A 72,089-nucleotide genomic window follows, 5' to 3' on the forward strand; every position below is an offset into this window, starting at 1 on the left:
AGAGGAACATGGAGCAATAACAATGATCTTACTGAGGCCAATTCTCTAGTAGGCTCCAGGCAGCCAAAGTGACAAAGGATGTGTATCCTCGTCCTTCACAAGGTAATAGCTGAGAGGAGCGTGGGAGAAAATCACAAGCCCCCCAAGGTTAGGGTCACATCTATTCATCTGTATTTTAGTGATTAGTAGAGCCCCTGACAAAAAGTAGACTCTTCAGATAGTTTTGAGAGGCCTGGGAAATACAAGAACTACGTTACCCTTCTCTGGTTACTCTTCTGTCCTGTTGTCAAACTTGGACTCACCAATGAAAATGCGCCTCACCTTGGTGGCAACTCCAGTTAAGCTCCTGCTTCCTACCTTCGCAGCTGGCTTACAGCATCAAGCCCCATGGGGATGAATGCTCCATCCTGACTGCCATGTCTCCACTGCATCTGCACAGTGTCTGTGAGGCTCCATCCACCATGACCCAATGCTGGCCATTCTGGCCTGGGCAGAGCTCCGAGGAGTGTGTGAGTGCTTGAATACGTGTACAGTGCAACCCCCACCACAGAGTCTGTGCTTCTTGGATGCTCACTCAATGAGGTGAAAGGCACGGGGAAGTGGTTACTGCTCTGTGTGAACTCAGTCTGGCCTGGCAGATAACAAAGACATGCAAGGAACTGCAAGGCAACTGTGGTAAGTGACATAGAAGCTGTCAGTTGGCCCTGGAGTTGAGGGGGAGAGTGATGTGCAGTGTCAGCGTGCTGTCCAAGGAGTTCTTGGCATGGCTTGAGGCACTTCACACCTGGTCAGACCACTGGAACATTCCTCGTTAGGCACCGTGTGTCAGAAGCCTTGTTAGTGTATCAAGGAATGCTCCGGTTTCCTGGAAGATTCATCCATTCACAGCTGCTGACAGGAAGCCGACCATGTGCTAGGTGGGGCTGCCGCAGTGCCCTGGGCAATCCAGGTCCCTGATGTCTAATTGGGTGGGATGAAATATATAAATATAAAATAAATGAACATATAGGGTGTGCAAGACGGGGCAGGCAGGGAAGAGCTCATGTAGCAGGGACGTCCGAGCGAGACTGGCCGGCGGCAAAGGGATGGCCACAGTCTTAGGTCAGGTGAGCAGGAGTGATGAGCGGACTCCATGTGGGATGCCAGCCAGGGAAGGGGCACTAGGAGAAGTCGGGGAGCAGCAGGGACCAGGCCCTCCACCTGTGTGACCTTGTCCTGCTATTTAAGGAGTCCAGTGCATTCTGCATTGGCAGTCACCTAGTTAGGGCGACCAGAGCGAGCAAATAAAACACAAGATGCCCAGATAAATTTGAATTTTAGATAAACAGTAAATTTTTCAGTTGTGCTACACAAAGGAAAATATTAAAATTCTCTGCTGTGGAAGCAAATATAAAACTAGCTAGAAGAGGGAAAGTGTGGTGACTCATGCTTGTAATCCCAACATTTGGGAGATTGAGGTGGGAGGATTGTTTGAGTCCAGGAGTTTGAGAGCAGCCTGGGCAACATAGTGAGACCCCATATCTAAAAAAAAAAAATTAGCTGGTGTGGTGGCATGTCCCTGTAGTCCCAGCTACTCAGGAGGCTAAGCCAGGAGGATTGTTTGAGCCCAGGAGGTAGAGGCTGCAGTGAGCTGTGATCATGCCACTGCACTCTAGCTTATGTGGCAAAGTGAGACCCTGTCTCAAAACAAACAAACAAAACAAAACAAAACAAAAATACAAAAAACAAGAGAAAGAAAAAGAAAACAGAATGTAAGAAAGAAGAGAGAGAGAAGTCACAGTTACCATTGTTAGTGGGAGCTGACTAGGTAGAAAACTCCAGGTTGGCTAACCTCCCCTCAGCTTTGCCAAGAGACCAGTCTATGCCATGGCCAGCGATGTATCCAGCCCCAAGGTGCAGACAGGTGATTGGGCTGGGGAGAGTGTGGATGACCAAGTCTGATTCTTCCTCCCTTCAGGACCCACTACAGAAATGAACAGTGGGGGACTCCAGTCCTCACCCTGGAGCCAAGATGGCAAGGTGACAGCATGTCATAACAGCTGTTCAGAGCTGGGACCCAGGGATCAAGTTGAGCTGCACACCAACTGGGGTGCTGTGGGCAAGCAATCCCTTAGTATACCTAAGGCAGATAAGAGAAGGAGTTAACCACTAAAGATGTTGTAAGGATTAAATTAGTTAATGTAGGGAAAGGTATTAGTTAAATTCCTGGCCCACAGTATCTATTTTATTTGAATTCCTAAGAAAATATAGTATCTGTGTGTCTACTTCGTCGACCAGACTGTATTGCAGATGGCTTAAGACCAGGCAGCAAATTTGAGGTGGAGCCATGGTTATCAGAATGGCTGCCCAGACCACAAAGCTGATTTATCTCAATCATAACAGCAGCAGATTCCTGTTATTGTAATGAATCACAGCATGTATGCACACAGATGCAGGCACCGGGGTTCAGAGGGCCGGGTTGTATGGGGAGGGTAACGAAAAACAGACGCTTGCAGGGCCCTAACAATGTGTGTAGCAACTAAACCTGCAGCCTACTTACACAAAACAGGCCATAATAAAATCCAGTTTCAAAATGGAATATTTTTCCTAAATGATAAGGTATTGCATATGGTTCTTTTCCCATTGTGTAGTAATTCCTTCTAAAGTAAACGTTTTAAAGATTTTAACTGAGGTTGGAAAACTAAAACTTGCCTCAGTATAAAAATGTCGAAGCCATCTGCTAGAAAATCACAGCTCTGCGATATAAAACACCCAGAACTGTGTTGCTCAAACTAATTTAATCACAAAATACCATTTCCTTGATCCGAAGGGAAACATTTCTACTTGGCCACTAGAGCTTTCTGGAGAAAGACACTTATATTTGCAGTATGGTATATTAGTAATTTTGAATTTCAAAGAGAAAACAGAGCAGGGATTTTGGCAAACAAATGTTGAAAGAGTAACTTCAATTCTTTGCAGATGATTTTGATAGAAAAGTTTTTGTTAAAACAACTGACAGACACTGAGAAACATGCCATCAGTTTGAAGGAAAGTAATTGAGTTGTGCTGTTTGCATTTTATTTTGCACACATTTAACAATTGAAAGTTTTTCTGTACTATGAGACCAAAACCCCCCAAACACCAATGCAATGGCAGAAAGCTGAGAGTCAAATCAGGCAGCACACATATGAACACTGCGTTCACATGATGAGGACCACATTTCTGAGACGTTTTCTGAAAAGAACCTGTATATGTGTGTGCGTGTGTATATATTCTTCTTTTTTCCTGCCAGAATTTTTTGTTGAATGTTCAAGTTAGTTCTGGAAAATAGGTTCCAATATTGCTCCATTCATTGGCATAGGTTGACTTTATTAATTGGCAGCTGTTTTCTCAGACAGTTTTGCATAAAATGGTGCTCAGCGAACAAGTAGGGTTTTAAACATGACACAGTCCTGTATTTGAGAATGTTTATGTTATATATGTGCCTATTAATTTAGTAGTTATGAGTTTAATAATAACTTTGAGTTCTTTAGACATGGATCCTCATATATATTAATAAAATCAGCTGTGTGCCTTAACCAACAGTCAGCATATTTTTAAAAATGGGCCTCTGAATTGAAAATTTAAAAAAAACCCTTCAGCATCCTATTAGGATTGATTAGCCCACAGGAGGGTAATCCTGGTAAGCAAATGTAACCAAGATTCTCCTTCCCCAGTGATTCCAAGTGCAGCCGGGCTCTCCTGGTCAGGTGCTTCCTTTACTCAAATTTCCCCGATCTGTTCTAGATCCTAATACCACCCTCTGTGTCAAACTGTGAATGCATCTTCAGTATCAGGGCTCAGGACTTGGAGCTGGGATTTTGCTGACATGGTCTTTTCTCTGGTTGTCACCTTCCATTTCTTTTTTGGTTTGCCTTTCATTTTAATGCCAGATTTTCTAAGTGTAAGAAAGGAGGGTGGAGAGTGGGCAGAAGTCATTGTTTCCATCATGAAAGTCAACATCAGTATTTCCTGTCCTGGGGACAAACCAGTGCCTCATGTTTCTGGAAACGCTGCAGCATTTGACTTCAATTTTAACCTGGATAACGCCAAAGCTTTTCCTCAAATTCGCCACAGGAGTAAGCTCACAGATGCTCTGATTTTGTTTATCGTTGCTCTTCCTTAATATCTCTCGCACAGGTGCCGTTGACCTTTAGATGGGCTGTACAGTGTGGGGTTTGGTGCCATGGATCTGCTTCTCCAGGGACCAGGATCTTGAGATCTTCAGGCTGGGTTTCCATGGAGGCATGGAGCTGCTTTTCCTCCTTCATAACTGCACTCAAAACAGCCCTGTTGCTCTACAATGGAGACTTGGGCAACTCCTACTGGCACAGATTTGTTCACCTCAGGGGAAATTCAGATAGAAGCAAGCTGCAGGCAGTTTCACCTCTAACTCCATGGGTTCTCAACTGGTAATGTCCTCTTATGGATGTTAGGCCACGAGGTCAATCCTGTAGCAATCTAAGGCTGAGAAGAATTAATCTTCTGGAAAATTCCAAGAATACATCTTAGGGAAACTGGCTCTACCTTTATGACTTGGATAACACAAAGATACGCTTTTCATGTTGGACTAGAACTCAGAGTATTGGCCAATGGATGTGTTTTCTTAAACTATCCCAGTGGGTTCACCATACAGATGAAGATTCTGAGATTCAAGACGCAAGACTGAAAAAGATCATTATTTTTATTATTTTAGTCTGATGCACAAAATGGTATCTACTGAATAGGCAGTAGGTAGATTAAAAATCTACCTATTTTTAATAGGTAGCTTATATATATTAGCAAAAGTGAACACTTTGTCTTTTAGATCTATTCCAGTTTTTCAGTAGCTGTAGACTTAAGTGCTAACTTTTAGCCCATAGGATAAGAAGAAACCAAGCCTAAAAGTAGGCCAGCACCAGGATTCAGGCCTCAGACTTCAAGCCAAGGGTTCATCATCTTCAATCATGCACGAATTTTTGCATAGCGCCAGAGGAAACTGCCTGTACTTACTGTTGTAGGTAAGACAAACCTTTGCTTATTTTTACTTCTCATGAATAAATAGTTGTAAGAAGAACTGCTGAAACAAAGGGCATTAATGAGCTTTTGCTACATATAAATAGCGAGTGTGAACCAGCAGTGTGGCGGAAGAACAGTTTCCCCTCAGCCACAGCAGGACTATGAGATGTTCTCCAATGAGCTCATCTTGTCAATAATGTGTAGACCTTGATGTTCTTTTTAAATATGTGCTGATTTTATTACAAGTGAACCTGTGCTTGTTTTTTCCTTTATGCATATTCACTGTCTTTATACCTTTCCTTTCCCCCCACGAACTTTCTGCTCATATCTTTGCCCGTTTGGAGGGAATAGTCTATTTTTCTTATAGGATTATGAAATTTTTAATGTAATGATAATGCTAAGATTTTTTGACATGTACTTTATATTTTCCCAGTTCATTATGCATATTTAAATGTTTCACTAATATTTAAAAACATACATCTTTTCTTAAATTTTCCATAGTTTTATCTCTTAGCCATTATGCTTTTGCTTTCTGTGGTATATTCCTTGGGAGTCTCTCACTGAGACCCTTCTCTTTCTCTAAGTTGGTAACTTTATCTCCCGTGATGAGAAAGCTTTTCAAAGGGAGAGCGTGACCATTTCCATATAAAGTACGATGTTGCTTTGGTGTTTAAGATTCTATTCCTGGGTGTCATTACTTCTTTTTAAATTTAACTTTGTTATGGAAAATATTAAGCATATGTAGAAGTAGAACAAATAATCTAATGAAACCTCACTTGTTCATATCCTAGCTTCAATAATGATCAGCACTTAGCTATTCTTACTTCATCTACCCCTTTACTCTGTGTTTTATTTTTCCTGGAGTATTTTGAAGCAAGTTCTAGAAGTATACACACACATACACACACACACACACATACACACCATATTGGTATTGGTGTATATATATAATATGTATGTTTTATATATATAATGTGTATAATACACACACACACACACACACACACACACCCTGGAATACTACTCAGCCATAAAAAAGAATGAAATCATGTCTTTTGCAGTAACATGTACAGAACTGGAGGCCATTATCTCAAGTGAAACAACCCAGAAGCAGAAAGTCAAATACTGTGTGTTCTCATTTATAAGTGGGAGCTAAATAATGTGTTCACATGGACATAGAGTGTGGAATAACAGACATTGGAGACTCAGAAAGGGGAGAGGTTGGGAGGGCAAGGGGGGGTGAGAAATTACTTAACAGGTACAATGTATACTAATCAAGTGATGATTACACCAAAAGCCCAGGCCTCACGACTATGAAATCTATCCACATAACAAAACTGTACTTGTACCCCCCAAATCTACAAAACTAAAAAAAGAAAAAAGGTGTAGAATGGAATAGTATACTACAGTCATCATAAATGAAATTCAGCTAAATATAAAAATCATTGTCCTTTTGCAGGTGCTTTGCTGGATTCAGGATGCAGACAAGGTCCACGCACTGTGGTTGGGTGATGTGTCTCTTAGGTCTCTTTTAATCTGTAATACATCTCCCTGTTTTTTAAAAATGCATTTATTTGTTGAAAAAACTTAGTCATGGGTCATTTTTCTGTAGAGTGGATTATGTTCTGGGTTTAGCTAAATGCCCTCTTCTTGAAGATTTATCTTCCATGCCTCTTGCAGGTGGTTAATATCCAATGCTTGATTAAACTCACATTTTTTTATTTTTTATTTTTTTGTAGAGCCACTTTGTATGAATGCTATTCACTTCCTGTTGTACCTTCATCACATCAGGAAGCAACAATGTCTCGCTTTTAATGTTGTTAAGATTGGTGAGTTTGGGTGTCAAGGACCCAGGAGTCACCAATACTCTACATCTCCATTGACAATTTTCTCCAGAATTCAGAGTCGGTGGTGAGCATAATGGTTGGGAGTGCTGGGTTGGAGTCACTCTTCAGTTTGAGTAACAGTTCTGAAAGTCACTTGTCATGCCTGAGCTAGGTTGCTCAAGCCCTCAGACCTTTCAGGGCTGACTCAGCTTTAGGAGTGGACACTCCATTTTGTGTGTGGGACTGTTGCTTGAGTGGGATGAGTTGTGTGAGCTGGGCTTTGGCCCAGTCTTGGAAGAGTGGTAGCTGTGATTTAGTGGCATTTGTTTCAAGCAGATGGAATTTGTTTAGATGACCCTAAAGGTCTTTCCAAATCTGATGTACTAGGATGAATTATCAGACAGCTCCTATAGCTGGGTTACCACATATTACGGGTAAATCTGGGGGTAGAAGAGCTCATCATTCAGTTGTAATAGTTCAATAGAGATGACAGTTCTGCCAGATTTGGGTCCTGTGGGCAGAGCTGAGAGGTCTGTAAATTCACATTCACTCTTCAAGCCCTGGTTTATAGCAGCCAGCCAAGTGTGTCACTAAGATGAAGATAGATTATAATGACTACATTTTGGTAATTCATTTACTTTACTGAAATCAGTGCTCAGTCATGTTACAGGCGAGACTCCATCTGGTTCCCATCAATGACAGAGGGAGCACCATGTTTGGACAGAGGGGCTGCATCTATGTTGATGCAGGAAAAGCTGCGTGGCTTATCCAGCAAATCATGGTGTAGACCACCAGCTGGGCCAGTCCGGGTCCAAGTCAGCTGGGTGACTCTATCCTACCGTTCATTCACTTCTGCATTCGACAAGTACTGTGGACACCTGCTGTGTGCCAGGCACTGCTTGAGGTGCTAGGGGGAGATCAGGGAGCAACAAAAAATTCCCTGCCCTCCTGCAGCTGATGCATATTCCAACTGAGGGGTGGGAGTGTAGCCAACAAACAATGGACATAATCCCCAAATCATAGAGCAAGACATAGGTGATGCAAATCATGGCAAAGAAAGCATTGTGCAGACTGAGGGGTTTCTTGTTTCCTGAGAAGGATGTGGATTGCAATTTAAGGTGGAATGGGGGTTGGTCTGAGAAGTGAGCCTGGCTGACAAGATCAGGCAGGAAATGTCTCCTTCATACCCCGCCTGCCCAGTAGACCACCTGCTTGGCACTGATCTGGGCCTTCGTGCAACCACCGAGCACAGGAGGGCCATTGCTGCTTGGCATTGCCACCATGGATGCCTGGATCACGGTGCTGCCGGTCCCTCTGCTGCCTCCTCTCTGTGTCCCCTCATTGGTCCTGAGCTCCATTCCTTCCTGGGTCGTCTTCAGGCCATGATTTGCATGTTGGCTCTCTTTGGGGCCCATGGTGCTTCATTTATTCCCAAAGGTACCTTCTCCTTCCTATTCTGATTGAGACTAAAAGACCTCCTGATACCATTGCTTTGCCAGGACAATATTACTTCCCAGGGAAGACTCTACTGGCACATTTTAGGCTTTTCTGGAAGAACACCATATCATCATCATCACCATCATCATCAGATCTTCCCCAAGCCCCATCTGGGGGGTCTCATGGGAGCCACATATGAACTTGGTTAGGGACCTCTCCTGAGCCTGGACTGATGGCTGGCCCAGCCCAGGCTTTTGTTTGCCACAGGAAGAGAGCTTTGTGCAAACCCTTGTTTAACCTGGCCTTCTCTCTTTAGAAAGAGAATGTTCACCAGATGAATCATGCCTAACGTGCTCGCTGGAGCCAGAGGACTTTGGCTCCCAGGCTGTTTACTGCAGCTCAGACTTTGTCCCGTAAGCGTTCTTAGGAAATGACAATGGACAGAAAATTGTCATTGTTTTTGCTGGAAAGAAAAAAAAAGGTTGAATAGTTTCCCTGGCTCAGGCTAGCTGGTGGCAACCCTGGCCCCAGCATGCTCCTCAGTTGCCCACTCTCCCCAGCAGGGCCAGTGTGCCCTCGCCTGTCCACACTGCTCTGCGACCAGGTGCTCTGCTGTGCCCTTGCTCGGGGGCTGACTGTGCACAAGGTGACGCGTGGTATGTGTCGATGTCCGACAGGCTCACATGGGCAGGGCTGTGCTGTGGCTGTGCTGGGAGCCCTCACCTGGTCTCTCTGCTGACTTCTTCCCCCCCTGCCTGCCTTGGGTGGGAGGACACCTGGCCTTCCTAGTCCTAGGCAGGGTGGACTTAGAGAGGCAGAGCGTGCTGCAGGCAGGGTCTGTGTTTGGGTTTTGGCAGCCTGGATGAAATACCAGCTCTGACACCTCTCAGCTATATGTCAGTGGCCCAGTCCCTTGACCCATCTTGAGTTACAGTACCCACTTTGCTCTGTTTCTGGACCTCAGATATGGCACTTTTAGTCTCTCTCCCCTTTGTGACATTAGAGGAAATCTCTAAGACATCATGGAGTTGCCATTGAGCTTGCCTTCCCGCCTGCACAAGCAGGTCCTGAGGCAGCTTCCTGCAGCCCCGCAGATCCTGCAGCATCTTCAGGGCTCAGAAGCCTCTGTGTCTGACTCTGGCTCAAATGTAATTGCAGCTCTAGAGGAAGCGACCCACACCACAGGGAAGCGAGGAGGCTGGGGGTCGTGTCCAGGCATGCCCACAGCAGAGACTGGGAGAGCCACCATGGCAGCAGCGACAGAGCCAGGGAAAAATGCCATCCTATGATACGCAGTCCTGTCTTTAACCCAAATGATGTGTCTGCAGAAACTGGTTGCATTTGCTACTTTGACAGATGGACAATGTTTCAGTGTCTTAATTAGCATGTCGGGTAATCACTGCCATTAATCTTGTTCTTTTTTTCACATTCATTGGCCATTTTGACTTCTCCATACCCATCTTTCTTATTGAAAAACATGATAGGAAACTTTTACTTATTAGATAAATTATGAAGACCTAATGCATGGCATGGTGACTATAGTTAATAATGCTGCACTATATCCTTGAAATTTGCTAATAGAGTAGATTTCAAGTATTCTTACAAAAAATGTGGTGATGGATATGGTGATTAGCTTGTTCTTGGTAATCTCACAATGCATGTTTATATCAAAATAAGACCTTGTACACCTTAAATACTCAATTTTTATTTTTTAGTTATACTTCAATAAAGCTCAGAAAACACACACACACACACATATTCACACACACAAATAGTAGTGGCCAAAGCAGACAACTGAAGAATTCCCTTGGCAGCCTGCGCTGAGCCCTAGGGTTGTTCGTGTTCCCAGCCCTCTCTCCATCCTCAGATGGTGTGGTCCTGAGCTGCTGCCCCTCTGCCCTCCTCCTCTGTCTCCATCCCTTTCCATTTGGCTCCTACTCCTACATACGAGTGGAAACTGTGCCCTCCAAACCCAGGGGACTGCAGAAGCCTTGCTCTGCATCTGCCCGCAAACCCATGGTGTAAGCAGTCTCTTTGCCCTTCTCTACAGGGGCTCCATTCCTCATCCATCCTTTTCTCCGTGTCTCCTGGTCACTCCTGCTGTCCACTATCCTTTCCTCTTGGGCTCTGTGTTCCCACAGCCCCTCTGTGCATTCCACACGTGTCCCCTGAGTGAACTTTGCAGTCCCTGCCGGCCCCACACCCACTTGCCCTGTGTCTTGAGCACAGGTCTTCAGGTAACAGTGACTGGTGGGTGTCTCCACATTGTGACATTCTATTGGAACCTGAAACAGCTGCCCCTGACAACGGCTCAGCAGAGAATCCCTGGCCATCCAGCTCTGACAGGGGCATGGATTCTGCTTCTCCTTCCTGCCAGTCTCCTAGTCTCCTAGTTGTCTGTGCCTTCACCCCGTAGTGGCCCATTCAACCACTAAGTCCAGCTGCTCTCCTTTCCTGTGGAGTCACCCCCTAATTCAGTTCCCGCGAGCTTAGTGGCTGTGATTTGATCATTCCCATCCATTCTTGGACTGCTCCAACCGTTGTCCTACACTGCCTTATTTCTTACAAGATGGTAGTATTAACGCAGAGAATGAAATTCCTAGCTTTTTCTCCTTTCAAGCCACCATGATCTTCCCAAGCACAGCTCCAATCCTACTTCTCACATATTCAAAAGCGTTAACATTTCCTCACTCACCCCAATTGTTTTCACATGCAACCCAGTGTCCCTACAGTCTGTCGCCTACTGACTTTTCAGCATTTTCGGGATGATCTCTCCTTAAAACCATTGGAGTTCTCTTGTTGTCTCTCTTTTCCAGGGTCTCAGCAACTTTTGTCATTGCTAAAGATTCCCTCCTTCTGACACACCATCTTGGCCTACAGGCCCCATTCTCTCCTGGTTCTGTGCACTGCACACGGCTATTGCCCATGGGGTGCAACTGTGACTCAGTTCTGGCTGTCACTCTTTCTCACGCGGAGCTCTCCTCTGGCCGCCTCATTCAGGAGCTTGGCTTCGTGAACTCCCGTGTACAGCTGACATAGACACTGAAATCTCCTTCTAGAGCTTTCTCCTCAGCTCCAGAAACACACAGCCAGCTGCCTTCCTGAAGCTCCCATGTAGATGGCACCGGGATCTTGACATAATAAAAACAGAACCTGAATCTGGAGCTCCAAGTCACACCTTGTTCCTGTGGTCCTCCTGTTAGGATATTGCCGTGGAGACAGCAAACCCTCATCTACCCCAAATGCAGTCTGTCCCTGCTGATTCTGTCTGTCAGGTGGTCTCAGATACATCCGCCTTTATCCACAGCCAGCATCTCATTTGGAGCTGCAGCAGCCCTCTCGAGACTGCCTGGTGGAAATGGCCAGGATGCCTCTCTGTGCTGGTCCTGCAACTTGCAGGCCTCTCCCTGCACTGCTTCTGGCCAGTGTGACCTTTTTCAAAGCTTCACTGTGCCGCTGTCCTGCCTAAAATCCTTCAATGGCTCTACATGCTTCACGTGCCTTTTTTTTTTTTTTTTCCAGATCAATGACTAGATCTTTACCTGGTCCACAGTCCTCCCCATTCTGGCTGCAACCTCTCATGAGGCTGAGCTCACCATGAACCCCTGCTCTAGGCATCTGCATGGTGCTCTGTTTGCCCCTATGACTGTCTGCCCCCTCTTTGACCTGTTGGCATGTGCTTATCCTCCAGACCTCAGTCCAAAGGTGAGCTCCTCACAGAATCTTTGGCAGTGTCCCCAGGGCCAGGGGCAGGGGGCAGGGGCAGGTGCATGTTCTCTCCTTTGAGGCACCTCCCACAGTGTTCATTTGCATGACTTGTGTGATTATTTGGTGGACGAAAGTTTTCCCAGTGCTTGTGGGAGTCATGCCTCTTTCTCCTGAACCACTAGTTGGGAGAATACACTTCCCTTCTTCCAGCACAGCTTTGACATCACATAGGTACCATTTGGTGGTCTTCACAAGTCACTGGGTTTTGATAAACACCCTTCACCATGAGGAAAATGAGAGTTGGATGACTTAAGAATCACCCCAAATCAGGCGGAAAAACTGGATGCTTCTGGTCACAGGCCAGCAGGTCTTGGTGCCTTCAGATCCTTAGAGTGTCCTAATTTGGCTACAGTTTTCTGTCTGCAGAAAGGCCCCAAAGGGATGATGCCAGGCTGGGCCCTCATCCCGGGCCCTCATTGTGCCTGATTCACCCAGAGGAAGCCTTGTGTGGACACGGCTACCCTCTGGAGAGATTTCAGGCCTTTGGGAACAGAGTAGGGTTCCTGCCTTTGTAACGAGCAAGTTCTCGGCTCCCTTCTGCCCTGTTTACCACCTTCCCTCTGTTTCTGTGGCTTCCTTATTTGCTAGTTCCTGGGCCTGGTGGACCCTATCATGACCTATTTTTCTCAGTGCATTCTGTCCTGCATCCTTACCACAGCTGTACCTGGCCCCAGACCCCCTCCTCCTAGCTGGTGGGCGGCTGGGTAGGTTTCCTCTCCTAACCCATCAGGGCCTCACCTCTGGAGGCAATTACTGCCTGGCCCGTGAAAATATACAAGGAGACTTGAAGAGGTGTCGTGTTACAACCTTCATATTTTGCCAGCAATAAATCCAGCTCTTTCCTCTTGGGTGGACTCTCAACTCTATAAATTAAGAGTCTATTTTTAAGGAGGAAGATTTCATAGGCCCCGAGGTTCTGTATGACCTGCTCACATTTCAAGGGTTGACCTGAAAGCTGGAGGCTTTCAGAATCACAGGAAGTCATGCCCAGAGATCTGTGACTTTAGGATCCATGTTCCACTCACAGCCCTCCTACCTCTCGTGTACTTTACATCAGCTGGGACCTCAGGACCTCTCTGGTTTCCACCCTGTGCTCTGGCCTTGGCTGTCCGACCTCACCCATCCCTGGATTCTGCTTTTCTCTTCATCGAGTCTCCCATAATCTTTCCTGGAAACACACCACAGGCCTAGCAGGGCTTGCTGTGGGAGCAGCTTCCTTGGCTGCCTTGAAATCTGCATTTTTATCTCTTTCTGGTGAGTCTTATGTCCAGTAAGATTCAAAAACGTTCTATATGCTAGGTTTTGGGGATCTGAGCTCCATTTCCCAAAGTCCTGGCTTTAGCTTGCTTTTTATTTCAAACTCTATCCTTGTGGGTGCTTCCCCATCACCTATCTGCAAAATAGTCCTAAATGCATCCAGGGAGTGGCCCACCCCTGCCCCTCTGCCATAAGCCCCCTCCCAGGCACCCCTGCTGGCCTGACCCAGAGTGTGCTGTCCTGCTGGCTACCCCTTGGTGGTTTGGTGTTGCTGGAGAGGAATTTTTTAGGTAGTTCATAAAAAGAGATGTTGTCTGGAGTGTGCCTAAAGTCCTAATGAGAAGACAGAGACAGCATATAGTTGACATGGAGTTGTGGGGGAGGCGTCAGAGGTGGGCGTCCGGCAGAGGGAAGAGGCAGTGGGTTGAGGAGGTGGCTCAGAGCAGACAGGGCAGGCTGGCAAGTGTGCTTGGTGTGGAGCATGGTCCTTGTCCCAGAATCAGGGCTAGGCACCTAGGCAAGGTGGCACCTTAGGGCCCTGTCTGGCCAGAGTCCACCTATCCACATCTGCCCCCGCCCAGCCTCCTCCATGGCCTCAGGCTTTCTAGAAGGAAGCAGAGTTAACATTTCAGGTGCTGGAGGGGCTGTGGCCAGACTGAGACAGATAGGTTTCGGGGGTGGATGCTCAGAGGCATCCCCTCCCTGTTCTGTTCATTGAGTAAGGGGACCTGCAGCTGAGGATACCCTTAGGTAGGCCAGGCAGAGACTCCAGTCCCTGACCAGTCATTCTTGTGCCTCTCCTTGGACATTACCCAGCTCAGAGCCCTGGGTCTGAGGGGAAGTTTCCTGGGAGCTTGGTCTCCTGGGAGAAGGCCCCATCATGAGCCTGTCTCCTCATGGACCACAGAGCCTGGGTGGTGGCCCTGGTGGGGAGCACCAATTCAAGGGGCCAGGAGGCAGCGTGTGTTGCGGCCTTCCCATTTGAGAACACAGACTCACACTATTTTGTTTGTTTCATGGATAGAGTGTCTGGAGACCCAGCATTTCAGAGCACAGGAAACAGACCTTTCCCTGAGTCAGGTGGAGCCCGGGACAGCGCTCCTGGGATGACAGGTGGAGAGCACAGAACCCCACACCAGCCCGCAGTGGCTGAGGAGACTGGGTTTTGCACAGGCACAGCTCCAGAATGGATCTCTGGTGTGTGTGGGAGGAGGAGGTGAAGGAGTGGGGGGCTCACTTTGGCTCACCTCTGCAGGAGGCTCAGCTGGATCCTGGCTGGTATTACTGTGAAACAGGCAAGGAACACTGCCATCAATTGCTGTGCTTGCTCAACCACCTTCTACTCTCTGTAAGGACAAGGCCCTTGGTGATCACACTTGGATGGGCATCAGACTCACATGGGAGCTCTGAGAAATCCCCAGGCCCGAGTCCCACCCACTCTAAGGAACCTGGGGCTCTGTGGTCCTTATGATCCTCCCAGGTGATGTGGACACACATCAAAGTCTGAGAACCACTGGCTGGATGACACGGAGTGTGTGGGGACAGGATGCTTGCCTGTGTGGATAGAATTGCTATCAGGCTAGCTGGAGGAGCCATAGACTCCAGTCTCTGTAAGGCCTGACCCAGAATTTTCCACCCCGGCTGCCTGTTAAAATCAGCTGAGAAGTTCAAATAATAAAGATGCCTGACCCCTCCCCAGATATTCTGCTTTCACTGGTCTGTGGTGGGGCCAGGCCTCAGTACTGCTGAAGCTCTCTAGGTCTTTTTAATGCGCCGTCCTGGATCTTGAAAACTCTCAACCCACATGCACACTCATTTTTATGTTGGTTTTAGACTGTCTTTGCTTACAGGGGATACTTGGAAAGGCTACTCCATACATTGCTAGGCCCACATTTTGAGACTGAGAACCAGAAATCTTGGGGATGGTGACCATGCTCCACCTATGTGCATCGGGGGAAGGGTCTGTCATGGTTGGAATAGGATGTTTCTTACCTATTGGATTTTACTTTCAGGTCAGTGCCATTGTGTACACACACACACACAAACACACACACACACACGCACGCCAGAGGGGGAGATCGATTTGCATAAAGGGACTAACTTCTAGGGAGCCTTGTCAAAGGGCTGAGAACATGCACCTGCTTCAGGGGGAGGGTGGTGGGTGGGGTGGCTTGACTCATTTTGTTTTTGTCACCCTCTTACTTGAGGGGTGACCGCCTCCCCAGGTCTGCGCCTAAAGGACCTGGGGAAAATGCATTTGGGAGCCACGGTCACAGAGAGCTGCTGTTGTCAGAAACAATCCTCAGGCCTCTGCAACCTGTTATTGTGCATGTTCATTCCCAAGGGCTCAGCCCCTGAGGAGTTGTAGGAGAACAAAGGCAGCAGTGCTTGCCATGTGAGGCAAACGTGCTTCTAAACCACAGAGGATGGGCGCTCCGCGGGGGCCGCCTAGAGCTGCCAACTGCCCGGCCCCACTGGAGACTCGGGGCTCTGCACACGCTGCTGGCCTGCTCTGATCTTCCCCTGGGGCCACGCCCTCGGCATTTCCACTCAAGTGGACTCCCTTCCTTTACTGGCCTCAGAGTTGAGAGGAGAGTGCAAGGCTGACCAGAGAGCAGGAGGACAACATCCCAAGGTCACCTAGTGCCAGGGAGGGCTGTACCACAGGACAGGGTGAACACGGAGTCCTACACTGGCTGAGCCCGCAGAGGGGTGCCCATACGCAAAGCTCTTCTCACATGGCCTTATCTTTTCACACACAGGTCCTGTGGGGACATTGCGATTTCCATAAGTGACAGCTCAGGAGGATGGGAGAGTAGAGTTCGACTTTGAGCTTAAAATAATTAAATAAACCAAACACACCAAATACACACAAAAAACGTGCACTTTCCCCAGACAGTCCCCATTTCTGAGATGCTGTTGGATGCTGCAGGCTGCCTGGCAGAATATGACATGGTGACAAGGTATGCTCTGGGGAAATCCAAGCGATTCCAGCTTTCCACCTGGACCCTGTCTCAGCATTCACTGCCTCCAGGACAGTGGCTGGAGTACAGGGGGCAGCGGCCAGGGCACCTGACTTCACTGGGCTCTGCTGCCTCCACATTTGCAGCCTCAGAGCAGAGAACTGCCTGCCTTCCACCCCACCCTGCCAGGAGGGCTGCAGCTGAGATAGCTGCTGAGCGTCACCATGTGCTCCCTTCCCAGGACACCGATGGGGAGAGCTTTTTTTTTCTTTTTTTTTTTTTTTTAAATGATACCATTTATTTTTTGTTAAAGCAAGAAACCATGTCATTATAACAATCTGCTACTGAGAATGGTTCTCACAAAGGTATCATCCAGTAAATATTTTCTCCTGAAACAAGAATATGTATTGAATAAATATAGAATGAAGTTTAATTTATGTTAGATTTTTGTAAAGTTTATATCTCTTCAAATCCACATGTGGCCGTGATATTACTATAGAATCTCAAATCATTACGAAAAATTACAAACTCCATTTATGTAAGCAGATTTGAATGTAGTTCAACTTGTTTTGTTAAAGTCATATTCGATATAGAAGGAAGGTTATTTTCAGGGTTCATCACCCACCTACTCTTTAAAGACAAATATTACTCAAATGTTCTCCACCAGGCAGACTTAAGAAGAACACAAATGCAGTCTTTAATTTCAATATTCAATATCAATTATCTTAGTTCGTGAATTTAAATCAATAATGGTTTAATTTAAGCATTCTCTTTTTGCCATTGTAGGATAAACGTGACCATTGTTGCTTCTGAACATTTCTTGGCCAGAGAATGAATCGCTTTGTTTTTCGACTTCCAGCTCTCCCAAGCTGCTATATTCCAAATTAAAAGGGAAGGATTTTAGAAGAGGATTCTAAAGAAACTCTATGCTTTTTTTTTTTTTTTTAATTTGAGTAATTGCTAATAAGGTTAGAAGAGTCAATGGTTAGACCTGAGACCAAACTGGACTGAGGCTGATTTGAGCTCCATCTGGATATTTTAGGCTCACACACAGCATCCCCAGCCTGGTGAAGGGTGAACCGCCCTTTCCCACAAATGCATCCTAAGAGGTAGAGGCTATAATCAGTTCATTCAGCAAATGTCCAGCACCTCCTTGGTGCCAGGCACACTGTGTTGGGTCCTGGGGCTGTGGCCTTGAAGGAGAGTACTGGCTCCCTGGCATCTCGGTGCCTGGAGAACCACGCAGGAGGTGGAGAGTGCAAACATGGAGTGGGTGAGTCATGGTAGGGCAGGTGAGGGTGTAAAGGAAGCAAGCAGTGCGCAGCCACAGAGGAGCAGACAAGGACATGTTTAGGCAGGGCCATCAAAAACACCTCATTGAGGAGGTAGGCCTGGAACCAGTTACAACTATAAATCCTGAGTATGAAATCCCAGAGCTGAAAGTAGCCTCAGAAGTCACAGGGTATAACTATGCTGTGGTCACAGATGCAGAGATGTGCAGGATCAGAGCAGAACCTCCTGTGGGTAGAGGCAGAGCCGTGGCCAGGACCCAGGAGACTGGGCTCCCAGTGCCATCCTGCCTTTTTCAGGGGGACTCACCTATGGGTTCTACAGTATAAGGTAGACTCTGAGACCTAAGGACCTTTCCAGTTCCTAGATAGGAGAATTCAGAAACCAAGAGTGAGGAGGCATTTGCCACACGTGGCTGTTGAGGCAGAAAAGTCAAATTTACCAGATCACGAATCCTGTCGTAGACTGAGTTTTCTGAATTGACAAATTACATTGACTCGGAGTCAGATGGATATCAAACCATCTTGACTTTCTACTGCATTGACTCAACCAAGAAATTAGCTCACCTCCTGAGAAGTGAGAAGAGGACTGCCAGAGGTTTATAGAAACCTTCCAAGGGTGAGCTTGGCACTCCTTGCCTCACTAGAACCTTCCCTCTGAGGAGTGCATTCCTGGAGAGAAGCCCTTGCTTTTGGTTCTCAGCTTTAAGAGTAGGTGCTTTCCTCTGAGCCTGGAGTCTTATCTTCGCCAATAAGGCCACTCATGGAAGTTTGGAGGTTGTGTGGATGAGGCCGGGAGAGGAGGATCTGGCTGGAGCAGCTGGGGCAGAGAGAGCTCCCACCACCCAGGAGTCCCGGCCCCAGCAATGGTAGAGTGAAGGGTGAGGGGCAGTGAAAGGACTACAGCCATGTTAGTTGAACTGCACCAAGGCTTCCTGCAGAACCGGGCTCCTCTTGCTAACCTTGGGCTCCTTTCCATGTATTCAAGGCTCTCCCTGGAGTCACATTGTCCAATTATGTGGCATTTGCAGGGCTGAGCTCAGATCTGGAGTCTGCAGAGTTCAGGGGGCCCTCACATGGGGTAGAGTCTAGATGTGGCATGGGGGACAGCTCACACATGAGGCACATTTGACCTGGAGAAGAGACCACCCAGAGGGGAGGAGGCTGGTCCAGTGCTGGGAGGACAGTCCTATGGAGCATCAGGAAATTCAGCAGATGAGTTTTACATCTGTTTTTTCCAACTACAGTTCAGTCCTGGAGCAGACACAGCCTTGTTTGCAGAGAGCCAACATTCTAATACGGTGTATGGTGGGAAACAGTGAACAGAGGGAAATAGTGCCAATGTCAGAGAGCCACAGTGCAGTGAAGAAGAGAAGGCAAGAGGATGTGATGCAAAATCACAGGACTTGGCTTCCAGACCATTCTGCTTCCATGAGAACATTTTAGTTGAGAACCGGATGGCATGAAAGTAAGCCAGAAGACACCACGCAGGGACAGACTGGTCCCCAGGTGCGAATGAGGTTGGAGCATTTGGGACTGCAAAGAATGTGGAGCGTGGTGAATGAGATGGCCCTTTGTATCAGATTCATGCATGAGTGGCTGGGGTCATGTGTGTGCTTCAGTAGAGGGTACAAAGGGCACACTAAGAAATCTGGGTTTCTTTCTGAGGGCCTGAGAAGCCACCAGAAAGCACTGAGCAGAGAGTGGTGGATTTATTTATGTGTTTATGAAATCATGTTGGGTGCTGGGTGGTGAATGCTTATAGGGGCAGAGGGCAAGGGTGGAATTGCAGAGACCACAGCTAAGAGCCATTTGCAGAGCCAGGCTCATTGTGATTCAACCTGGGAGGCATTGGGGATGAAGGAGATGAGGCCGGTGAAGGATGTATTTCTACATATAATACAGATTAGGTAGATGGGTTTATATGTAATGTAGATTAGACTCAGAAATCAAACTGGAGCCAATGGAGGACACCTGACGGAAGGTGTACTTCAATTTCTTCCATTGCATGGAAAAGCAATACAGTGGAAAGAGGATGGGATCTGGTGCCTCTCAGACAGGATTCCACTTGCAAGCCGTGTGACATGGGGCAGCCCACCCGATGCTGGACCTCCACAAATGCCTCTGCGACGTGGAGAGAATCAGATTTCCCCACAGAGACTCCATGAAGGGCCCCAGAGTGCACTCTCCGGTTAGCCACTGATGCATTCACGAGGAAGAAGAAGAGTTAAATGCTCCTTTCGAGGAAGCGGTGGTGGCCAAGTGCTGTGGGCACTGTGAGATCAGAGCTGACAGCCCAGACTGTGAATCGCAGTCCTCACCAGGGCCATTGCCATGTTGCAGGGAGCTCTTCCCAAGTGCCCACTTTTACTAAATTACAAAAAATACATAACAGGAGAGTTCCTTTGTGTTTTAAAAATCAATGACCAATTTTTGTTTAGTTTTGTTTTGTTTTTAAAATACAGTGTTTTCAGAGATAAGAGTATTATATTGGAAAGCTGTTATGACACAGAAAATTATATGAGCTTGTAGTTGATTAAAATAGTCAAGTTGACCTATATGTCATCTCAGTGCACAGCAAGGAAGCATCTTCAACTTAGAAAATTGCTGGCATGAACACAAACAAATCTAGTTATTTGAAACGAGAATTTTCAGATTTTGGATTTATGGTCAGAAATAGCTAAGTCCCAGGGCTGGGTACGGTGGCTTGTGCCTATAATCCCAGCACTTTGGGATGCCAAGGCGAGTGGATCACCTGAGATCAGGAGTTCAAGACCAGCCTGGCCAACATGGTGAAACCCTGTCTGTACTAAAAATACAAACGTTAGCTGGGCGTGGTGGCCAGCACCTGTAATCCCAGCTACTCGGGAGGCTGAGGCAGAAGAGTTGACTGAACCTGGGAGGTGGAAGTTGCAGTGAGCCGAGATCACACCATTGTACTCCAGCCTGGGCAACAAGAGCGAAACTCCTTCTCAAAAAAAGAAAAAAACAAAGAAAAAAAGAAAGAAAAGAAAAAAGAAAGAAACTGCTGAGTCCTGAAATACTGATAAAATGACCAGCTCTGTTCACGTTCAAAACTTGACACTTTCAGTGTCAGGGTGACCAGGAATCGTGGCTGTAAAGGAAGCCTGAGACTTCTCTGGTTTTGGCATGAAAGAATTTTCCAAAACTATGTAGATGCTGGGGCCTTAGAAGTTTGATATTAGTGTAAATGAATGTATTCTCAACAAGAATATAGATGAGTTTGCACTGAATTCAGAATACTTAACTCCAGACTTATAAGAGATTAAATAATTCTTTAAAATGGATTCTCAGGCACTTTATTTATGCTACTCATGAGGGCTACACTGGCAAGGGAAGTCACAGTTTCTGACTTGCCTTTTTTCTAAACTTCTGACTTTGTACACATGCAGAACATATATTTAACTATTGGGATCCCAATTTTCTATATTGGGAGATTTTTCTTTATATTTTTTACCTTTCAATAAAGTAGATCTTTAGAAATCAGAATTCCTGAGATTCCAGTACTGTCAAATTTGAGTTCTTGGGAATACTGAGGTTTAACATTGACTCCTTCAAATGAATGCTGGGTGAACTTGTCTAAACTCCTGTTCCTCTCATTCAGTTTCTCCCTCTGTGAAGCAGAGGCAATGGCACTCCCTCCTTTTAAAATTCTTAAGGTTTGGGAAAGGTTTTCAGAGTAGTCAAATAATTTAACACCCTTAGGTAAAATGTGCTCTCAAATTGTATTTCTAACCATGGAAATGAAGATTAGTCTCTTCATTTTTTTTCTTAGTTGGAATGGCCACTGGGAGATTCTGCTAAACTAAAAGATTTTTTTAAAAAATAGTGCTGTTCAGGGGTGTTCTGATTCGATTACCTTTCTTCTAACTCAAGGGTGAGTTTCAGAGACTCTGGTTCACACAAGACGGGGCAACTTCCATCGTGTCCTGCTCAGAGGAGGCACCTCACACTCGTCTCGTCTTGTGAATAACTGCACAACTGGTCATGAGGAATGCTAGGGGGTGGCCTGTCATGGGAGCCCACCTTGCACATATTCAATGCCAATATCCATCTGGAGCTTTGACAGGGCTGTGTTTACGTCTGCCTTTCACAGAAATTGGTATTCCTCTCATCTTTTATTTCAACAGTTACAGTTAAACTACACCTTGATGAACTACCCGTGTGTATTCTCCCCAGTTTCCGGCCCACCTCCCTCCACAACCCTCACACAAACTGAAATGGAAGCCGGGCTGTGAAACATGAAATGGGCTGTTATAAAACTGTATTTTATAGTTGTAGCATGTAACAGTTGAAGACATGTTTACGTAGCTGAGGAGACAGAAACACCAGTCTTCCCACTCCAGAGTTTACCTAACTTCCTTCAGGACTAAGGGTAGAGCTGTAGATCATAATGTATCCCTTGGGGAGGTAAAGAGGAAGAGAAAGAGTTAAATGCTGCTTTTGATGAAGTCTGCATGCTAAGAAATGAATGGCAAAAATGCTTCCGGGTTTTTTTTTTTTTTTTTTTTTTTGAGATGGAGTCTTGCTCTGTTGCCAGGCTGAAGTGCAGTGGTGTGATCTCGTCTCACTGCAACCTGCGCCTCCCAGGTTCAAGCGATTCTCCTGCCTCAGCCTCCCAAGTAGCTGGAATTACAGGCACAGGCCACCACGCCTGGCTCCTGGCTAATTTTTGTATTTTTAGTAGAGACGGGGTTTTACCGTGTTGGCCAGGATGTTCTCGATCTCCTAACCTTGTGATCTGCCCGCCTTGGCCTCCCAAAGTGCTGGGATTACAGGCGTGAGCCACCGCACCTGGCCCTGCTTCTGTTTGTTAAATGCCGTGAGCAAACATTCCATTTTAGGGACTCAGCAGCAAGAAGGCCTCTGTGACTGAGGCCTCGATGGAGGGAGTGTGAGACGTCCTCAGTGACTTCACCGTCCTCTCTTCTTGACTCCTTTGCTTCAGGCTGCCTCCTGCTATCACCCCTTTGGTTCCAGCCCTGCTGGCTGCTGAAGTGCTCTGGCTTGGAGATTTGTGGTTGGGTGGGTGAAGGTCTTCTGCTTCGTGTCTGCCTGTTTTCTGGTTTCCCCTTCCTGCCTCTCCCTTTCTCCCCTTCCTCCATTCCCTTCCTCTCCTTCACCATGTCTCTTTCTCCTTCACCAGTCGGTGAGTGCCAGTCATGTGCTAGGCCCCACTTAGATCCAGAGGGTCTTAAGAGAACCCCCCTCCTTCCAGGAGAACCTCACATCACGACATTCCTTAGCGTGAGGCTGACTCAGCTTGGACTATGCAGAAGTTAGGACACACGGAGAAATCTGGCTGTGGTGGTTTCACCCATCTGCATCTTGGTAGGCCCCACCTTTCAGGTATAGGGCTGGGTGGTGAAGGGGCCCAGTGAAGCCCGGGGCCACGTGTTCCTTAAAGTTGCAAATGCACACCTGCAACATTTAGTGGCATTTCTGATAACTCACTGTGTAAGGCTGTTTTGTGCTTGCGGCAGAATTTCTCCTCTGGTTTCCGACATAAGAATATCATCCATTGCCCGGTGCAGGAGCAGGAACGGAGAGACAAGAGGCCAGGGTGGGTCTGAGGCTGTTCTCCAGTCACTTCAGGCTTGGCTCACAGCCCAACTTCCTGCCCCGCAGCCTCCTGCCCCTGTCGCCAGAACGGCTGAGCCTGCTGATGACAAAGCCACAGCTCATAGGCTGACAATTTTGTCTGGATTTCTATCAAGGCCGGGGGTGCAGTCAATAGCACATGCAGGAAATTTTAAAAGATCAAGAGCAGCTAACAACAAAATCCACTCTGGGATGTTTTTAACCAAACAATCAAGGATTCAGTGCTTTCCGGGGGTGAGGACCAAAACGGAGCAGGACCGGCAGCCAGCATCACCTCTTCCATCTTCCGTCTGTCCTGAACCACCCTAAAAATAGCGCCTGGACCTCACACCATCCGTGCTTTTGTTATTTACCCTCTTTGGTCTTTTGAAAAACATCTTTCTCGGGGCTGAGAGTCTCCCATCATTTGTGCTTATAGAGTCCTTTCTTCTGAAGTGGTGAACGTGCCTATCCTCATTTCTGGGAAGTCAGTGACAGGACTTCTGTGAGGGGAAAGTGGCTTCAGCTGGGTTACAGAGGCAGGTGGTGGAAGAGTGAGGTGAGAGTGCCAGCGCTTCTGGGGACAGAGCATGTGCTGGCTCAGTGGCTCTCTGACTCTTCCTAAGAAAGAACAGTGCCCTCCTTGCCCTTCTCTACTGCAAAGCCCTCACCAGGCTTCCCTCTGAACCACACCTTTCTTATGAGGACCTCTGGGAAGACCCACAGTGCCTCTAGCCCCTCCTTCAAGTACACTCCCAGGTGCCTGCCTCTGGCACATCTCAGGAGGGCAGGGGCCGAGCCTCTGCTCCATTTTGAATGCCTGCAGACCTAGGACAGCTGACCTGCAACCCTGGCAGACATCAGTCTGCGGCTTTCGAGGCCGGCTTTCCCTTTCTCGGCTTCCCCGTGGGCTCTGGCCAGTCTTGTCATTTTGCCATGCTTCAGTTAATTCATCTGAATTGCGGTAAGATAGTGCACAGAGAATTGTGAGTGGTGACAAAGGGACCCACAGAAGTCGTCTCCCAAAACTGGAAGTTCCATGGATGTGGGATAACCATGCTATGTCCATCTTCCTCGTAGGAGCAACCGAGTGAAAAGCCATGGCTGAGTGAGATCATCACTAAGTGGGATTTGTCCACCACTGGTACCAGCTTCAGAACACTGATCACAACCGGGGGAGGGTGGCCAGTCCGGGAGGCCACACACTGCAGCTTTCCTTCAGGAAAAGCCCATGGCTCCATGGGTATAAATCAAATGTGAGTTGGCTGGATCACCTGAAGCAGAGGATCCAGTCTCACTCCTGCCCCACAGCCAGCTGGACACCCGCAGAGCCCCAGGCACCCCTAGCAGATGGCGAGCGTGTCCAGCTGCGCAGGCTGCAGCCTGGTGACTCGGGTGTCTGTGATCTGGTCTCGTGTTCTGAGCTGATCCCCATGCTCAGACCTCCGCCCCATGGCTGCGTATTCTGCTCACTGAGGTCTCTTCCCCAATGGTTGCAAGGAAAACACGAAAGGCAAGGATGGTGAGCATGATGAACATTTCCTGTGGGAGACAGAGTTGCAGGCATTCTCAGAAAAGGAGGGTGCTTTGGAAAGGGCTGGAGATGAAAGTGCAGCACAGTTGGAAGGAAAGCCAGTCTCCACGGAGACATGGGAGGGAAGTCAGCATGGAGAGGAGAAGCGAACAGGCCCGCTCCCAACATCACAGGCTGCCAAGAGCCCAGACACAGAGCAGGATAAGGAAACACTTGTGTGGGTGTCGGGGTTTGTCCTCATCTGCTTCATGCTGCTGCTCCCCAGCTTAATTGCTTCATAAATCTTGAACAATTTATGAACCTCCCCGAGCCCCAGTTTTGTCGTCTGTAAGATGGCTGTTAAATTACATACCTCTCCAGCAATAAGCAGATTTAATGAGAAAAAACATATAAAGAGTAACAACAAATATCATAAAACACCTTGGAGTATTTTTAAGGAAAATCAGTGTGATTGCAATCAAGAAAATTACAAAACTTTATTGGCATATAAAATGTACACAAAAAATAACATACACATTTGAACAATATCATATTCCTGAATAAGATAACGACTGTTGTGAAAATATCAATTGTTCCTAGATTAATGCACACACTTAGTGTAGGTCATTTCAATATCCTCCTGGCTATTTTAGAAACAGAACAAATTCTGAAGTAACTGTGAAAATAATAACATGAGTGTTCAACATACATCTTTGAATAAAAAGATTGGTTTTTATAATTATTAATGTTATCAGGATACGATGCTCAAAACAATTTGGTCATTGTTCATGAATAGACAAATCAATGAAACAGAATAATTCAAAGACCTTGGCTCATGAATGAATAAGCTATATGGTTCATAAAGCAACACAAATACTCATAAATAAAAGTATTTTCCACAAATCACATGATAATAACATGCTTGCAGTTGGGGAGAAAGAGTGATTTAGTCCTAAACAAAAAGCAAATTTCAGATTAATTTAAAAGTTAAAATACAGAGCAACCAAAGGCGACAAAAGAAAAAAATTTCATCAAGTGTTTTGAGGATGGGTCTGCCCTTCATTCTGTGGCTCAGAAACTCAGTTTTTTTTAACCATCTCAGGGTTGAGTGAACTCCTGTACACTGATTTGAGCTGTCCAAATTCATAAAACCAAAGCATAAAATATAGTGCCTAATTAACTGACAGGGAGACATGGATCTGCCTGGGGGTCCTCTTCCCACGCCCACAGGGTACTATGGTGAGGGTGACATCAGAGCGGGGGAAAGGCTGCACCTGGGGCCGTGTGGGACCTGCAGGCTGCTGCACCCATCTGTCAAGCCTGAATTGCTACACACACTCAGATCCAGCCAATGGCACTGCATTCCTTTATTTTCCCAGATGTCACAAAACCTGCTTGAGCACACTGTGCCAGTGTTGGTGGGCAGGCAGACGTCTTCACTGCAAGGTCAGCTCACCTTTAGGATCATGTGCGAAGTCCAGAGAGTGTTTGGTGAGCCTCCCTCTCTCCAAGAGGAGGACTCTGGTCCTTCAGTTCACAGGTGTTATAGCCGCAGGGTAGTGCTGGTCCCCAGCAGGCAAGGGGAGGCTTTGGGGTGACCCTTCCCCTGATGTGGTGGTCAGAGTCCCCCCACCGGCTCCTGGGGTGCAGAGCCATGCTTATCTCTGCAGCTCCCTTCTCAGCCGTACCTCCGGAGGCCCTGTCCCACTGGAGCACATGTGTCCAGGCAGGCTTGGCACCCAGCCTCCTGGGGCAGTAACCATCACCCCTCTCTCAGATGCAACTTGTCCTCTTCCAACTCTTTTGTGCAAAATAGGGTGCATCCATCTGGTCCCTCTGGAAGAGAGAGGCCTGCCCATTGCCAAGTCATCCATAGGAGAGGACTGTGTAATTTGTTTTCTGAAATAAGACAGTTTTGAGTGAGATGGGGAAGGAGTTGTTACTGATGACACTGAGAAAACAGGAGTAAACAAGGGCTACCCAGCATCCCCCCAACACTCTAACTGGTATGACCACCTTTTTCTGGGCTCCTCAGGCCAGCCCACCCTCTTCTGATGGTCACATTCTTCAGCTACTTTGGTGCCTTCAACACTGTTTCACTTTTGGCTGCCTCTACCCCTTCAGGGTAACGTCTCAAATTGTTCTACTCCCTGATTATGGGTCGGCTGTTACAGCAGAACTCTCAAAGGAAATCTTATTTCCAAGTTCCTGAGGGCATCTTGGGATGGTTGTCCATTCACTTCCTCTCCCTTGCCCCTTACTCCCCTACCCGTTGGGGAACTTTATCTTAACCAAACCATCTGAAATTGTACTATTATTTAAAATAATGCAGGAATAAAGCCCCAAGAGCAATGCAAATGTTCAATAGTAAGGAACTGTCCAAGTCAAGCTGACACTGTGGCAATGATTGGTTCATGTTTAGGAAGGTGATGATTTTGGAGAATTTGGCAACATGGAAATTGTATACGCTGGTTAGTGAAAAATTAGAAAGGAGGCTGTAGAGTTCAGTTGTAACACTTTGACTATAATTATATAAAAATAATAATAAACATATTAAGATGTCGGTGTGAAAACAATTGCCAGCACGGTAACAATAACTTTGCTTCAATTATGGGATTAGGGCTGATTTTTTTTCTCTCTCTTTTACTATTCTCCAATTTTTCTGGAATGTGGTTCACATAATGAAAACAATGCTCTCTCCCTCCCCTTCTGCAGGAATTAAATGAGGTAATGATTATAAAGTGCTTTTTCCTTTGTTTCTCCCCTCTCCATAACCCCATTGTGTCCTGACGACCTTGTCGTGAAAAAGAGGGAGAATGGGGCTTGGTTGGATTCTCTTGTTCCCAGGGCAAGGCTTTCTCTAGTTTTCTTCCTTGTCTTCAAACTGTGTCAACCTTGGGCCACAAATGAAATGCCCTCGACAACCCCAGTGGACTTATCTCAGGGATCTCTTGCACCTGCAAAGTGAAGGCCTCTGTATCCCTTCCACAAAAACTTCAACCCTGTCAAAAACAGCTTTGTTACGTGAAGTTTTATTGGGAAAGGAAGTGTCCCAAGAATTTCCTATAGCTGAGCCTGTTACAAAAGTTCACTCTGCCTCTCTGACACTCGCTCAGGTTTCTAACCGCCTTGGTGGTCCCCGCTCTCTCTCTGTGTGTGTTGAGCTGATTCCCTGCTCAGGTCTGAAGTGATTCTGGATTTTGCCTCATCTTGATCTGTGTTTTCCACTTTTTCAGTTTTACGTTCTTTTTTCTAGACCACTTGTGAAGAGGAAAGTTATTCCTCTTAAAGGTGAAACATCTTTCCACCCTAACTAATGAAGGCATCCCAGTACGACCTCTCCCAGGAGAGTCCTGGAGAAATGAATGGCCCCCGACAGTGCTAGGCATGGATCTGAGCTGGGGAGGGGCCAGCATTCTGTTCCCGAGGGAATCCTGAACATGGCTCTCATATTTTCTTCCACAAGCCAACTCAACCCAGAACATTGCCCTTAAAAACATTTCCTGTGTCTTAGGTAAACCCTGCATTCAGTATTCCAGAGACTTGGAAATACATCACCGATATTTATTTCAGCATCATTTGTAATATTGGACTATTGGACATGTTCTGATGTCCATTAAGAGGGATCTGGTTTAATAAAGTATGGTCCATCTAACAAGGCCCAGAGCAGTGTGTGCAGTAAGGTCTCATTTGTATTAAAATATATTTATATACGTATATAACTAGATGTGCATAGAATATTTCTGCAAAGATAGAGAAGAAAACAGTAACGTTCTCCTCTGGCAAAGACAACCAGAGGGACTGAAAGGCAGAGGGGAGAAGACCAATTATTTTATTTTATTTTGTATTTCTTTGGTTCCTTTGAATTTTGTATCAATTTATATATATATATATATATATATATATATATATATATATATATATATATATATGTATATTTACTGGAAAAAAATGGAAACATATAACTAGTGGGCATGCTAAGAGACCTTTCCATTTGGGTGAATTACCTCTTAGGATTACAATTTTCTCATTTTCATGTATCTGCATTAAAAAGGGAAATAATTTCCATGCCTATATCTTTGGCAAGTCCTCTCACCCTACTTTATAAAATTGCTTCAGGCTGCTGGAAACATATTCAAGGTTTGCTTTCTTTATTTTTCAGCTCCTCACTCTCTTGGGAGCCACTTCAGAAATTTTCTGGCCAAGAATTCACCCCACCCCTCCTGGTCCCACCTGCAAGGGGTGGCAAGAAATCTAAAACATAAATACTGGAAAACTGATTTTTGATAAGAACGTAAGACATAATATGTATATAAACTTTAGCTCTTGCAAGAGGTGTGTCGAGTATGCTGGGTGTTGAGCGATAAGGAGGGTGCAGCTTTCAGCAGCCGAGTTAAGGTGATCTAAAATCGCTCACACACAGATGGAGGAATTAATAAGCAGAGGGTGTAAGTTATGAGTTGCTCCTCCACAATCAGATGCAAGAAGCATCACATTTCTTTATTTTTCCAAATCAAATTACACCTGGCTCCGAGCATCTGCTCCCTAGGGTTAAGAAGAAACACGATGCTGGCTGTTCTCATCTAACTGAAGTCCTTCCTCTTCAATTAGATCATGCAGGGATCCTGGAGCCTGAGAGCCCTGGAAACGGGCAGGAGCTGCTCCTCAGCCTGTGATCAGCATCACAGCTACTGCTGTGTCCTCTTGGCTTCATGATTCCATCATCTTTAGGGCTCTGTGGCTCAGGGCCACAGAAATGCCACTCATACCACATTGTTCTTGGCCAGAAGGAGGGTTTCCCCCTTGGCTCAGAAGCAGCAGAGGGTAATTTCCAGCTTCCATGCAGCTGTGAAGGACTGGCTCCCCACTCTCCAAAGCCCTAACTACCCCCAGACCTTGGTTTGGATGGGGACAGGTTCCCAGGGCTCACCTGCTCTTTCCTGCCTGCCCCGGGCATCTTCCCAGTCTTGAAAACACCATTCTCCCTCTTCTGCTTGTTCACAAACACAGAGACTTCTCTGGATGGTTTAGCTTTCTAGAGCAAAAGTTTGCGTGTTCAGGGCTGTGGTCCAACTCCTGAGATTTGGGAATTGGGTGTTCAGGGTCTCAGGAAAACAGTGGTCGCTTCTCTGAGCAGCACGTTGAGGCTTTCCCTGGTGAGCCGAGGGCAGCAGCACTGACTGCATAAATGGCCATGCTGTGTTCTCCCTGACCCGCCTCCATACACGCACCTCTCTAAACATAAAAACAGTGACTTCAGTTCTCTTCTCTCACCAGAAGCTCTCACCATTAGAGGGAAAAATGGGCAGTCTCCAGCCTACATCATTTCCTTCATCTCCCTCTGCTGGATCTCCAAGCTCAGCCATCCTGAACCTTGTGGGGATCGTAGCTCCTGAGCTTCCACAATTGCAGGCCAGCCTGCAAACAGCAGGTTTGATGCCTCGCCCTTGGGGCAGCAGCTGCCCTTAACTGGGCTTATTCTTTCTGCCCCAGAGAACGTAGATGCAGGAGGACACTTTGAAAGCTTTCATTCAGCACTTTGTAATATATGATTCCACCCGAGGTTCGCAGAGTCTGTAGAAAAGTGATTCTCAAACGTTGATTGTGTTAAAAGATCCTCTACCTGGGCTCCTTCAAAAACACATTGCCTGAGAGACTGAGACCATTGGCTGCCTGAAAGAAATTGACTGGACTCACAGTGAATTCTAACATAGCTGGTCCCTTGAGTTGTCATTGAGAAATAATCCTTCCAAAATGACAAGTCCACCTGAGATTTACCGTGTCACCTGAAATCCACGCTCACTTTTCCAGTGGTGTATTGATTACCAAACAGGAGAAAGCAGGGCCTTGCTGTGCACTAATTAGCTCCAATACCCTAGGCTGTCACCAGGTGGTGGGGTGCCTGTTTGCTGCTGTCTACCTTGCTACCTGTGGCATCACCAGCAACTCCTCGGGAGGTTGAGTCCCCAGTTCCTTGCAGAGAGGATGGGTGGAGACACTAAATGCTTGGTTGATGGCTGGGAGTATGGGCTGAGGGCAGGTGGATGCATAGATAAAGGAATAACTGTAAGTTTAACTGAATATTGGAAAAACAAAAGGACAATAGAATTCTGAAGTATTCTGAAGAAAACTTTAAAGATCGTTGGCCTACGTAGTTGTGATTTGCTTACAAATTTTAATTTTTTTTAGATGACAAAGAGTGATACATATTCGAAGTATCAATTTATGTGATAGAGATATATACATAAAAATCATGTCCACCTGTCCATACTACTCAAAGCAATATACAGATTCAATGCAATCCTATAAAAATTGTAGTGACATTTTTCATAGAAATCAAAAAAATTCTTAAATTTTTATGCAATGACAAAAGATCTTGAATAACCAAAACTATCTTGAGAAAGAAAAACAAAGTTGGAGGCATTACACTTCTGGGTTGCAAATTATATTACAAAGCAGTAATAATCAAACAGTATGGTATAAAAACACTCATACTGTATGTACCAATGGAACAGAACAAAGAGTCCAGAAATAAGCCCAAGTATACAGGGTCAACTAATCTTTGACAAGGCCACCCAGAAGATAAGATGGGGAAAAGATAACATCTTCAATAAATGGTGTTGGGAAAATTGGATGTCCACATGTGAAAGAATGAAACTGGATCTTTATCTTATACCCTTCACAAAAATCAACTTAAAATTGATTAAAGACCTAAATATAAGGTGTCAAACCATAAAATTCCTGGAAGAAAACACAGAAGAAAACTCCTTGATATTGTCTTTGGCAATGATCTTTTTTTTTTTTTTTTTTTTTTAATGTGACTCCAAAAAGCACAGGCAACAAAAGCAAAAACAAACAAAGACTACATCAAACTAAAAGTCTTCTGCACAGCAAAGGAAACAATTAACAAACTGAAAAGGCAACCAACGGAGTGGGAGAAAATATTTGTGAGCCACATATCGGATAAGGACTAAAATCGCCATGGAGCTCATACAACTGAATAGCAAAAAAAATGAAAACAAAAACAAAACAAAACAAAGAAAAACAAAAACCAAAAAACAAATAACCTAATTAAAAAATGGGCAAATGGCCTGAAAAGATACTCCTACAAAGAAGACAAAAAAAAAAAAAAAAAAAAAAAAGGCCAAAGGGTATATGAAAAGGTCCTCAACATCACCAATGATTGGGGAAATGCAAATTAAAACCACAATGAAGTATCATCCTACAGCTGTTAGGATGGCTATTGTAAAAATGACAAGAGAATAACCAGTGTTGATGTGAATAACCAGTAAGAATAACCAGTGTTGATGAAGGCACAGAGAAACGGGAATCCTTGTACCCTGTTGGTGGGAATGTAGATTTGTGCAGCCATTATAGAAAACAGTAGGGAGGTTCCTAAAAAAAATAAAAATGGAACTTCCATACGAACCAGCAATCCCTCTTTTGGGTATATACTCAAATAAAATCACCACGTTGTAAAGATATCTGTACTACCATATTCATTGCACCATTACTCACAATAGTCAAGATATGGAAACAAGCCGTGTCCATCAATGGATAACTGGATAAAGAAAATGTGGTAGGTATACACAATGGAACGTTATTCAGCCTTTAAAAAGAGGAAAATCTTGCCATGTATGATAACATGGGTGAAACCTAGGGGACATTATGCTAAATGAAACAAGCCAGACAGAGAAGGAAAAATATGGCATGATCTCACTTAGACATAGAGTCTAAAAAAGAAAAACCATGAATATGTAGAAACAGAGTAGAAGGGTGGTTACCAGAGGTGGAAGCAGGCATGGGGGAAGTGGGGAGATATAGGTCAAAGGGTATAAACTTGCTCTTATGTGGAATGATAAGTAAATGTACAGCAAGTGGACTAGAGTTGAATCTGTTGTGTTGTATATTGAAAATTTGCTGGAGTAGATTTTAGGTGCTCTTGTCACATACATACACACAAAAGAAAATGTAACTATGTGAGATGATTGGTGGATATGTTAACCTACTCGGCTGTAGTAACCATTTCACTATAAATACTTAATATCAAAGCATCATGCTGTATTCCTTAAATACATACAATTTAAAAAATAAGGAAAAAGCATAATGCCCACATCCCCAAACCCACAGAACAGAGCTAACTGTTGGTATGTATCCTTCCACATTTTTCTTAGCAGTCATAAAACTTATATGAGCAAATGCAAAGGATGTTTTCTTTCCTTAAAAAAAACCCCACCAAAACAAAATTAAGGACTTACTATTTCATTTGTTTTGCAGATTTGCCTCTGTGCCCCCAAATACATCCTGGACATCTCTGTAGGTCAATTCAAATAGATCTGGTATATTCTTTTAAAATTATTTCATAATACTCCATGATATGAGTATTCTGTAACTTAGTCTTCCTGAGCCTCTTCCCTTCCTTCTTTCTCTTTTCTTTCTTCCTCTTCCTCTACTTTTTTTCCCCCTTTTCTCTCCTTTTCCTTCCTTTCTCTTCTCCTCCTCTTTCTTCTGGTCTATACAAATAACTGTGTAAAAAAATCCCTGCATCATTTGAGCACCACTGCTAGTCCAAATGGTGACAGTTAGAAAAAGGCATCCCCCAAGACATTTTACCGCCAGAAAACTCTTATAAAATATATACAGATCCATGATGACTAACGGGAAAATGATGCACCTTAGAGTTCACAGTTGCAAAATTTTATGCAGCAATCCTCGCATACTAAAACCATTATTTATGTAAGATCAGATTCCCGGTCAATGTAGATACATACTTTAACTTTTAGTGGTTTCTGCCAAATCATATTCCAAAAAAGTTGTAATACTACAGTGTATGCAATACACTGCCCACACCCTCAATAATATGAATTTCTATCTGAAGATAAAAACTTTCAAAAATAGCTTTATTGTTTATTGTGTAATGAAATAAGCTCATTGCTAAAAATCCCCAGAGTCCTAATAGCCTAAGATGGTCATTGTTAACTCTCAGATTAGCATTTTTTCAGCTATTTCTTTATGCCTCTTGAAATAGATGTCAATACTTTTTCCTGACTGGCATTGGACTAAAACAACTGTTCTTCGATCTACTCTTTAAGCTTAACGCTATTGGGAGCCCCTTTGTGGGCCAACAAATGGAGACGTGCGCCATCATTTTCTGGGGAACATGCATTGTGTTCCACTCTCACATTCTGGGTGTAGATGCAACATTACTTAGCCTCACTTGGGGGGTTTATGCATTTGGACACATTTTCACTTTCCTGGATTCTTGAAATATGTTGTGATGTGTGATCTGATTCCAGATATCACTAATTTGTGTCTTCTCTTTTTTTTTTCCTGATCAGTCTGAATAGGGGTTTATAAATTTAATTGGTCTTCCATAAGATCCCACTTTTGACTTTATTAATTTCCTATATTGTTTTTCTTTTTTCTGTTTTATTGACATCCACTCTGATCTTTATTATTATTCCTTGTCTTCTGCTTATTTGGAGTTTCTTTAAAAATAACACCAAAAATATTGTCTTTAATATTTTTTCTAATTTATTTATTTTTTAAACTGACAAAAATTGTATATGGTTACTGTATACAATATGCATTTTGAAATATTTTTACTGGTTTCTTAAAGTGGAAGCTGAGGTTATTGATTTGAGACCTTTCTTTTCTAATACAGGCATTTAGTGCTATAAAATCATACTTTAGCTGCATATCTAATAGGTTGCATTTTCATTTATAACTACTTCAAAATACTTTCTAATTTCTGTTTTAATTCCTTCTTTGATCCCTGAATTATTTAAAAGTGTGTTACTTATTTTTTTCTACATAATTGGGGATTTTTAAAGATACCTTTATTTTACTGATTTCTAAATTAGCTCCATGTGGTCAGAGAACGTGCTTTGTATGACTTGTATGGTTTTACATTCACTGAGACTTTATGGCTAAGAGTATGCCTTGGCAAATGTTCTGGGTACACCTGAAAAGGATGTGCATGCTTGTCAGGTAGAGTGTTCTATCAGTGTCAACCAGGTTAAAGCTGATAGATAATTTCGTTCAAATCTGTGTTCTTACTGATTTTCTTTCTACTTGTTCTATTAGTTATTGAGATAGGGACTTGCAAATCTTAGATTCTAACTGTGACATTTTCTATTTCTCTTTACAGTTCTATTAGCAGTTTTTGCTTCATGTATCTTGAAGCTGTGTTATTAGTTGGTGGTTCATCCACATTTGGATGACTTACCTATCTTAGAATGTATTTCTCTTGCCATAGACACATGACAGCTGTGAGTAATAGAGCTCTTGAGTCCTACTTTCCTCAAATCTTGATTGTTTCATTGCATTCCAGTAAGAAGAAAATGCTGAGAAGAGTATGATAGTCAGCTAATAGTTTTCCTTTTAGGATACTGGCTTTCACTTTCTCAAAGTATCTGTGGTTCTTTGTTGGACAAATCTTAGTGTATTTCATCCTATATTCTTTTTATCAGGGTATAATAAACCTTTGAATTATATTTATTTTTTCTTTCACTGTAGAAAAAATCCTAGTTCAATTTTATGTCTTACAATTTTTTCTAGTCTCTTCTTTAGGTATATAATTATTTTTATGTTAAATTTCCAGTTTTCTGTTTGTCTCTGTTATTTTCACCTTTGTCACTTTTATTTCTTTATTTATGTTCCTTTGTCTTTCTTGACATTAGTTTCTTCTTTGTTTTCCTGGAGTAATTCTCCTACAGTGTTCACTTCAGCTATCTTTTGCATCCTGCATGCTTTTCTGCCCTCCTTTCTATTTCTGCTTCTCCTCCTCTCCTACTCATCCTCTATTTCCTTCTCTTCTCTCTACTTTTTTTCCTTCTTTAGTTCAAATTTCACTTCATATTGAATGATGTGATTTTAAATACACTTTTGACCCTTGAACAAAATAGATTTGAACTACAGGGGTCCACTTATATGTGGATTTATTTTTCAACCAAAGGCAGATCTTAAAATATAATATTGGCAGAATGTGAAACTTGATTTCATGGAAGGCCGACTTTTCCTAGAAGCAAGTTCTGCAGGGCTGACGGTGCAGACCTGAGTATGTGCTGATTTTTGTATACATGGCGGGTCCTGGAACCAATTCTCTCCCACTGTGTACACCGAGGAATGACTATATTCGCCTTTAAATAGGGTCAGTTCTGTTTGAATTTGATAACCAAAATAATGTGAGTAGAATTTCCTTGATTCCCCACCTTTTTTACCTAACCATCACTTTGAGCGTCTCCTTAGGATATAAGTTAAATGAATGTGTTAGACCTTGTGTTTGGGCATACAGCATGCTGAGCAAGGGAGGGAACCTAGAGCTTTGATTCTACTTCAGTTGAGAACCAGGGAGGCAACCACAAAGATGCTAGCTAAGTGTTTGCTGAATGAGTGGGCGAACCACTGAATGCCTTCCTGACCTGTCTCACAGAGAAGTGCGAGGTTAGGTGAGAAGACTAAAGCCACTTCAAGACATGGAATCAACCCTGGTGCCCATCAAGGGTGGATTGGATGAAAAAAATGTGGTACACATACACCATGGAATACTGCAGCCATAAAATAGAAAGCGATCATGTTTTCTGCAGCAACTTGGGTACAGCCAGACGCTATTATCCTAAGTGAATTAATGTAGAAGCAGAAAACCAAATACCAACCAAGAACCAAATGCATTTCTCACTCATAAGTGGGAGCTAAACATTGGCTACACATGGACATAAAGATGGGAACAATAAACACTGAGAATTCCAAAAGCAGGGAGGGTTGAAAAACTACCTGTCGGGTACTATGTTCACTTGGGCGGCAGGTTCATTAGAAGCCCAAATCTCAGCATCATGCAATATACCCATGTAACGAAACTGCACAAGTACTTCCCAATCTAACATAAAATAAAATTAAAAATCCAAATTAACAACAATAAAAAAGCCACTTTGAGCATTACCAACTACTACACACACACTGAGCTGAGGTTCTTAGAGTCAGTGAAGGTGGTCACTGCAGGGCAGTGCTTTCTGGTAAAACATCCCACTTTCTCTGAGACACCACACTTTTTATCCAAAAGAAATTGTGCCATGTGCACTTGGGCTCTGTTGCATGGCTGCAGAACAATGACAGTTATTACAAATTAGAAGTCTGTAGTCATGACCAAATTCCTGGGATGGGTGACTCCATGGCCCAGACAGACAATGTCTGCCCTTCAGAGTGCAGACTGGGGAGGGAAGTCCCCAGGCAGTGCTGCCACTGATGCAATACATCTGTGCTGGGCACTCAGTAAAAAGCTCTCCTTTCCCAAACATTTTCTACGCTGCTGTGTGGGAGTAGATCCCATGAGGTACATTAAACTGTGCTCTGCTGAGAGGCCCACGCCTCCCAGCAGCTTCCAGAGATGGGCAGTGTGTGATTTGGGGAGGTCACCGGGTCTGCTATCACTCTTGTTCCCTCTGCACTGTGACATTTTATGGAGAATTCACACTCAGGCATGTCAGAGCTAAATGGCGACAGGCTGATCTGGTGTCACTGAGAATGCTCTGGATTCTTTACTGCTGCAGACTTGCACATGTGAGAGACAGCTCAGACTCCCAGGCTCCCAGCTTGGCCCTTTTCTGTGCCGGACTGCAGACAGCAACCCCTCCCTTTCAGCTGCTCCTTTTGGAGCAAAGTCTTTGCCTTCATTCTGTTTTCTTGTAACTGTTCTCGGAGCTTGGTTGAACCTCTAGAGTTAACACTCATTTGCTACTTGATCTGGCCCATGATCCTGTGTTTCTGAAGACTAAATAAATCAACAGAAAAGGGACCCACACATTATTTGCATGTAATAGATGTGAAATTTGCATCACTGAAATTGGGCTTGAATTGGCTAAGCAAGCTTCAATAAAAACTTAAGACTTCTGGGATGTGCAGAATACAGAAAGTGGATCGTTATCTAGCTCACAACTCCTGCAGGGTGTGAGTGGTGCTCAGCCACTCCACTCCAGGCCATGGCTGATTGATTCTAGGGAGAGGAGCCTGAGCCAAGCTCAGCCAATCACATTCTCACTCTCAGGACTATGAAAACCTGAGATTGAAGCGCAGTCATCTTAGGGCGGAGCCCCAGACCTAAGGCCCCCTGGCCTCTCTACAGTTGACATTCTCAGCCTCTCCTCCAAGGTCCTCTCATTTCTGCTATAGCCCTTCACTCTTGCCCCTTAACATCTAGGCCTCTAGACTCAAGAGCCTAAAGACTGTTGTAACCATGCCTTTGCTGCTGGCCACCCTTGTTGGACATGTCCTCATATCTTGTCTATGACACAGCTCAGCCAACATGCCCAGAACCCAGGCCTCTAAACTCATTGTCTCAGGATACTCAGACTCTACTTTCACCCTTTTTGTAGGCCACAAAACTGGTTACGGAAACAAAATGAAGGATGAAAATATATGGGATATCTGCATTTTTGAAGTCTAACTAATTTGACCATAGAAACCTCCCATCTGGTGGGCTCAAAAATATGTCTAAAGATTTTAGGAATTATTATCCAGACCCAAGATGCATGCACTCAGTTGATCAATTTAATAATGATTATAATTTCAAGTTAATGCTTGGTTTTATGATGGGAAGTAAACAAAATATAGAAATTGATTCACTCTCAAGGAATTTAAAGTAGACAACACTGATTGACTTATTCATTGAATGAGTAATTATTTAATTTATTTAATGGCCATCTATTCATTCAACAAAAGTTTATTGAAAATAAGCTCATGGCAGGGCATGTTTTGGGGGAGTTCAGGGATGAGGAGTCCATCTTAATGACACATGTCAACATATGTTGCTAAACATGAGAAAAGGCTTCGCATGAGCCTGAAGAAGTACTTAACTTTAATACAGGCATTGCATTAGTTAGGGTTCTCTACAGGGACAGAACTATTATGATAGATGAATATATGAAGGGTAGTTTATTAGGAGAATTGACTCACAGGATCACAAGGTGAAGTCCCACAATGGCCATCTGCAAGCTGAGGAGCAAGGAAGCCAGTCCTCAAAAGTCGGGAAGCCGACAGTGCAGCCTTCAGTCTGTGGCCGAAGGCCTGAGAGCTCCTGGCAAATCACTGACATAAGTCAAAGAATACAAAGGCTGAAGAACTTGGAGTCTGGTGTTTGAGGGCAGAAAGCATCGAGCACGGGAGAAAGATGGAGGCTGGAAGACTCAGCAAATCAGTTTCTTCCAACTTCTTCTCCTTGCTTTATTCTAGCCACGTTGGTGGCTGATTAGATGATGTCCACCCAGACTGAGGGTGGGTCTGTCTCTCCCAGTCCACTGACTCAAATGTTAATCTCCTTTGGCACCACCCTCATAGACACCATCTCCCCACCCGGCTGCTGCAGGGAACAATGCTTTGCATCCTTCAATCCAATCAAATTGACACCCAATATTAACCATCACAGCTATGTGTGAAGGCAAGAAGACTAACTAGAAGTTTCTTGCAGTCAGGCAGGTAGATGATAATGATCTAGACTACAGAAATGGTAGTGAGCATGAACAGAAGATTAGTTTCCAAAGATATTTAAGAAGTAAGTGACTGGAAGGTATGGGGATAGAGGGGGAGGTGAGGGAGAGTCAAAGGTGAGGTCGTGTTGCTGACTTGTAGGGCTTGTTAGATGCTGATAGAGATAGAGAAGTAGTTTATGTGGGAAGATCGTTCTGTTTTCTGATATGGGTTTGTTAGACGTGAATGAAAATGTTGCGCGAGTCTGAGTTTTGGAGAGACATCTAGGTTGAGCATCCAACTGGAGAATCATTTTCTTCCTTTTTGTTTTTGTTCTCCAGCTTTATTTAAGTATCAGAAAATCATTTTCTTAAGAGGTGGTAATGGAATCCATGTAATTGAAAGAAATCAACAGAAAAAAAAAATGATTCAGAAGAGAGGGGACTAGCCTAAGGACCACTGTGATACTGTGAAATATATATAGGTCTTCATCCTGTGTCCTGGCATACAACTCGTAAAACCCTTGGAATATCCAAAAGCATGCTTTTCATGGGCAAATGATTGACTGATGTCTTCAGGATGAAGCCAATCACCAGAAAGATCAAAGCATAATTAGAGTATTGGGACTTTTCAGCCACATCCCACACTCCTGACCTTTGGGGAGGAGAGACTGGCAGAAGGTTGAGTCCATCACCAATAGCCAGTGATATAATCAGTCATGCCTATGTCATGAAGCTTCCATAAAAATCCCAAAAGACTGGGTTTGGAGAGCTTCTGGATATCTGAGCACATGGAAGTTCCTGGAAGGTGGTCGCTGGGGTGGGCATGGAAGCATCTCATCCCTTCCCACATGCCTTGCCCTATGCATCTCTTCATCTGTATCCTTTAAAATATCTTTTGTAATAAACTGCTAAGCATAAGTGTGTCCCTGAGTTCTGCCAGCCATCCTAGCAAATTAGCTAAACTGAGGAGGTGATCATGGGAAATCCAATTTATAGCCAGTTTGTCAGAAACACAAGTAAAATAACCTGGGGCTTATAATCACCATCGGAAGTCAGGGACAATCTTGTGGAACTGAGCCTTCACCGTGTGGGATCTGATGCTACCACTGGGGATAGAGTGTCAGAATCGAATTGGTGGACACATCGCTGGTGTCCACTGCTACAGGATTGGTTACTCGCCTGGTGTGCTGAAAGAATCCCCTACAGAACCTGGTGTCAGAAGTACTCTGCTTTGTGAGAGTACAGGAGAAACTAAGTTTGTTTTTCCCTCAACATTATTACATTCAAAATATAAAAGAAAGCATGAGCAGAGGGATAAGAGAGATAACTGAAAGGGTATCAAAGGGGCAGGATAAAAGTTAGCGGAGGATGGGGTTAAGGGAGCCAAAGAGAGTCTTTGGATTAGAAGAAAGGAATCACCATTGAATGACACTGAAATGTGAAGGAAAACGTCTACCAAGTTCTCAGCTGATGACTTCTGTTTTCTCTGAGCAGCAGGAGAGAAAGTTTTCTGAGAATGCATTTCAGAGATTGGAGGGCAGGGCTTCTGGGCAGCTTTCCAGCAGGATGCAGGGCACAGAACAAGATCATTGTATGTAATGCACTTTGAAGAATATCTGGCGAGGATTACGCTCTCAGTAGACGCGGTGAGCTATTATAATGGCTCCAAATTGTTCAGTTTTGTGGTTTTTCTCTAAGTGATTAGCACCTGGGATGTAAGCACAAAACAGTTGGCAGATGATGTGGTTTGGCTGTGTCCCCACCCAAATCTCAACTTGAATTATATCTCCCAGAATTCCCACGTGTTGTGAGAGGGACCCAGGGGCAGGTAATTGAATCGTGGGGGCTGGTCTTTCCTGTGCTATTCTCATGATAGTGAACAAGTCTCATGAGATCTGACTGGGTTTACCAGGGGTTTCCACTTTTGCTTCTTCCCCACTTTTTCTTGCCACTGCCGTGTAAGAAGTGCCTTTTGCCTCCATTCTGAGGCCTCCCCAGCCATGTGGAACTGTGGGTCCAATTAAACCTGTTTTTCTTCCCAGTCTCAAGTATGTCTTTATCAGCAACATGAAAATGGACTAATATAGCAGTTTTATTAATTCTGAGGGGATTTTTTTCAAGAAATGAGATAGGAAAATAAGGGGATTATGGAAATTGGCAAGTGTGAAAGAAATATTGTTCTCTGGAATCTTAACTAGGTTAAAAAAAACCAACAAATAAAAGACAAGAGGAGGCTGCTAGATAACAAGAAAGGAGATGGTTCCCAAGCCAGAAAGTATCGATGATGCTAAGCCTTTGGTGCAGAAGGACTGATTGAAAGGACTGAGGGAAGGTTGAGGAAGAGAGAGGGATGTCTACATCTGGACTCATGAATACAGCAGTCATGGGTGATGACAGTGCTCTAGGAAGCACCAGAGGCAAGCTGACAAAGTGGAATGGAGGCGAAGGCACTGGAAATGAAGCTGATAGAGGGACTGAGAACTCAAGGTGTAGGACTTGAACATCAAATTCAGTGGTAGTTAGGAATGGGTAACTGACTTGGCCTGGTGTAATAGTCAGGTTCTCCAGAGAAACACAAGCATCTAGGAGATATATGTACACATATAGGTAAAGTTATTATGAGAACTAGCTCACATGACTGTGGAGGCTGAGAAGTCCCTTGATGTGCCATCTGCATGCTGAAGAGCCAGGAAAGCCTATGGTGCAATTCAGTCTGGGCCCAGAGGGCCAGGAGCCAGGAGCACTGATGTCTGAGGGCGGGAGAGGGTGGGACTCCTGGCTTGAACAGTAGACAATGCCCTTCCTCCTCATTTCTGTCCCATTTGGGCACTCAACAGAGTGGCTGGCTGGTGCCTGCTCAGGCTGGTCAAGAGGCTCTGCTTACTCAGCCCACCAATTCAAACACTAATCTTCTCCAAACACAGCCTCACAGGTACCCCCAGAAATAACGTGTTACCAGCTACCTGGGCATCCCTTAGTCCAGTCAAGTTGACACCTAAAATTAAATGACTACACCTGGCTTCCCCAGAAGGCATGGCCAGAAAGGGAGGCAGGAGTGAAAGTGCTGTCCAGGGCACAGGAGCAAGGCGGGGGTGTGAAGCAGGGAAAGAAGAAGAGCTGTGCAAAGTCTGTCATTGTGTCAGTCACTGCAGCAGGCAACTGTGTGCTTGATCCCAGGGACAGCGAAGGAGCCATGTGACAGGGGTCTCGGGGACTTTTCTACAGAAGAGAAAGGGGGAAATGTTTACCCACCAGCTCCCATTCCCCATTGGTCAAAGAGCCCCACATAGGGTGTGACCCTCCTAAACTCTGGGTTGTGTACCTGTGGGCACTAAGCAGGTTCACAGGGAAAGCCTGGGGCAGAAGACCAGAGGCACATGGCATGGAGTTGAGGGTGGCTGTCCCACAGAGCATAGCTGGAATGAGTGGCAGGTGCAGCTGAGGGCATTTGACGGGGTGCCCCAGAGATGCTCCATGGAGTCCACCCAGGGACAGTCATGCTCACTAACGTTATCTGTTAAATCCATCTGCCACAGCATCAGTTTCAAGGCAGTGGCTGGCTATAACCTCTGCAAACATTTAACTTAAAAGTATCAGTGAAACAAGCTCCTGTCTCCACTAGTGCAGATGGCTGTGTGGCAATAACCGGTGTTCACAGACTTCTCCACCTCCGTATCTGGATGTCCCCCACCCCAGCCAGTGCTTGGGCTGATCTGGGTAACTTCTGGGTTTGGGACCTTTGATCTTCTTACCCAGAATATCTAAGGCCTTGGTTGTCTTGCCCTTGTCAGGGGGCAGGGGCTGCAGTTGCCTGTTCACCATCCTCACTGGATGTGGAGGCCCCAAGGGAAACCCCAGGAAATCACCGCACTCCATATAAGACTCCTTCTTGAATCCATTAGGAAGTGGAAACTCTAGCTCTTCACAGCCATCGGGATCCAGGCCCTTCACCAGTTCCCTCTTGCCTGCTGGTTCACTGGCATCTGTGGGGTGAAGGTGACTGGGTAAGAATCACGAATTTAAGCTGAGCAGATGCCCTGCTTGTGCTCACTTAGTGGAAGCTTTTCCCTCCACCCTCTCTGCCACCCCTAACCCAGGGCCTCCGATCAGCCCAAACCTAAGGTTGCTGTGGCAGGAAGCACACATTCCCCAGGGATCATGGGGGTGACCAGAGGGTTGGGCTTACTTCCACCCCTTACTTACCTTGCCCGACCTTCCAGTCGGCTTCTCCCAGGCTCCTCCCCAGTCAGCCCTGCCCCTTGGCTCCTCCAGGAGTCTGTGCGGGCACACACCTCAGGTGCCTTCTCCATACAGATTGGTTGACCTCCTAGTGCGGCCGCAGCTCTGCCAACAACGAGGAATTTCCTTCACTTTCATCCTCCAGGGACTTCTGAGTGGCAGGCGTGGGCAGTCTACTTTTGACGGTTGGTGCTGATGCACAGGGCTGCCCTATGTGGCCCAGGCCTAGTTCCGTCCCCCTGGCAGCTGATTGCAGGGAAGCCCTGGAGTCTGCCGATGCCAGCTGAGAGCAAGGTATCAGTGCAATAGGCAGGGGCGCGGGAGCCTCGGCCATCTGTGCACATCATTTTCTCTTCCCCTGGGTCTGCATGGGCTGAATCTTGAGCATCCTAGTTCCTGTGTGCAAAGGATTGTTGTCGTACCTACCCAAACTTACGGCACAGGGGGCATCTGACTGCATGCAGCCCTGCCCAGGAGCTCCTGTGGACCAGGGACCAGTGTTGTGCCTGGAGCTGCTCTTCAAATGTGAGTAATTCCTGCCACAGAAGGGGCAGCCCTACCCAGATCCCCAGGGGCCCATGCTGCAGCTCTGCTACTGGGGCTTTCCAGAGACTGGAGCAGAGGGGTGCTCCATTGGATGCTGTGTGGCCTAGGGGCAAACTGCACACAGCCGGGGCCTGCAGTAGAGCCTTTTCTGGCTCTGAGCCCCACTCAAATTTGGCAGTTGACTAGATCACATGATAAACAGATCAGATCAGTACTTCCAGGTGTGATTTATATGGCATCAGAAATCCACGAGGCCTGGCAAAAGCCAGATGCCGTCTTAGTGGTAGGGAGTACAAGGTGCAAAAGCATGTCTTTCACCCCAGAAGAAATGTCCCAGCATCACCCAGACCACCGGATGTATGAACTTAGCAGTGGGCAAAACCGCTTTGGGATCTGCTTCCACCTTCTGGACCACATGTGCTGTGAATACCAGTAGAGCATGTCATGCTTCCAGGTCAGAGGACTTGGGTTGCACTGGGTGCCTCTGAAAGGTCAATCAAGTTGTGATTTCCAGCATTAGGTTTCTCAAGGGACAATGCATTTATTTCTATCTGAAGAATGGGACTATTAACGCCTTCCCTACAATCCTCCTAGTGTTATTATGTGGGTCAAAAGAGGAAATACACAGGAAGCACTTTGTCGACTGTGAAGCATTGCTCAAATATTAAATGATTGATATTATTATCCTGTTCTAGATGTTTCATTGCTTTTGTGTGTAAAAATCCTGAAAATGAAGAGAACAGGGCAAACAGGGGCATGCTCCCATCCAGATGAGCCTGTCCTCAAGCTTCCTCTATGTTTCAGCTGATGCCCTGGGATGGACAATTGAAGGATTGAAATGGAGCATTTCTAAGCCCTAATTATTTGGTTGGTAGTTCTCTTAGGTGGAGCTACACCTACTCAAGCTGTAACCAAACTCAACTTGAATGGAAAGATGGCCAAGCACTTCCTAAGTTCCATGTACGGCATGCGTGGCCTGCTCACTCCATGAAGCCGGCAGCCAGGTCAAGGCCCTTGGAGCAGACCTCTGAGGAGAAACCAAGCTGTCGTCCAGACACTCAGCAGCAGCATACTATTTTGGGCTGGGAGCTTGATCTGGGATGGATCGGATTTTCCTGAGGTCTCATTTTTCCTTGAGTAGAAACTGTGCCCCAGAGCAAGCAAATTGACTTGGGCACAGATGACCAAGTGCTTGGATTTCTGGGAATGACAACTGGAGCATCACAACAGGTTAATGACAATGACACAGGAAGAGGCTCCAGGAGCAAAACCTGGTGGGGTTGGCTTCAGGAGTGAGTTCTGTCTGGCCTCCTCTGCTTTGTTGCAGGGCTGCACCAGAGTTGAAGATGGTCAGGGGGCCAAGCTGCTCCCCTGTGCACTGGCTTTCTGGGAACAAAAGTATGCTGGAAATCCAAGCCTTCCTCTTGGCAGTGATTGAAGGAAATCACTAGAAATACAGCAGTATCCCTGGACACCCGAACAAGTGTGACTTATGGGATGCAATCTCAAAGCAACTTTTATTGTCAGTGTGCTGATTTTGATTTTTTCCTGGTCCTGGATAAAAACTCAGCAAGTCCTTAAGTTTTATTAAAAAGAAAATTTAGAAATTAGAAATTAGAAAAATATTGAAGCACAATACTAGGGTAATGTGAGATTATGAAAGCACACAGAGACATTCATGCAGAAGCTGAACAGTGAGGAAGGACTGGGAGCAAAAGTGGAAACATTCTTCTTTCCAGGGATGAGCCTCATGGTTTTGTGCAGCTGACATTAGGCCTGGCCTGAGTCAAAAAAGTAAGTCTTCATGGGCATTTAGATGTCTGGAACTTTAGTGTGGTATATCCACCTATTTTCCCCAAAATCAATTTGCAGACTTTTGGGGAGAATAATGATAAAATGAATATAGCAAGGAAAAATACACTTGTACAAATTTAGGAACAAATTTGAGGGCATATTACTGCCTTTTAAAATTAATGACAATTCTAAAGCTGGTATATAATGGACTTTATTTAAATAAACCCAATCACATTGTAAATATCTTAAGAAGAAACAGTTTTCTTTGTATCATACTGTAATGTTAGTTTGCATGAAAAGCAAACAGGGCTAAGGATGTTTGCTGATGTCTCAATGGAAACACTATGTATTGCATTGTAAGTAAAGCATATGCAGTAAAAGGAGAACTTCACATGTCTGTAAACTATCCCCATATTATTCTAAATTTCATGGATTTTCAACCTGAACTAGAAATCCACAGGAATCCTATCACTTGTAAACCTGGAGCTTGCTCCTGTCTTCACCCTGTCTGGCTGGTGTTTCATCTCAGAGAGTGATGTGGCTTTAAGGTAGAGGGCTCCAAGCAGATGGGCTGGCTGAGATGTCCAGTTTATTTGCTTTTGACCATGGAAAGTTATATCCCCTTTCTAAACCTGTATCTTCACCTGTAAAACAAGGATAAAAAATAGCACATATTTCAAAGAGCAACTGTAAGAAAGAAATAAAATAATACACATGATGTGCTTATTTGCATTGAGCCTAAAACCGAGGAGAGTTTATAAATGACACCTATTTCTATTTTTCCTCTTGTAAGAGACTTTCATCAGAGGCTGAGTGAACTGACTCAAACGACATTATAAAGCACCTGCTTTGTGCAAGACATGGACCATTACAAGGACTTCAAAAACAAACAAACAAACAAACAAACACAAAAACAAAAAACAGAGAAAAGGTAGAGGAGCAGCTGTTGGCACTTTAGGAGTGTGAAAAGCACAGCATACACATACAATGCATGCACCCTCAGCCCACAAACATCCACACCCCCTCCTACATGAACGCCAGAGCAGAGCACTTGGCTCATCCACATTCCCTGTGCTCCCCTCATTTTCCAGCCTCCCTCACAGTCAGGTCAGATGTTCCGCCCAGTAGCCTGTGGGCAGCTGTGAGAAGAGGTCACCTCCAGGTTGAGCAGGTGGGAGCCCGTAAACTTCCTTTGTCTTTGCTGGTTGGACCTGGGAGGCCATGGACCTGGGTCACATAGAGCAAGGTGAAGGAGGTTGCCTGACCCAAATAGACTATTGTGTGAGAAATAAACTTTTGTGTATTGCGGCTGTGATACGGGGGTTGGTTTTAAGAGCGAGTTGAGTGTCAGTCATTCTGCGATGGTCATCTACTACCTAAAAGGTCTCAGCTCTTGAATGACCACTGAGTGAGAGAACAAGATCCAACAGCTGCAAAAGCAGACAGCTCAGATAGGGTTTCAATAAACGATGCACCCATTAAGAGGTACCACTGGAAAGACCATCCTTACAATGAGCTCTTACTGCATCTGCCCAGCCTGTATTTGGAGAAACCATCTTTTGCTTCCCACAGTGGCTTATGCCATGTTGGAGACCCTCTGAAACTGGATTTTTCCCTCATCGCCTTCTGGCCCTCCTGATGTTTGAGCCTCATGCCCCCCAAATCCAGGCGTCCAGAACATTGGATGTGGCTTCTTGGCAGGGAATAGAATCAGATGAGTTCCAACCACAGGCAGAGGCTGTGACAAGGCAGCTGGGGATGGGCAGGACTGTTGCTGGATCATCATACACAAGCCCATTGGAAAATAGCAACTTGTGGGATTTAGGCTGTGAACAGGATCCAAGGGGGTCAAAGGTTCCTAATGGCGATTGGGAACACGGAAGAGCTAAGAGGCTGGCAATTACAATGCGGGCAAAGTGCAGGTCCACTCAAAACAGTAGCCAGCAGGTAGCTGTGTCTGCTATGTGCTAAGTGTCTTACCTACATGATCTGTTTTGATCATCCTGATAACCTTACGAAGTAGGATTGATTACATGTTAATGATGAAGAAACACTTGAGGTTCAAAAATGGTAAGCAATTTGCCCAAGAATTACAGAATGATTAAATCTTGGAGCCAAGATTCAAGATGAAATTCCTCAGACTGAAAAGCACTTATTCTCTTCACTTTAGCTCATTGCCTCCCAAGAAGGAAAAGACATGAAACAAAATGGATGGCTTCAGAAGCCAGCATGGCCATTACCTGTGTGACTTGGCAGGACATCGTTTTGGGACTTCAGAAGGAGGCCAGGAGGAAGAGGAAACTGGAAATAGGTGTGGCAGAAGCAGCAGGATCCAGGCCAGGGTCACTTTCAAAGGTGAAATCTATTCCGGTAGCCTGGGCAATGGTAGCAGTTTCCAGTACGTGCAGGCAATGACAACTTCTCATTCCGCCTGAGGCAATGACATTCCCGTTCCGCCTGATCTGTTTAGCCCCTTGCTGGATGTGTAGGACAGAGTCTCACCTCCTGAGAAGGGGTCTGGGCAGGACTGCACAGAGCATCAGTCCTTCCACCTGGACCTCTGGGCAGGGCTCCAGGCCCTGCGGGTGGACTGGATGCAATTCGGAACATGGAGACAGACATACTGCATTCTGACTAGGGAGACCTGGCAGAGCTTAGGGGACTCTGACAGTGCAGAGACTGTGAGGGAGTCCAGGCTCGCCTTGGGCTGCATGGTCCTCCTGAGCAGCAGCAGGGACTGCTCTCCAGATGGCAGGGCTAAGCCTGCAGATTCTGGGGCTGCCGAGGGCCTACAGCCTAGGGTTGTGGAGAAAGTAGCACCTGACACCAGTTCAGAGAAGACAACCTGCCACTCTCAGAGATACAGGCTGCATTTCACTCCACTTGAGGGTCTGATACCGGATGGAATTTAGGGCCATTAGAGGCAAGGACTGAGGGTCGGTAAGGCTGGAAGATTGATTGGAAGGTCAGTGATATGGCTGTTGACGTGCATGAAGATGAAGATGATGAACCAGGTACCTGACATCTGGCAGTTTATAGACAGCAGATCCCTAAAAGGGTGGGGCAGGAGGCAAGGCAGCTGTCCCTCGATACCTACCAGCTGTGATCAGAGTCCCCAGGACACATCCCTCTAGTGGGAACCATAAGCTGATGACTCTTGGACTCCCACTGGTTTTGCTTGGCTTGCACAGGGTTAAAAGCTGAATTTAAATGTCCTGGGTGGGGCCTGTGTTTTCCAGGCCCACCAGTCTCATCTGATACCTAGACAGCTTTACTCAGGTGCGCCATTTGCCTGGGCGTGGGTGTCCGGGAACTGTCACGGGAGTGCCGCCAGCCTGGTTTTGTTGTCCCATGCAGAGGCGGTGGTCCAGCTTCAGACTCTTAGCTGTAGGAGTGACAGTGCAGTGAGAGTGGGCCTTGCCCTTCCCTGCCTCCCCTCTGCAAACTGTTTCCCCAGGACAGGACCCAGAAATGCCCCCCAGCAGCCCCACCACCATTCTGCTCAATCTGGAAGGGGAGAGCAGAGAGGAAAACAGAAGAGAGTTTGTGGAGAAACAGGGTGAGACAACGATTGGAAGCAGGCAGGGAAGACCAAGGGAAAGATATGGCCTTCTCCTGGGAGTCCAGATGTGATTCTGCTATGCCTGGGAGCTCCCATACATGTATTTTCCAGGTCCTGGGATTTTAATTACAAAGTTCTGCATGACCTGTGAGTGAGGTGGGTTGGTAGCACAGGGCTAGGAGTGATGGTTCACACATGATTCTTCAAGGGCCTGGTAGAGAGGTGCCTCCAAGAGGGGGAGCTTCAGGGCCAGGGAAATACGCAGACCTGAGCAGAGCTGAATGGTTAAAACAGGGGGAGTTTGTTCTTCTTCACTACCCAGACTGCCCCCGTCCCAGCTGCCGGCACAATCTACAGGAGGTGGGCTGTAAGTGTGAAATGCATGGCAGACACACATGAGCTCAAATACCTGGCCTGAAGAGAAGAAAGCAACCAATCCCATTAATAAGTTATGTGAAGGTTACATGCTGAACTGATAATATTTTGGATATATTAAGTTAAATAAATGATATTAAATGATTTTACTGGTTTCTTTTTTAGTGCGGCTCCTAGAACATTTGAAAGTACGTATATGCTTTGTATCACACTCTATTGGACAATACTAATCTCGGCTCTTCTTAAAGCTCCAGGAGCAAAATATATGAACACAGAAGAAAATATACACGTGCACGTGGACACACACACGCGCACACACACACACTCTAGAGGGTTTCAGGCAGCTCCTGCAGCTGGAAGATAAGACTGCTCTAGATAAGTCTCTTGAAACTGTGATAAATTAAAAAATAACACAGACCAACCCGGTCCTTGGGGAGCTCCTGCTAGTACTCAGTCCCCATTGCACTAGCACCTGACTCCTGTGTTCCTGCCCTCGCCTCCAGCCCAGTTCAGACTGCTTCCCACTTTCTGAATGCCACCACAGACTCAGGGTGTCAGATGTGCTGGGGGAAAACAAGCACTTACATTTTGGAAATAAGAAATCTTTTTCTCAGGCCTTCGGGGTTAATGGTATGAGGGTTTCTGCATTCCAGCTGCTACGCTGGGTCTCTGGCAGGCCAGCTGTTCTCTGCTCTAATGGAAAACATAGCTAAGTAGTCATTTCAATGTGTAAGAAGTTCAGCAGAATTGTTGCAGCTATCACCATAAATCAGAAATGACTTTCTTTAGGGACTCGATTGCCACTTGATTTAGCATTTCCTGGCACCTTGCCTATTATAGAATGAAGCCACGATTGCTTCCTATACAGAATGTTATCTGTAAAACATCTCACCAGAAGCCCATAGACGCTGACCAGCCTACAAGTTTTGATAATCTATGACTGGCCTTGGTATTGAGAATAAATTTGACAATGGAACCCGTTGTTAAATTGGACAATATATTTCATGGAACAGCTTCCAAATGAAAATGGGTTCATACAGTTTTTTACATATCATTTGTTCCAGAAAAAGGAAAAATGGACTCTTTTCAAGTGAGAAAATACAGCAAAATATTCAAACTATGAAATCTGAGAAATTATCCTAAGCAAACTCCACACCGACATGGTCTGTTACTGTATGAACAGGGAAATGTGAATCGGCTGAGGGAAGGGTAGGGTGACAGCCACATTATTGAAATGTCAAGAGTTCCCTTAGCTTAGTTCCTTACATGTAAAGGAGGAACGCTGTAGTTCAGAAGGTCTAGAAGGCTCTCTCCAATGCCCCCTAGCTTTTCCTGGCATGTGCGCTGTCGGAAGAGAGGCCCAGAGGGGAAGAGGGAGGCTGTAGGATTTGTAGGTAGAAATTCTGCCTTTCACAAAGCCAGGGAGTCACTAACCCCAGCTGACACTTGTCATGGGCTGTGAGCCAAAAACAGGCCAAGAACAGGAGTGACCCTCGCTGGTGCTCAGCAGAGAACAAGGTCACTTCTGGGAAACTCCCGATGCCTTCCAAACTGAGAAAAGAACCAAGGGCAGAGATGCTCGGCACAGGTGGTCTCAGAACGGCTCGCTTCCTGGCTCCCGGGGCTGCTGAATCATCACAGGGAACTGAGAACTCCGTCTTCTTCCCTGTCCCTTCCCTTGACTCGGAATAACTCAGACTGGGATCTCAACTACTGGTTCTGGACAAACATTGGACTCCCTCTGTAATGTCGAACACACAGAGGAAAATCACCAGGAGAATGAGAAGGTAGCACAGTTCAAAAAGAAGAAGCACTCTGAAGAATCAGGGATAATATTTTCCTATAAAATATAGTTTCTACAAGAGATGGGAAAATTTTGAGAACACTTCTGATTTGTGTTTCCAATAAACTTCAAATGAGCATTTCTTCTATGAAATTCGAGTGGAGAACCATAAAGAAAAAAAACCAAACAGGGTAGGGAAGGCTGTGAGAGGATTTAAAAAAATGTTCATTTCAGAAATGGAAACGGGGAAGGGGAGAGCAAAATGCACCTTTCAGTAGAAAAGGTTTTATAAGACAGAAGTCAAATTTGACATCACAGACGTCAGAGGAAGAGGATAAGAGAATGTTAATGAGAGAAAATATAGCAAAGGCATGGGCTGAGATACATTTTAATTTATAAATATTAGGCATTTCAGAGAAAGAACCTCCAAAAGTGGAGCTATTATTAAAGAACTATTTGGTGGAAATTTCCCAAACTAAAGAAAGACTTTTCGGACATCTAGACAAAATAATGAAGGGCTTTTTTGCCTAGACTTACCCTGATAATTTATTTTAATTTCAAGAATAATAAAAAAATTCAGTGACAATCAAGGCAATAAAACTTGGTTCCTGTTTCTTTGTAACACGAAGACAATGACCAACAGTTGCAGAAATGTGACCAAGAAAAGGAAGGTGACCCACATGGGGGTTCCAGATCAAATGCAGGATGCCCAGGCAATATTAGGGGCATTCTTATACCAGAAGCGTTATTTCATGTTTATCTGAAATTTAAATTGAAGTGTCTGTCCTGGATTCTCCCATTTTGGCTCCCCTAGCTGCCATTGTGGACATTGAGATCCCAGCGCAGAAAAGCTGCATCCTCTTGTGAACTTGAGAAGTTCAGACCCCACATGAGGGTCTGGACAGACAACAAGCCAAAAAAAATGCAAACAAGAAACGTCTTAGTGAGTTATTTTTAAGCCAATTGAGTGAGAAATCAAAATATGAAATCCAAAAATGGAGAATTCATGATATAAAATACTAATAAAAATAAACAACCTCTTCCCCCAAAGCAAACAAACTATAGAACAAAATTAATATAATTCTCAATAGGACATGAAAACACAACGAAAATGCCAAAAATAATTTCCAAAAGAGGACACATGGTTAAAAATGTTAAGTAATAGCCATCTAGTTCAAATTCCATACTGCATCACTAAAAATTGGGAATTGAATGGCCAGAAGACAAGATGTACAAGTGGAGTATATTCCTCATATCACACAGAAAAGGATCAATTTATATTATCTTTTTTTTTTTTTTCCTGAAGTGGGGTCTTGATCTGTTGCCCAAACTGAAGTGCAGTGGTGCAATCACAGCTTACTGTAACCTTGAACTCCTGGGCTCAAGTGATCCTCCTGCCTCAGCCTCCCGAAGCACTGGGATTGCGGGTGTGAGCCACCTATGCCGGGCCTGTTTTTGATCATGAAAATTAGAGAAAGTAGATTCCAATGCATACTTATTAAATGTCATTACTAATAGAATGAAAATAGTAGATATGAGTTCCAAATCACAAGGGAAAAGTCAGATTAAAAAAGTAACCTCAATATAAAGGTGTATTAAAAAGGACCATAAAACAAAATGGCAGAAATAAAACAAAGCATATAAATTATGTTAATAAAAGGATCAGGATGAACTCATATTTTGAATCACAGACTCACATTTGGTTAAGAGTAAAATTTAAATACTGCTTTAGTGTACCCAGTTAATCCAAAAATATTAAAAGTAAGGCAACGGGCAATGATATAGTGAATGAATCCAAACAAAAAGAGACAGGAGTGTGAATATGAACAGGAGACAAGGTGGAACTCAAGGTCAAAACAGCTAAAAGAAAAAATTCACAATGAAAGTATGACAATTTTGCACACTTCTATGATGATTAAAAAAAGCATCAAATGTAATTAACAAAAGTTTTAGCAATGAAAAAGAAAATGAGGGAAGCACCGTTGTTGTAGTAATGTCAACAAACATGTGTTGCAACAAATCACGTGGACAACAACCAATAAGTTAGTAGAGGATGCAAACCATGTCACATATTTGTATTGCACAAATGGATAATGTACTTTTCCAAATATACTTAGAACATTGATCTACAAATTGATTATAAAAACATCTTAACACATTTCCCAACTACCAATTAAAATTTGCACTAGTGCCTAGTTTTTGATTGTGTTGTAAAACACCCAGTGCTGTTGGGGGATCCTCACAATGATGGCTATTGTTATCATAAGATATTGACTGAGAGCCTGCAACCCACATGTGCCCCCTGCAGGGTGGCATAGACAGGGAACCCAGGGGAGGCCACTGACATGCATTTAAGAGAAAAGAAAAGAAACCAGGCTTTGGTCAGTTGTGAATATACTATCTCCTGACTCCCAAGCATTGGTTCATCATCCAGCTGGCAATTGTTGAGTCTCAGCCAATGGTGAAACCAAAGTCTAGTGTCTCTGGAGTAATTTCCATTTCCAGCAGAAGGAGAGTGACTTTCACTGACTCTTACTCTCCATTTGGATTTCAGGCATAAGTGCTTCATGGTGGAATGAGAACGGCTCACCCTGGAAGGGTCATATTTTAGAAGGAGTGATCTTCATTGTGAAGTCTAAACTGTTCTGGAAATATAAGCTTTGAAACCCAGGTAGGCAGGTTTCATTTTAAGCAACATTGCAGGACCGCAGGGTAATTATTGGTTTATAAGGTGATTCTTCACTGTACAAATTAACTCAAGGGATCTTAAATATTAAACATGTTGGTGTGTTGCAAATTTGATTAGGTTTTCACATGACTTCTCTAGAATGCATTTATGTGTACCTATGAGGAAAAATTATTGACTCTCTTTCCAGGGCTCCCAACGGGGTCTAAAATGAGACCACGCAGCTCTCCTTGGCAGGAGTGGTGTGCTTAAAGACAAAGTCACCTGCAAGGTTAGTAAATTGTTTTTAATAAGTAGATAATGGAGAAAAAGCATGAAAATGTTTCCTTCAATATGTGGCATGGGCTCCCTTCTAATCTGATTCGGTGGTGACTTTGTATTTTTAAGGGGCTGAACTCCTTGGCTGTCCTCATCCAGGTTTGCAGAATCTGACGAAGAATGGTGTTGAACAGCTCCTCAGCCATAAGGCCCCTGAAGTTGTCAGAGCCCCACTTGTCCTGTCCTGGGTCACCCTGCCTGTCAGAGAACGGAGTCCAGTTCACATACTCCCTGTCTGAGACTTTTATACCTAGTTCCATACATACACAATCTTATCGTGAGCTCCTTTTAATTTAAACACTCACATCAGTTATTTACAGCTGTATGATTTCATTCTACATGGTGGTGATATTTTTTTTCTCCAAATATGGACTCATTGGATGATCATAAATAAAGCAATCTGGGCGTAGGAAATGGAGTATCCTTCCCCCGGGGTCATTCCAGGGGAGGCGGGGAAGGAAGCAGAGCCTCGCTATTTCAGGAAAGCTGTTGGACGCTTCGGCTCTGAGGCTGGCCGGGAGGGCCCATAGCTAGGCGGCAGCTGCCCTCACCATTACAGCTTTAATGAAGGAGGGCTGCCGGATTTGCATTGTTTAAACACTTAACGAAATTAGCTATGAAAAGAAGGATGGGAGGAGTCCTGGGTAGTGGGGGAATTTAGGCCTTCTGTCTTCACACACTTTACACACACACACACACACACACACAATGCTTTTCCCAAGAGGCTGCCAGGAGGAACTGGCAAGAAATTATGTGCCTCTTTACAGAAAGAGTAAAAGCAACAACAGTGACAAAAACGCCTGCTTTGGAAAGCTGTGCCTGGTGGGGGCTGGTCAGGACTTTGGCACTCTGGGCCCATGGGCTGGGCTGATTTAGAGCCGGCTCTGGATCAGCAGGGCGAGTGCTGGCCTAGAGTGGTGGATCTGAAACCTAAGGATGAGATCCCAGGAGCTTCAGTGCCGGGAATGGAAACACTGGGATGGCGGTAGGAGCTTGCAGGCCCAGCCTTCTGAGTCTCTTTCAAAGTATTCCTGGTCTACTAGATTTTCAGTTCAGCTCTAGTTGATTAGAACAGAATTATTTCTAAGAATGTTAAACATTGGGGTGATCTCTAGTGGATGGCCACAGAACTCTGTCATTGAACCTGTTCTCTTCAACATTTTAATCAATGGGTTGAATGACATCATGGAAGACATACTTACCTAACATTCCAGTAACAAGTATGAAAGCACATATGAAATAGAAAATAAAATCATGAGTGAAAATAAATGTGAAAAAATGGTAAATTGAGCTGAGATCAACAAGGTGAAACTTGCAGGAATAAATGGAAGATTCCAAAATTAGATTCCAGATATCCATTTCATAAGCACAATGTAGGAAAACTTAACTGGGTGGATAGGACACATCAGAAAACCCTCTGTGACTCTGGTTGAGGAAAAATCATTGACGCTCTTACCAGGGCTGCCAACAGGGTATAAAATGAGGAGACCACGTCTCTCCTTGACAGGAATGGTGTGCTTAAAGACAAGTCACCTGCAAGGTTAGTAGATTGTTTTTAATAAGTAGATAATGGAGAAAAAGCATGAAAATATTTCCCTCAATATGTGACATGGGCTCCATTCTAATCTGACTCTGCGGTGACTTTGCAATTTTAAGGAACTAAGCCCATGGCAAGCCCCACAGAGCCAGGACTTGCTCCCTTAAAAAGCCCAGCAGATCTGGATTGCCTCTGAGGGGAGAGATGCTCCAGGCCATTGCTATAGCACTGCAAGTGCCATGGCTTTCTGAAGTAACAGGTGGACACTGTTTAGTCCTCTTTAAGAAACAACATTGACTTTTTCCCCTGAATGACATCATGAAGCATCTTTAATGCACGGAATTTATTTCTTACAGTTCTGGGGGCTAAGAAGTCCTAGACCAAGGCACTAGCAGTTTGGTGTCTGGTGAGGGCCTGCTTCCAGATTCATAGAGGCACCTTCTCACTGTGGTCTCATATGGCAGGAAAAGCATGAGAGAGTTCTCTAGGATCTCTCAGGGCACTCATCCCATCATGGGGTGCCACTGTCAGGATCTCATCTAAACCTAATTACTTCCCAAAGATCCCATCTGCAAATACCGTCACACTGGGGGTTAGGCTTCAACATATGGATTCTGGGGGGACAAACAACCCATGGCACTGTCCTGTAGCCCCTAAGTCAGCACTCTCTGCCCTGGGTGTTTCTCCCCCAAGGTCCACATCACCATGAGCCTGCCTTGTGTTTCCTGAGGATCTGCCACCTCCTTGGGTCATCACTGCCCCTCCCTGTCATTCTCCTCTGTTGGCTGTTTCAGAACTCAAAGGCTCATTATTACCATGGGGCTATTGTTACATCTTCCTGGCTGGTCTCTCCTCCCTCCCAAGGCCTCCTGCTTCTCCCTCTGCTGGAATAATGACTTTGGTTGGTATGAATTTAATCACGCCAGCCCCACTTAGCATCTTTGGCTGACTCCCTGCTGCCCAAGGTTGCCCCCCACGTTCTGACCCTGGCCTTTGCCCACGTTTCCTGCCCTGATCCCATCTCTCTCTCTCTGTGCTCACCCTCCCAGCCCTCATTTCTTCCCCAGTACTGGTTCCTGCAAGCTGCTTTCTCGATGCTCTAGTTCTTCCTTTTTCTTCCTCTCTGCCTGGTGAACCTCTCGCATCTTTCAAGATCAGGATGAGAGGCTCTGCCTCAAAATGTTGCAGTAATTTTGCCTCCTTGAAAATTAATTGCTTTTTCTTGGGATTCTAAAGGTTTCTTGGCCATTTCTCTATAGAAACAAATCCTGGATTTGAGTTCCAATTCTGTCCCATACTTGCTGGTGACTCTGGGCAAGTCCTAACAGGCCCTGGGCAACTTGGCCTGTCAGAATCCCAGTGTCTTCATGTAGAAAGTCAGAATAGCATGGTTACCTCTGTGCTGTGGACAGAATTGTGTTCTCCCAATTCATATGTGAAGTTCTCACCTCTGTTGTGATAGTATTTGGAGATGGGGCCTTTGGGGAGGTGATTAGATTTAGGTGAAGGACTTGAGGGTGGGTCCTCATGATGGGGTCAGTGTCCTCATATGAAGAGACACCAGAGAGCTTGCTCACTCTGCCATGTGAAGACATAGCACATAGGCAGCTGTCTACAAGCTGAGGAGAGAAGTCTTACCAGGAACCAATCCTGCTGGAACCTTGATTTTAGATTTTCAGTCTCCAGAATCATGAGATAACAAATCACCCTTGTTGAAGCCACCCAGTCTGTGGTATTTTGTTATGGCAGCCTGAGCTGCTAAGACACTTGGCAATTGTCATGAGGTTTAAATATGATTCCATCAGCTGTCCTCTGTGGGGTGACCCTGGCAATCCGTAGCCCACACACCAATGGAACTGGCACATACTGGGGGTCTCAAGTTATTACTGTTGTTATTCTCATTATTATTTTAGGTAATTGCATGAATCTACTTTCTCTCCTATCTTTCCAGCTCTTTGAAGATGGGACCTAGACTGATCCATTTTTCTATAACCCAGAACTAGTCTAGAGTTTGGCATGTAATAATCCCATAATGAATATCTGCTACATGAATAAATAAGCTTATATTTTAATATAATATGCTGTTCATTACAGAAAGGCCATCAACGTAATGAAGTAGCTTAGAAGTAATAAAAATAATGAGCAATAATTAATTATGTACTTTGGGCCACTTTTCATGCAGTACTGAATTCTCACAGGAAGTCTCAGACGAAGACACTGCCAACTCCACTTTCAGAGAGAAACGCTGATGCTCAGAGCTAAACTAACTTGCCTCAGAGCCCACATCCTGGACTTGAGCTTCAGGGTGTCGCACACCAAAGACCGTCCTCTTCACACCAGCTTCCTGGGCATTGGAGCGGATCCACAGTGTCAGATGTGCAGTGAAAATGGCCCCCATTCCAAGCCACTTCCTGACCTGATGGCGGCACCCTGCTAGTCCTCACGTGGAGCCCTGGGGAAGTGGGGTTTCTTAACCCAGATTCAAATCAATAACCTCACATCTGGTATGCACATCCAGGCCAAGTGTGGCTGAATAGGGAGCATCTCTTCTGAAGACGGCCACCCTCATGGGCTCCTCTGCTTCCTGTCCCTTCGGGCACTGATTTATGGCAGACAGCAGGGAATGGCCTGAGCTTGAGCCTTGACAGTCGTCATCATCACCATCCTCGTTTGAGGGCCGTGAAGAACATTCTGAAAGTAGAGATGAAGGTCTTCTTTCTGAGTGAAGCTCCTTGCATGATTCAGGGGCCTTACTCTTGAAGGCACCAATCGTTTTGACTTTAATGCATGCACTCTGACTTATTTGTGGTGATCTCTTCTGGCAACACATGGAAAAATGAAAAATAGGCTAACTGGGAAGATTTCTTAAATACTAGTTTGTATGGCTGTGTTAACCTGAATGATTAAATATAGAATTGTTTTTTAAGTTACACATTGTGGGTTTGTATTTTCCTCATTAATATCAATTGGTTCATTTATTTCTGCTTGCTCAGAAGCCACAGAGTTCAACAGAACTGCCTGTGTGTTTGCTGCATCTACTAAACCACCATGATCTTACTGAGTATATTTCTTAATATCCTTTTCATAGTATGTCATTTTTGTTAAGTTCTATAAACCAGAACTCAAAAAAAGACTAAAACTTCATCTATTTACAAAACACTTTCTTGATGTTTTGGTAACAAAAAATTCTGCACTTAGAGCTCCCACTTCCGATGTTATTCTTTCTTTTTTTTTTTTTAGACAGAGTCTCGCTCTCTCACCAGGCTGGAGTGCAGTGGCGTGATCTCGGCTCACTACAGCCTCTGCCTTCTGGGTTCAAGCCATTCTCCTGTCTCAACCTGGTGAGTAGCTGAGATTACAGGCGCATGCTACTGTGCCTGGTTAATTTTTAGTAGAGACGGGGTTTCACCATGTTGGTCAGGCTCGAGCTCCTGACTTCATGATCCACCCGCCTTGGCCTCCCAAAGTGCTGGGATTACAGGCATGATCTTTCTATTTTACACAAAACTTTTAATCCCTCTTCAGGGGAACACATAGCCCTAGGTACATTTGGTAAGGTGGTAGGCGTGCAACTACTCAATGCTGCTGGTGCAGTGTGCAAACTGGCACAGGCAACGCAAAACAAATAAACATATACCAGCAAAACTTAATTTACAAAACAGGCAGTAAGCACGAGGCTTTCAAGCCAGAGTTTGCCAACCCCTGTTGCACAGAGTCAAACATCTCAGTTCAAGTCCTATCTCCATCATTAACCAGTTCTGTGGTTGGGTGTCAATGGGAGTCTCAGTTTCCGCATCTGTAAAATGGGCATTATAGCCCCCTAGTCACCTTGGAAGGAGCTCACTTCCATATTGGCAGCTCTTGCATTCTGGAGGGGACATATTCAAACTGTAGCCATTTCTGCTGCTGGGGTTGATCTGGGGAGGGGGTTGGAGAACTAAGCCTGAGTCCCACAGGTGTGTACACCAGGGAAGGGCCTAGAATGTGGAACAGGATATTACCCAGGGAGCTGTCTGCCTCTCATATCCCAGAGAGATGGCAGACTCCCCTTACAGAAGCAGTGAGTTAAAAGGCGAACAGAGATCATGTAGATTCGGAAAACACCGGCGAGCGGTCTCAACTCCCCTCCCTCATCACGTTCGCGTCTTCCTCAAACAAGGGATGGACCTTCCAGTAGATTAATTGGTGGTCTTGACTCTGAATCTTTTACGGTCCATGGTTCTGAAGCCAGGTCCACACCTGGCTGCCTCAGCAATGGCCTGGAGTTCTGGATGTTGTCAGGACAAAGGGCTTGAGTGTGTCCCCTCTGCCATAGGAGCCCAGCTTAGAGACACCAGGCTTCAAGGGACTTTGCCTAGGAGGCAAAGGGCAAGGGCAGGGGTGCCCTGTCAAGGGTGTCTGTGTCAGTGGCTGCCAAAGCCCTGAGGTGGTCCAGGGGCCAGGGAGAGGGTTCCCTGTAGTCGGGATCCTCACCCTTCCTCTCTTCCTCCCCAAACACGGAGGAGTGAAGACCTAGCAAGCAGGAGAGGGGAGGGAGCAGAAGAGCCTGTGGGGCACTTGCAGGACAGACCTCAGCCAGGGACTTTCACAGTGGTGGCTATGGGAGCTGAAGGGTATTTCATGTAGGGAGGAGGCTGTGTTTGTGGGAGTAGGGATCAGAGAACTTCCTCACTGACCTGAGAGGGACTGACAGGCACCGAGACTTCCTCCAGGGGCCATCAGGAAGTGGCAGGTGGGGAGAATGACTGGGAGGGGACCCTGGCCCTTTGTGAGGTCACTGATCTGAGTGGACCCTCCCCACCCAGCTGGCCACTGGTGAGGAGGCTGCAAAGACCTGAGGCAGGAGCTCAGGATGCAGACAGAGGCTGGGGCAGGTTGGGGGCTATGACAGCACGGGAGGGGGCTATGGGCTGAACTGGGTCCCTTGTACCCCACAATTCCTACGTTGAAGTCCTAGCCCTCGGCATCTCAGAATGTGACTGTATTTGGAGATAGGGCCTTAGATTAGATAATTAAGTTAAAATGAGGCCTATTAGGGTGGGTCTTAATCCAGTATACAGTGTCCACATAAGAAGAGGAGATGAGGACACAGATGCACACTGGGGTGAGACCATGTGAAAATGCAGGGAGAACGCAGACATCTGTAAGCCCAGGAAAGAGGCTCAGGAAAAACCAGCCCTGCCACACCTCCATCTCAGACTTCTGGCCTCCAGCCTGAGGAAACCACTGTTTCTGCAGTTTAAGCATCCCAGTCTGTGACACTCATCATGGCAGCCTGAGCACATGAATTCAGGAGGGCCGGAAAATCGCTTCACTCACACCCTTCCCCAGCCCCACTGAATTGCTGCTTCCTTCTCCCCTGTCCCCACGGCTTCAAGGATGGAGACTCAGTTGACAGTACCTGTACCTCTTTGTAGAACCCTCCTTCCCCGTCTCATTTCACCAACTCCTACGAATTCCTGCTGATCCTGCATCTTAAATTTCACTGGGAATAGAATGACCTCATAATTTACTACCAAATAGGGACACTTTAGAAGTGAAAGTAATTGTGAATTATATAAGACAACAACCTGACCTGGCAATGGTGGGGCTAAGGTGGCACTTAAGTACACCCCCTTTCTTACCTCCATGGCTTATTTCAGGTCCTCATCCTTCACCCCCTGAGTGACTGACAGGCCTTTCACTTCTCTCCCTGCCTTTGCACTTGGCAACATCCTCCAGTAGATACTTGCTAAAACACAAATCAAATCATGTTACTGCTTAGCCAATAAAATAACCACCACAAAATCAAGAAGTGAAAGACACACAAAAACTTAATTTCAGAGATTCTCTGTTGCCTTTAGGCAACAGAGCATCCTGTTCCTCTCCAGCCCCTCTCCAGCCCCTCCCTTCCAACCCTAACCTCCCGTCCTAAGGGACTGAGCTCAATTTCTCCATGATTCAAGGCTGCATCTTGTTTCTCTGAACATCAATGCTATTTGTCTAGGACACTGTCTCATTCCTTACTTGCCACCTTAATACTCAAGATTCAGGTCAGTCATCCACTGGGGAATATGTGTGAAAGATTACCAGCCAGAAGGTTATTTGCTGGTGCAAGCAGACAGCAGAGGACAGTTAGTGGAATGAGGACTGTGACCGTGAAGGTAAGTCAGGTCCAAGTGCTATGTGAGCAAGGAGGAGAGGCCTCACCCAAACTGGAGGGTCAGAAGACCTTCTAGAAGGCTGGTTTGGGAGATCTGTTCCCTTGAAGGAGAAAGGAAGAATCAGGTTCACCAGTGGAGATGGGGAAAATATTTCAACCAACGGGGCAGGATGTCCCCAGAGAGGGGAGTGGGCTGGACATTTACAAGAACCTAAAGGAGGTTCAATGTGGATATATCACAACATTCCCAGTCCCCAAGGAGTCCCCTGCATCCCCCTCCCAGGTGCTAATCCCCCATGGGGAACCACTGACTTCTGACGGCATCCATCTGGCTTATACACTTTTGGACTTGCATAAATGAAATTGCATAATCTTTAGTCTTTTTACTTGTCCCCTGTCTCCATTAGACACTGAACTTCTTGAGGGCAGAGATTGCGTCTTTTGTCTCCTTGTCCTCAGTAGAAGTTCAATAAATGGTGTTGGTGAATGAATGAATGAATGTGTGGCCATGGCTTTACAGGGGCCTGGAAGCCTGGGGATGAGCCAGGATCCTGGCCACATGGCCTGCTCTGTTCCCACACACATTGAGGTGATCAGGTGTGGAGTGCATTGACCAGTGGGTCTTTGAAGGGACCCTTGACTCAGGGGAAACCTCGGGACTGTGTCCAGGAGACTTTTATTTTAGTTTGAGTGCACCCTAAGTTAGCAATGTGATGTTCACAATGGACTCAGCCTTCCCATGTGTGAAATGGAATGTTAATTTGTCTGTGTCAGATCAGGGAGGGTATACTGTAGCTCTCCAGAAAAGACACATTTTAAACAGCAAGCAGATCCTGCAAAGTGATTCTTGACCAGGTCCTGTGTGTCACGGCCTACGGTGAGGCATTCTTCTGCTCTCAGAGAGCAGAGCAGGTAAAACACAGCCAATGGCTGTTGTCATTGGTATAAATAAACGAAGAAGTCTTTTTCTACCCAGAGGAGGATTTTTGTGTGTATTCTTTTGGTTTTGTCCTTAGGGAGAAATACTGTAGCCACCATGGATCTCTCCCGCTGCTCCCAGCTGAAGCTCCTCCAGCCTCCACCTGTGTTGCTTTCATGGTCATTGGAACTTCCAGTTTGCTTTTCAGGTGTCCTCGCCTTAGGAATTAAATTGCGAGTGACCTGAGGCTGGTCCATGTCAGACTCTTCACTTCCAAATGTCAATCTGTCCCTCCTGTCTCCCATTGGGCTTTCTCTCTGTTAAGTGCTCAGGGAATACTTGAAAAAAATGTTTCCAAGGGGAGAAGAATTGGGATCAGAGGAGCCCAGCACAGAGAATGGGGCCCGAGCCCTGGTGGATTCATAACAGGATGTAGGGACATCACACTTTAGTTCTCTTGGTAATTGTCCCTCAGGCTGGATCTGCTGATGGGCAGCTTTTGGGAATGCATGTCTGCTGTCACTGAGATGGTGGTCTCTTCATACTAAGGCAGGCTGTCAGGGAAGATGAGCTTTGACAAAGGTGGTCTCAGCCAGCTGGGGCTGCTGTAACCAGTGACCACAGACTGGGCGACTTAAACAACAGACACTTCTCTGGAGGCTGGAAGTCCAGGATCAAGGCACTGGCAGATCTGGTGTCTAGTGGGGGCTCTCTTTCTGGTTTGCAGATGGCTGTCTTCTAGCTGTGACCTCACATGGTGGAGAGAGAGAGAAAGAAAGAGAGGAATACACTCTCATGATCTCCTTACCTCCCAAAGGCCCCACTGCCCAGCACCATCACACTGGGGGTTAGGATTTTGACATAAGATTTTGGTGTGTACTGGGGGGGCACAAGTGTTTGGTGCATGATGGGCTTTCAGCACCCAGGCTGGCCTCGCATTGATACAGCAGGTCCTTCCGCTGCTCCGAGGATTCAGCACTGGCAAGCATGGTTTTCACAGATGAAAAACAGAATATGGACCTATGCTTTCCACCCCTGCAGCTGAGGCACACCATGGGCTTGCTGGTTTTCCTCTTTATCTTCCTTCCTCATCCTAGATGGCCTTTCGCCTTAGGGAGGGCTTCTGGTCACACCAAGTCCCTGAGAAACTGTATCTATACCTAAACCAGAAACTCGAAGGGGGCTTGGGTACTGGATACTGACTCCAATTGTTCTAGATGCTTTCTTTGTAATTTGTATAACGATATTGGATTCTGGCCAAACTGAACCAACTTTAGTAGTCAATGACCAGAATGAATCTCTCATGGGAATGCTGTCTTGGCTTAGGCCAGAGCACTAGGGAGTACTTCCCATTCCAAGTTAAACTCTTGCTGCCAACTCTTTTGCTGCCTTTCTGAAAGGAGCAGAAACCTGACCTTCTCAAATAGATATTGATGGACCTGACCATCAGAAATTTCAGTGATGAGTCCATGAAAAACATATGTCTCCATATATTTGCTGTTGTTTGTGCCACTCTTAGGGTAGTCAAAGGCAACCAAAAAACAAAAGGCATGCACTTGACCTCTGATGCACAGAACAAACAGACAGCATGGGTGGCCCTGCACTCCCTCCTCTTCTTACCCCCACCAGAATGTGTGTGTGTGTAGTGGGGAGGGGGTGGCGTCAGCTGCTGCAGAGCGGGCACAGGACCTGCTAGGAGGCATGAACTCTTCCCTCCACCAGGGCACAGAGACCACAGGGGTATTTTGGACCAGATGAAGCCTGAAAATAATCTAATTTTGTAACAAACGAGATATCCACTATGTTCTGCCTGTCTGCAGTGTTACAATGTAATTCCTTAAGCCCTAAACTGGAGAAAGACCAAAAGAGCCCATTGTGGACAGGAGGTCACTCATGGCCAAGTGTCAGAAATGAGAAGTTGGAGTAGACTATGGCCAGGACTGAAGAAGGCAGGCAGGGGGCACGGACCCTTATGACACCTTCCCTGTCCCTGCCCTGTGGAGGTGTGCTGTGGTGCTCTCCAGAGGAACGGCTCTCCTGCACTGAAGACGGGGCCAGACCTCTTGCTACATGTTTCTGATCTGCGTTCTGGCCCCCTGCAAGCTCCTGAATGTCCACCTAGCACTCCACCACCAGTGAGTGTGTGCGTGCCCATCAGACAGATGCCGCTCCGTCTGCAGGACACTCCCCATGTCTCAGCCCATTGCATGCCCCGTGGGACTCACTCCAGGGACATCTCCTGGGTCTTTCACCTGCCCAGCCCCTACCCCTGAGTCTTCCCTTGGCTCCACTGCACCCCTCCATCAGACCACCCTCCTCCTGAGCTGGGTTTCTCTCCCACTGGGCTGGGAGCAGCTCAGGTGAGGCTGTGTCCTCCCAGGCTGTCCCCCCAGCAGCAGAGCCAGACAGTCCCCATTCCCAGATGTAGGTGGGGAGGTGGGACAAAAACGGGATTGTTTTCTTAGAGCTTCTTTTTTAACTTGATCCTTATTTCCTTCTCCAACTCAAGTGTAGTTGTCAGGGGAGCTACTGCAGTGTGTAAAATAGAGAGGATCACTGCAAATGTGGAAACACTCAGTCTGATCCCTTTGCTGGGCACCCCTTGCCCTTTGGCAACTCCATCCTTTTCCTTCTGTCTCTCTTTGTCTTCTGCCAAGCCATTGTGGAGCCTCATGATGCCACAGACCCTGATTTCCAGGATATGGCTGCTCTGGAAAATCGCTTTACCTTTCCTACTTAACATGCCCAACCCTCAGTTTCCCCATCTGTAACATGGTGAAGATGGCAGTTATCTAACAGAGTTCTTGTGAGAATTAAGTGAGGTAGCAGCAGTAATGAGTCCACTCTGAGCCAGCTTAAGGGAACACGTGCACTGTGCTGCGTGCTCTCCTCAAGGATTGCATGAACTCCACCTAGAACCTCTCCCCTTTCTGTAGCTGACAGCATCCATTTCCAGCATCAATTTGGGAGAGGGAAAGACTTTCCCTCTGTCCTCTGAGTTTTGGTAACTGGGTCTATGAAATAAATGAACAGCATGGAGATTAACAGAAGACAGCTACACTTATTGTGTGCACAGAGGTATCACAGGGGGAAAAACGTGGATAGCCAAAAGAGTGGTGAAATTTGGGAGCTTACGAACCATCTTCACAGCAGAAAGGGAAGAAGAGCTGCAGGCCACTTAGGGGAGACAATGATTTTTAGGAAAGATGAGGAATGCTTTGAAGAGCAGATGGACGATATGAGGCGAAGCTTGTCTGGGTGTGATGCTGGCTTCTGGTCTCCGCTCTTGTGATAGGGGTCAGTCTTCCCCGGCTGATAAAACTCTTGAGGAGGGGACTAGTAACTTGAGTTGCTTTTGCAAGATCTTTCTTTAGGCAGATAAGAAGAGTTCAGACAAAGCTTCTTCCTGTATTTGCTGTTTTTCACGTGTTTTTAACTCAAAATAATCAGTATATCAAAGTGGCATATTTTGGGGTGGCACATTCCAAACTCCCTCACATGCTTTTATCTCAGCTCTGCCCATGGTTATATCATCCACAAAATCACGTGGCCTCTCGAAATCTTGACATTCTTGCCCCCATGGAGTGGGAATAATAACATTACCCACCTCACATGGTTATTGCAATGGCTTCCACAGTGTCTGGTCCAGATGACAGTTCCACAGATATGCCAGGGGTGGGAATGTGTGGTGCCGACGCTCCCACAGGCCTGTCCTGGAGTCCCAGTCTGGGAGGCGCTTGGACCTGAAGCAGAATGAATGGCATCTTTGCCCAGAGTTTGCTGAACCATGCTCCAGACGGTCCCTCATATGCTATTTTTGGACATGGCTTGTCATTACATTGGCCACACTTTCCTTTAACATGAGGATGCCAGGCTCTGAAGCGAAACTGTGCCATGATTCCTGGGGCCCTGCCCTCCTCTGGGCTCATTGGTAGAGTTAAGGCTCAGTTCCTTCAGAGATCTTTGTGCACTGATACCACTGGACTCACGAGACTGTGAGAATAGATGAATGAGGTCTTGCATTTCTTTGGTGTCTTTCCTCAGAGGCTAGAGCACTGTGGACATTCACCATTCCCCTCATGGCTCCATTGTGAGCTTCAGGGATTGGGTGAAGGAGCTTACTCTTCCTGCCTTCCAGTCCCATTGCCAGCAGGTGATTTGGAATCTATTAGTGGGACAGCAAAGAGAAAAATGATTGTAAAAGAAAACCGTGTCAGATGGCTCCAGATACCCCTAAACATACACTTTAAAATATAAGAAGAGTAAAATGAGACTACAGCCTGTGTAGTGGAAAGCCAGGATGGACAGACCCTCCAGAATTGTTCTGCAGTGCCCCGGGGGCTCTTGGGCTCCATAGTCCTTGGTTCTGCCCCATGGGGACATGTCATGGCATCCAGCTGAGGTTCGTAGGCATAGAGGCAGCATCGGTGTCACTGGAGCCACAATCCCGGAGTGCACATCACAGACCCAGGGCTGGCTTCATGAGTCTGAGCTCAGAAAATCTCTGGGCTTGGCATAGCACTGTGCTGTCACAGTCTTGTAATAATTTTTGAACAATGGACCCTACACTTCAATTTTGTGCTGGGTCCTACAAAGTATGTAGCCAGTCCTGCTCATTTTCAGCCCAGGCCTATCAGAGTCACCAGAGGAGGCCCCTGGTGTGCGTCCATAGAAAGGAGCCAGGCAGATGACCCAGCTGCTGACCAGTCTTGGTAAGGAACCCCTGGCACAGACTCAGGGTGGAGACTTCCTTCAGCCACCAAGTCTTCCTGAGGGACCCCTGCCCATGGAGGCTTTCCTGCAGGCACTTGCTCCTCTGTGAGAACTCAGGAGAAGCAAGATCAGCATTCCTCTGAGTGATATCTCCCACTGACTTAGAAAGCAGATGCTAAGACATCCCCATCTCTTCTGAGAGTCCACATTATAGCCTCGAGTCAGCAGGCCACTCTGTGACTTGGTTGGCTTTTGTTTCCAAACATTCTGCAGCTCTTTATAATTTCCTGATGATTTTGAAAAATGCAACCTTCTAGTGATTCTGACCATGTGTAAAGCATGGCGCCTTTGATAGAGATGTTTGGATGTGGGAAGAGCCCATGGTCTCTTCCTTTAGAGAATGTGGAGCCTGGTGGGGAGAGTGTGGAGCCGTGAGGGAATGGTGAGTGTCCACCGGGCTCTAGCCTCTGAGGGAAGATGCAGAAGAAATGCAAGACCTCATTCCTCTATGCTCATAGTCTCGTGAGTCTAGCGTTATCAATGCACAGAGACCTCTGAAGTGAGCTCAGAGGAGGACAGGGGCTGAGGAATCATTGGCACAGTTTTGCTTCAGAGTGGAGCATCCTTATGTTCTCTGACATGACTGTGTGTCTGATAAGGTCAAGGCAGGTGGTGCATCTGGGAGGCGTAAGCACAGGGGAACCTGGGGGAGCTGGGTGGTGCCTCAGCTGGTTGGGTGCTTGGCAGGGGAGGGTTAAAGTGAGTATCAGAGGTAGGTAGAATTTAGACGCAGGAGCACGGGCCATAGCTGAGAAAGTGAGATTTACCGAGGCCTGGAGGAGGTGCTTCTGAGGAAGTCCCACGTATAGGGTTTGCGGGAAAGTTACAGGGATGGGGCTGAGAGAGGTCCAGAGACTGCATCCTGGGGAGGGGCTGGCTCTAGACTAAGATGGGGTCTGAGGGGAAGCTACTGAAAGGCAGAGAAGTGGCACGATTGGATGCATGCCGTGGCTGCAGAGTGGAGAGTGGACTCCATGTTGGTAGGGAGTGAGCGGTTGTGGGGAGGCTGGGGGAAGTAAACATCAGGGTTTCAGAAGGTCAGTGTTTGCAATTTATCTATGAAGTGGTTTGATCCTGGGCAGTGGCAGGAGAGTGACAGCTGACAGAGAGTTCCACATGTTTGGAACCAGGCTTTAGTGGCTGAGGTTAGGGAAGGGTAAGAGAGCAGGGAAGGAAGAGTGGCAGTCAGCTCTCTGCTTGGGGCTGTGTGGAGGACCTGGCCATCTGAGGTCAGCATCTTTCTAGGAGAGTAGGCTTACAGGTAGGGGAAAAAGCATGAGTCCTACGTTAAAGAGGCTGAGTCTGTGGTCCCTGTGAGACACCCCTGCGTGTCCCACAGGCAGTGCGGTAGCTCAGAGAGAGAGGGTCTGCAGTGTGGAAGCATTCAGCCCGCAGGTGTGCATTGCACCTGGGCTGCTGGTGCATCTGCCCAGGGAGAGCAGAGGGGTGGGAGAGGGAGGCCAGGTTAGCTCCCAAGGGAGCACCACTCTGCAGATGGGCCACAAAGGAAAGTCCGGGAGTTTCCCAGCACCGCCTAAGTTTCCACAAAAGCTTCCAGTTCTCTCTTTTTAGGAATGTTTGTGGATGTCTTTTTGTGTTCTTGTCTCCTCTTGCCAGGGCCTACCTGTCTCAAATGTCTAAACCGATCCCAGTGCCTTCTGGAAAGGGTGACACTGGACTCAATGGTCCTGGACACAGTCTTCTTAGCACACGAATTTTCCCAAATGTGAAGTAATTTGAGCTAAGACAAGTAGTCAGGATCGTTGTACTCATGGTTGGAAGTATGCCTCACACATAGTAGTCACCCAATAAATATTTGTTGAGTGAGTGAACATATGCTTAGCAAGTTTAGACATTTCCAGGCAAAACGGACACAGTCCTTGAATATGATCTGGGCAATCAGTTCCTTCCTCAGGGGATGAGAATAGCTGACGCGTCCCCAGTCATCAGAGTTTCCTGTTGGGGCATATGTGTTTCTCAGAGGGGCTCAGTTTTCCCCTGGGTAATCACTAGGGTCCTAGGGACGGACATGGCTGCCTTAAATGGCAGCACAGGAAGGAGAACAAGCAACACTCACCCTCCTGTGTGGTCAACAGGGCGCCTGTAATGCACCCCAGCTCCAGTATAGAGAGTGAAGCCAGGGCACCGACCTGACCCAGACAGATGTATCTGAAGCAAGGACATTTAATTTTTTTTCTAATCCTTTTTATTGTGGTAAAATACACATAAAATTTGCAGTTTGGTTGCACCAAGTATATTTGCATTTTTCTGTAGCCATCACTACCATCCATCTCCAGAACACTTTTCATATGCAAAAATGAAACTGTACACATCAAACAACTCTCCACTTCTCCCTTTCCCCCCAGGTTCCTGCTCCACACCGTCCTACTTATGTCTCTTTGATCTTGACTACTATCGGTACCTCATGTAAGAGGAATCACATGCTATCTATCTTTTTGTGATGATAAACTTATTTTACTGAGCATAAAGTCCTTAAGCTTCATCCATGTTGTATCATCTGTCAGAATTTCCTTCCTTTTTAAGGCTGAGTAATATTCCATTGTGTGTATAGACAGCAATTTCCTAATCCATTCATCCATTGATGGACATCTGGGTGGCTTCCTCATTTTAGCAATTGTGAATAATGCTTCTATGAACATGGTGTGCAAATATCTGTTGGATACCCTGCTTTCAATTCTTTTGAATATACACTCAGAAACGGAATTGCTAGATCATAAGATAATTCCATTTTTAATTTTTTTTTTAGAAACTGACATATCATTTTCCACAGTAGCTGCATCATTTTACATTCCCATCAACAGTGCCCAAGGGTTCCAATTTCTCTACACCTTTGCTAAGGGTTACTTTTCATTAAAAAATATATATGTATATAAAATAGTAGCCCTCTTAATGGTGTGAGGTGGTATCTTATTTTGATTTGCATTTCCCTGGTGATTAGTAATGTTGAGCATCTTTTCATGTGCTTAGTAGCCATCTGTGTATTTTCTTTGGAGAAATATTTTCTCAAGTCCTTTGCCCATTTTTGAATTGAGTTGTTAGTTTTTTGTTGTTGAGTTTTAGGATTTCTACATACATTCTGGATATTAATCTCTTATGAAATAAGTGATTTGCAAATATATTCTCCCATTCTGTGAGTTGTTTTTACTCTGCCAATAGTGTCTTCTGATGGACAAAAATTTTAAATGTTCATGAAGTTCAATTTATACCTTTTTTTCTTTTGTTGCCTATTCCTAATCAAATCAATAACTACATTAAATGTAAATGAGTTACATACCTCAATATAAAAGAAGATGTTATCAGATGTAACCCATTTATAATGTAAATTTACAAGAAGTAAGGCCACGTGTGGTGGCTGATGCCTGCGGCTGAGGCATGAGAATTGCTTGTGCCACTGTGCTCTAGTCAGGGTGACAGAGTGAGACCCTGCCTCAAACAAATAAACAAACAAACAAAGTAAGAAAAAGTAAGACTGAGTATATGCTGCGTAAGTAAAACTCATTTTAAGTACAAAGATACAAATAAATGAAAAGTACAAGAGTAAAAAAAAAACTGTTCTAACTCTAATCAAAAGAAACCTGGAGTGGCTATTTTAAATACAAGGCAAAGTAGATTTCAGAGCAACAAATTCTACCGGGAATGAAGAAGTTCGTTTCAAAATAACAAAGGCATTAATTTATCAAGATGACATAACAATTCTAAATTTTTATGCATATAATAAGAACTTCACAATAAATGAAGCAAACCTGGGAGAACTCGAAGGAGAAATAGACAAATCCATAGGTATAATCAGAGATTTAACCAGCCCTTTCTCATTAACCATATGCTATGTAACAGAAAATCAATAATAATATAGAAGGTTTGAACAACACTGTCAGCCAGCTTGAATGAATTGACACCTCTGACAACAGCAGAATACATATTCTTTTCAAGTGCACTCAAGACATTCACCAAATTATACTATATTCTTGCCATGAATTAGAGGCCCTATTGATACAGAATGGTTGGGCTCTCCGCTAAACCCCACCCTTAAGCCTGGAACTGTGGCCCTGAGTGAAAACAGCTGACCTTGTTTTTCTGCCCAAATTTTGTTTTTTTGGTCTACCACGCTGCTGTCCTGTGCCCAAAAAAAGACTTCAGCTGGCAGAGCAAAGAAGTTGCTGAGTGGAGAGCAGAGAAGCAGCAAGTGAGCTTCTGAGACTAAGGATAGACACAGCTAACTTCAGATGGTGTGGCTTCAGGGAAAGATCACCTTCTTTCCGCAC

The 72,089-nt window shown here is 45.5% G+C and overlaps 2 long non-coding RNA genes across 2 annotated transcripts; both read left to right on the forward strand.

Moving 5' to 3' along the window:
- The first annotated feature begins 4,006 nt into the window (after window positions 1-4,006).
- On the forward strand, window positions 4,007-40,048 carry LOC104671924. The gene is made up of 5 exons (XR_749337.2): window positions 4,007-5,018; window positions 6,476-6,524; window positions 11,802-11,984; window positions 18,804-19,024; window positions 39,472-40,048. It is a non-coding gene; the product is annotated as an uncharacterized LOC104671924 (long non-coding RNA).
- A 16,748-nt stretch (window positions 40,049-56,796) lies between these two features.
- On the forward strand, window positions 56,797-58,902 carry LOC115900398. Its single transcript, XR_004060073.1, has 2 exons — window positions 56,797-56,873; window positions 58,155-58,902. It is a non-coding gene; the product is annotated as an uncharacterized LOC115900398 (long non-coding RNA).
- Window positions 58,903-72,089: the final 13,187 nt, after the last annotated feature.

Source organism: Rhinopithecus roxellana, chromosome 11 (genome assembly GCF_007565055.1).
Source record: "Rhinopithecus roxellana isolate Shanxi Qingling chromosome 11, ASM756505v1, whole genome shotgun sequence".
Lineage (NCBI taxonomy): Eukaryota > Metazoa > Chordata > Mammalia > Primates > Cercopithecidae > Rhinopithecus > Rhinopithecus roxellana.